Source organism: Arachis ipaensis, chromosome B5, assembly GCF_059453495.1.
Source record: "Arachis ipaensis isolate K30076 ecotype BB chromosome B5, ASM5945349v1, whole genome shotgun sequence".
In the NCBI taxonomy this organism is placed as follows: domain Eukaryota; kingdom Viridiplantae; phylum Streptophyta; class Magnoliopsida; order Fabales; family Fabaceae; genus Arachis; species Arachis ipaensis.
The window spans coordinates 8,736,661-8,794,589 of NC_142440.1; the positions used below are offsets into that span (position 1 = coordinate 8,736,661).

The 57,929-nt window shown below is 31.3% G+C and overlaps 6 protein-coding genes across 8 annotated transcripts; 4 read left to right on the top strand and 2 right to left on the bottom strand.

The window, feature by feature from the left end:
* Window positions 1-193: 193 nt before the first annotated feature.
* Window positions 194-1,216, bottom strand: RALFL34 (ralf-like 34). Its single transcript, XM_088486147.1, has one exon. It carries the CDS (start codon window positions 929-931, stop codon window positions 512-514), a length of 420 nt encoding a protein of 139 aa, XP_088342273.1. The 5' UTR covers window positions 932-1,216; the 3' UTR covers window positions 194-511.
* Window positions 1,217-6,581: 5,365 nt separating this feature from the next.
* LOC107641672 (uncharacterized) lies at window positions 6,582-8,119 on the top strand. Its single transcript, XM_016345147.3, has one exon. The coding sequence runs from the start codon at window positions 7,148-7,150 to the stop codon at window positions 7,922-7,924; it is 777 nt and encodes a 258-aa protein (XP_016200633.1). The 5' UTR covers window positions 6,582-7,147; the 3' UTR covers window positions 7,925-8,119.
* Window positions 8,120-26,375: 18,256 nt separating this feature from the next.
* LOC107642772 (triacylglycerol lipase OBL1) lies at window positions 26,376-32,019 on the top strand. The gene is made up of 5 exons (XM_016346245.3): window positions 26,376-26,870; window positions 29,373-29,563; window positions 29,687-29,720; window positions 29,982-30,622; window positions 31,591-32,019. Exons 1-5 carry the CDS (start codon window positions 26,552-26,554, stop codon window positions 31,843-31,845), a joined length of 1,440 nt encoding a protein of 479 aa, XP_016201731.1. The 5' UTR covers window positions 26,376-26,551; the 3' UTR covers window positions 31,846-32,019.
* A 1,310-nt stretch (window positions 32,020-33,329) lies between these two features.
* On the top strand, window positions 33,330-37,625 carry LOC107642774 (heterogeneous nuclear ribonucleoprotein 1). 3 transcript variants are annotated; one of them, XM_088488340.1, is made up of 15 exons: window positions 33,349-33,470; window positions 33,614-33,691; window positions 33,832-33,891; window positions 34,065-34,154; window positions 34,674-34,739; window positions 34,810-34,875; window positions 34,970-35,055; window positions 35,168-35,213; window positions 35,377-35,431; window positions 35,677-35,753; window positions 35,934-36,069; window positions 36,151-36,278; window positions 36,343-36,447; window positions 37,017-37,157; window positions 37,337-37,625. In XM_088488340.1, exons 1-15 carry the CDS (start codon window positions 33,462-33,464, stop codon window positions 37,397-37,399), a joined length of 1,206 nt encoding a protein of 401 aa, XP_088344466.1. In that variant the 5' UTR covers window positions 33,349-33,461; the 3' UTR covers window positions 37,400-37,625. The 3 variants fall into 3 exon arrangements, with proteins under 3 accessions (XP_020978622.1, XP_088344466.1, XP_088344467.1); XM_088488341.1 differs by having other exon boundaries at window positions 33,350-33,470; window positions 33,654-33,691; XM_021122963.2 differs by lacking the exon at window positions 33,614-33,691 and having other exon boundaries at window positions 33,330-33,470.
* Window positions 37,626-39,553: 1,928 nt separating this feature from the next.
* On the bottom strand, window positions 39,554-41,794 carry LOC107642775 (uncharacterized). Its single transcript, XM_016346248.3, has 4 exons — window positions 40,731-41,794; window positions 40,245-40,545; window positions 40,054-40,135; window positions 39,554-39,895 (listed from the first exon to the last, which is right to left on the bottom strand). The coding sequence occupies exons 1-4, from the start codon at window positions 41,371-41,373 to the stop codon at window positions 39,671-39,673; spliced, it is 1,251 nt and encodes a 416-aa protein (XP_016201734.1). The 5' UTR covers window positions 41,374-41,794; the 3' UTR covers window positions 39,554-39,670.
* A 3,985-nt stretch (window positions 41,795-45,779) lies between these two features.
* Window positions 45,780-52,087, top strand: LOC107642776 (zeaxanthin epoxidase, chloroplastic). Its single transcript, XM_016346250.3, has 18 exons — window positions 45,780-45,880; window positions 46,038-46,583; window positions 47,016-47,178; window positions 47,309-47,383; window positions 47,566-47,666; window positions 47,750-47,865; window positions 48,581-48,792; window positions 48,945-49,036; window positions 49,183-49,297; window positions 49,404-49,507; window positions 49,784-49,829; window positions 49,968-50,032; window positions 50,244-50,330; window positions 50,520-50,574; window positions 50,647-50,735; window positions 50,825-50,909; window positions 51,073-51,144; window positions 51,812-52,087. The coding sequence occupies exons 2-18, from the start codon at window positions 46,051-46,053 to the stop codon at window positions 51,878-51,880; spliced, it is 2,079 nt and encodes a 692-aa protein (XP_016201736.1). The 5' UTR covers window positions 45,780-45,880; window positions 46,038-46,050; the 3' UTR covers window positions 51,881-52,087.
* Window positions 52,088-57,929: the final 5,842 nt, after the last annotated feature.

A 57,929-nucleotide genomic window follows, 5' to 3' on the forward strand; every position in this document is an offset into this window, starting at 1 on the left:
AGAGTATACAATAATGAATCTAGATCTTTGGCGCAAGAAGAGGGGTTGATCCGTATCATTTTGCCTTGGTTTTTATCCTTTTCTTTTACAATTGAGTTGAATTCGAGTTAACAGAAACTATTAATGCAGCAAAATTGACACAAATTTGGTCTATAATCGTAAACAACCTAAAAAGAAACAGATAAATTTCAGATTTCTGCTTAGAAATTGAAAATTTTCATGAATTTGATTCATAGTTTACAAAGGAATAAAACACATCCATCATTTCATATCTGCAGCGCATGCAATAAGGTGATGCAACGCAGCTACGGAAGAAAGCCACCTCATAAGTAATAAGACACACTTGGTAACAAAATCATCACTAAATTCCAAAAAAGCCAGATCTAGAATTATAAGTAGAGGTACTGCATAATAAATTAAAGAAACAGAGAACCTACATTGCGATCCTTTATTTGCATATCCAAACAAAGTAGTGTTGTGGAGTAATGGTGAAGAATGCGATTGTTGTCATCTATCTCCTGCAGCGGGTGATGATGGAGCAACCTCTAGTGTAAGGGTGAGCGGGTCCTCTTGCCTTGAAACAGTTGTGTGTGTAGTAAGATCTACCGGATCGTGGTGGACAGGGGATCCTGTTCGCCGAGAGTGCACCGTAAGAGATGTAGTACCTCATCCTCCTCCAGAACAGGGATCGTCGTCCGTTACCACGGCCTCCTTCTACCTCCTCATCTTCGATCTCTTCCTCCACGTCAGCATTGTACAGCGAAGACATGGCCGCCGTTGGCCATTCCAGTGCGTCTGACATCAGATTTAAGCTCGTTTCTTCGATCTGCGCTATGGCCAGCGCGTTCGGGCTCAGAGTAAGGCATAGTAAAAGGAACGAGCAGACCGCAAGGACAATAATCCTGAGAAGAGGGAGAGAAGCTGTAGCCATTGGTGAGAAGAAGAGTGACTAGTAGCAAGAACTGGGAAGTCACAAGTGAAAGAGAGGCAGAGGGCGGTGTTTGATTATTTTATTGGAGTATTATTTTTGTTGAGTAAAGAGGCAGAGGGGTAGTGTTTCAGTGTGACAGAGGGTGGTCACATGGGCATTGGCGCCAAATATGGGACCTAAGAAGCTACTGCCTTACAGCTGTGATTAATGAATGCTTCAATCAACGCTCTCTGTTATGCTGCGCCCCCACACAGATCCCGTGTGTTGCGCTACTTGTCTAGACGTATCCAACGGCTAAGAAGGAGAGTGTGGGAATGATGAGATTCTGGTGCTCATGTACTGTAGGGTTCGAAACATCGATCAGGAGTAATGAGGGTGGAGTAACGGTGTTTATAAATACAAAAAAATACAGAAATGTTCCAAATACGAACAAATCAACATTAATAAATTTATATATATTTATGTTTTATCAAAACTTGTGAATCACTCATTCTCTTCTTCCCTTTAATAGACTCACATGTGCATTGCAATGCAGTAATGAGCTAGATTTTACCTTACATACAGAGTTGCACTGTTCCTATAGAATGAGTATTTTGTGCAACAATGTGTAAGAACATATATAGCTGATTTTTGTTGTTGCTCAAATTTGGTGGTTTGATACGGAGTACCTATCCAACAAGATAGAATTGTGGTGATTGATTTTATTAGGGAACCAAATGTTTTTAACAATAATTGATTATGGAAATAATGAATAAGTAAATGTTAAAAATTTATTTTTCTTTATCTTTATCCTCCAAAAAAATAGGCACCCTTCGTACTCCTTAGAGTCTATCACTTTTTTTTTCTGTCTTAAATCTTTAACTCTATATTTTATTTTTAATAAAATAAAATATTCTCTTTGTTTTAAAAAAATGTTAAAGATTTACATTTTTATTTAGAAAAAAAATTGAAAAAAAATATATGATTAGTAATTAAAAAATATTTATTTTCAATACTTTTTCCATATTTATTTTACTCAACACTCTCATATGATTTTTTTTACTTAAATAGACTTGGATAACTCTCAACTACAAGCATTACAAACTCACCTATGGTACATCCTTTCTTATACAATACTTAAAGAAATTTATTCACTATTTGATTTACAAAAATGAGACTATCACCATCAGTCCAAGTCCTTGCCTGTCCTGCTATCTTTTTAAAAGATAAAGTTGCCGTTTCGGGCTACATATGAATGTCAAAGCTAGAGTTCTGATTTTTGGACAAAAAGCTTTAGTTAATAAGTAAGTATTATATATGGGCTTTTGGTATATACGAGTTTTTGCTTCATTGTGTTTGGCAAGAGAGGCTTCGGTTTTCAAGGTTTCGGTATCAACTCTTCATTCATTTATTCAGTTAAATGAGATCTATTGGGCTTTGGGCCGGTCAATGTTTTTAGCTTGTATCCTATTAACTAATAGAGGTCACGAATGTCAATTTTCCTATATTGGTTCGGAAGTTTTTTTTTGTAAGCACTGCTCAAACTTTTAAAAAGGACTGGAAGACCATAATATTATGACGAAAAACAAATTTATAATTTTACTTCTAGAAATATTAAGGATTAATTTTTTTATAATTTTTGTCATAGCTAATATACACCCCCCACTTACACACTACACTAAAAGCTCTTTTTCAACCACCAGAAATCGAGCTAGGTATGACTATTTAGGAGGCAAATATGTTTGCCACTGGTTAAACCAATGTAAGAAAGAAGGTTGAAATTTAATTAAAAAAAAAAAGACTAAATTGGAAATATCTGGGTCGGGCCAGGCAAGATGTAAGGCTTCTATTATTCGGTTTGTGTTAATTAAATAAAAAATAACTGTCAGATGCCGTACCCTTTGAGTACAGCATCACATCACGCGTTGCATCGATGGATTGAGATTGAAATTGGGCCCCAATTCAGTCATTGTAGTATTGTACCCAGTTTGTACCCAATATCTTTTATACTTTTGAAGAAACAAAAATTGTAGACAATATTTTTGGTAAGGCAACTTTTATCCATCCACCTTATTTTTAAGTAAGGTGTGCTGAGAATTCGTTTTGACCTCAAAACTAAAAGTCCTTCGTTAAGTTAGGGTGTTTAACCTCTTGCTAAGTTTTTGTTCAAATTTGAATGATTTTTTTTTACTTGATAGTCTTTTTTAATGATTTTGACTTTAAAAGCTAAAATAATTTTGGCTTGAGAATACACATGGGGTGGCAATATGTACCTTATTCGCGGGTACTCAATCCGACCCACTCAATTGGGTAGGGTTGTCAACCCGATCCGTAGCGGGTAGGGTAGAGTGCGGGTGGGGTTCTCGTGCGGATCGAATAGGGTGCGGGTTGAGTCTCAACCCTATCCGACCAACCCGCACTCTATATATATTTATGTTATATACTTATATAAAAATATGTTTTAAGTGGATGTTAAATCAAAGACCTCTCACTAAATGCAAAAGATTCTTAACCACTAATTACATAAAAATTAGTTTTATTTTAGATTATTATCAAGTTATATAATAATGTTATATATTTTTTGTAACTCGCGGATAGGATCGGGTACCCGCGAGTTAAGAGCAGGTAGGGTTAGGGTTGGGATATTCTCAACCCGCGTAGAATTAGGATTGTTGGATCTAAACCCTACCCTACCCTACCCTACCATTGCCACCCCTGTACTTTATCTTCTGATAATAATCTGTGTTTGCTATTGGGCCAAAGGTAGAAGTTGGAGAGATGTGTTTTCGGTTAATTTGATTACTACTTTGTTATAAACTACTTGTACATGTATGATGTATCAAGTTGCTTTTGCATACTAAATTGTCATTGGCAGTTTTTCTATTCTCTCATTTTTAAAGTAAATCTCGCTTAATCGATCTAATCCCCATGTTAAAAATGTGCCTACTTTATGTATCACATCTAAACTCATGTATAAATTTAATCATCATCAGTACATAGTGAATAGGAATCAGTTAATTGGTGCTACATAGGGTCCAATATAATTTGTTGGTGTAGTAAGAAACAGCACTTAATTTTAAAGTACAGTGGTAGTTCATTGAAATAACACAACACAATTCTGCATTCAGATTTAATTACTTTTAAGTGTTCAGTTATGGTGAGAATGTGAGATAGATGCCTGCAAGCAGAGGCACAGTAGTCACAGCTATAACAAACCTCACCAGATCAGAAATTAAAGGGTTCCATGTTAATAAATGGTGCACACTGCACAGCTTATCTATAACAAGTAGTTGCCACTTTTAGAAAGAGATCTAGAGAGAGAGAGAGAGAGAAAGAGAGAGAGAGTTGACTCTGCTCTTGATCTTATTAGATGCTATATTTCACGTTTTCACTAAGCCAAAAGGTAACTTATTACTTTGTATTTGTACAAGGTAATGTATATTCTAGCGGGGTAACTGAAATATATGACATCTAATTAATAAGTAATAACTATAATCAACCCTTCCTAAAAGTTTCTGCACATTTCACTATAGTGTAAATTATTAAAGATGAATTGAATTTCACTATAATGTAAATTATTAAAGATGAATTGAATGTATATAGGTAGTGTTTGTTTCCATCATGAAACGGAACTGGAATTGAGAGATTAAAATTTAGTATTGTATTTCATGACTATTAGAATTAAAATTTCAATTTGAGATACAAAATTTTAGTTCTTTTAGTATCTCTAGAAAATGGAGATACAATAAACTGACATTTTTAAAAATAAAAAATAAAATTTTAATATTTTTTTAATAAATATTCTCATTTTATATCCATATTTATCTTGAATTAAATAAAATATCAAGATATAATTATATTCTGAATATTTTATACTACATATTTAAAAATAATACAAAAACTTAATTTAATCTCTATTTTTTAATTCCTATTTTTCAGTGTGAGTCTCTCTTCCAATTCCAAATGAAGTCATAGAGAGTATTACGTATACGACTACCCTCACTTTAATTTCAACTGTTTACCCTCAGTGTCAATTAGAAAAAGTTCTCGTACCTTATATTATGATGTGTTCCTTTCCATATACACTTTTTTCCACAGCTATATCTCAGCATCACTGAAAATGTTTATTACCTACCTTAACTTATTAGTAGCAACGATGGTTAATTCGTGAGAAACGCCCGACAACATGTAAGGTTAGTTCTCCACTTTAGCTGAGGTTTTACGCAATTCCAGTGAAACTGCTTTTAATCTGATTTATATTTATATTTTATATATTATGATATATGATGATAAAAAAAAAAACAAGTAAGGGACCACTTTTTCTGTGCATTACAATTAATCATCTTATCTTATCTTCTCTGCTTTTTTTCATATTAATATAATACTACGATCCAATGCACTCTTGTTTTCTGCGTTTCTTCTATAATTTTTGTTTGCTTCTCACTTAGCTTGTTCTGAAAACACAGCGTTACCTTCCACTACTACTCTCGATTAAATGGGTCCCTGCAACAGAGAAGCTAAGATTATTATAGAGCTAATCACCTTATATTATTAGAGATGCGAATCTTTTGAAAGCCACAGGTGCCTCTAGCCACGTAGCTTTATATATAGTGTAGTGGTTGCCTTTACATAATGCACAGCAAATTCAGAACATCTTTTTTTTTTTTTAATTTGATAAGATTTACACAAATAATAATGGAGAAAGCACATACGTATTGGTATTGGTACAAATGCATACGTATGTTAGTTAATTAATTAATTAATTAATTAATTAATACATACCAAGATTCACGGAGAAATATGATTCATATTTTCAGATTGCATTGTACTTGCAACTGACACAATGTGTTTAAAGATTGGCAACACAAAATTTATTGACTTGCACACGTTCATGATAACTGAAAAGCTACTTCAAAGATGTAAAAGTTGATGCCATTGCTTAGCAGTTTGGAAAATGACAGCTAAAATAAAAAAATAGTTACCACAATAATTTAAAAAAAAAAAAAAAAAGAAAGATGAACAACCAAGCTTGCATGCATGCAGGCAGAGGCAGGGTCTACTGCAGTTATAGGAAGGTACACAATTTATTTAACTCCTTCATCACTACTGCCAGCTCCCAATCCACCTCGGAAACCGTTCCAATCCAAGACACAACTACTTGCCTTAGCTGCACTTTAATACTAGTTTAACTGTTTTTGTTTAATTTTTGGAGTTTAAAATTAAGACTACTTGTGATCTAAGCATTATAATTGATCAGTTGTAACTCTCATAAAGCATCTCGTGAATAATGATTACTTAATTCATTATTGAACATTTAACATTCTACATTTCTGCTACGGTGTATAGAGGTATAATAGTTGGGTCCACCCAAGTATATTGTTGTGATCTGATCTCTTAGCTTTCGCCGGTGATATTAAAATTAAGCTATGTAATGGATTTGATTTTATCACCCCGTGTTTTTCTGACATATGTCATGTGAATGTGGGGGCTACTTGAGGCTTTATCTCCTTAGAACAAAAAGTGGAAGGCAAAGTGAAGCTCAAGAAAACCTTCAGTTAAAACAAAGGGATATATATGGCATATAAATATGTATAAACTTTGGAGTTGAACCAATGAAGGAAGGTTCATGCACCAAGCAGCATTCAAATTCAACCATTATCGTTTCAATTCTACCCCCGTTCCCTTTATATATTGCATGTGGTCCCTTCTCATCCTCAACCGTTGATCTTAAATGCTTCTAGCTTTGACCCTCACATCAATAGTGCAAGATTACCCTCAAGGCATCATGGGCGGTCTCCTTCAACAACAATATATAATTCCAATTTCCAATAATCATGGCTAACAACATTGAATTGATTTAGCAGTATTAAAACAAGTACTAACAAATACTGAATTAGATATCATGATGGATCAGCAGTTGTAATCCAAAAGAAAAATATATAGATTTTGTTCACATTTATTGGTGACAAGTTGCTATAAAAAGGAGTTTGTGCTCTGCTACAAAATTGTTGTTGTTGTTGGTCGGTCACAAAGATAATACCCTCTTTTCTTTCTCATCTTGTACACTCTCTTAGCTAGCTCCACTATTTTATTCCTTCTATCTTTTTTTCTGCATAAAAACCCTACTTCCACATCCCTTGCCCCTTCCCCTTCCCATGCTCTGCTCCTCACTTTAGCCTATTAGCTTCTTCATTCCTTCTTCCATTCCTCCCTGTTCCCTACTACTAACAAAAATTCATGGATGTGGACATATTCAAAACCTCTACTGCTAGTGACAGCATGGACATGATGGCAATGATGATGCAGCAGATGGAAAAGCTTCCTCCTCCTGAATTATCTGAACCTCCTTTTTATACCACCTACCCATCACAAACCGACTTCCATAATAACAATAATGTAGTGCCTCAAGTTGAACCAAACTTGATTAATCCCACTTTCATCTTCCAACAACAACATTCCATGGCACCACCACCTGTAGTCACCAGCAACAACGATGATATTATTACTTCTTCTTTTCCCTACCCTCCTCCTCCTCCTCCTCCTTCTTGTTCCGATAGCAGCAACAAGAAGAACTCGATGGCTGCCATGAGGGAGATGATATTCCGGGTGGCGGTTATGCAACCGGTTCACATAGACCCGGAGTCTATAAAGCCACCAAAGAGGAGGAACGTGAAGATCTCAAAGGATCCTCAGAGCGTGGCGGCGAGGCACAGGAGGGAGCGGATAAGCGAGAGGATAAGGATTCTTCAGAGATTAGTCCCCGGTGGAACTAAAATGGACACAGCTTCCATGTTGGATGAGGCCATTCACTACGTCAAGTTCTTGAAGAAGCAAGTGCAGACTCTCGAACAAGCAGGAGGGGGAAGAACATGTAATAATAATGGCTTCACGGGATTCTCATCATCATCATCATCCATTAATGCCAGTAATTATCCTGCTATGGTTAAAGGTTGCCACCAACCTTATCCTCCCATGCTGATGGGTTCTTCTGCTTCAAAACAATTGCTCAGCTGATGATCGATGATGATGATGAGCCTCATCAATTCTGTTGTGTTCTGTTCTGTTGTGTCAGTCTTGTAACTTGTCGTCGTCATTGCACTTGCATTGTTAGTTTCTCTCTTTTTCCAATGTAAAAGGAAGGTAGAAAAAAAACACTCAAGTCTTATTCAATAACCTAATACTATATATTCATCATCATCATCATCAACAATCTATCTATTCTCATCTCTGTTTTCCATTTTTCTTATTACAAGCAAATCTATCTTCGCAATGATGTCAACTCTGATCTGGACTCTTGCGAGGACCGAGATCATCATCATTATTACTATATATATATATATATGCACGCACGCTGCTTATGCTCTTGTCATGTGTTGAATAGTTAATTATTATCGGATTAGATTAACGGCTTTCAATATCTTGGGGATCACATGCTAATGCAATTATGCGGCGCTTCATTCCAATACCCATCATGCATGCATTCATTCATTCATTTTTCAACTGTTATATTCTTTTTAAAGATTTTTTTTATATTTATAAAAACATTAGTCTCTTAATATTCTCCTTCTTTTATGCAACACACATGTACTTCTTAACTGATCTAATCATCTTCGATTATTTGGACAAAGAGAAATGTTAGACCTAACTTTTTAGCAATATTTTAAATTAATATTTTATTTTTATACTATTAAAATTTAGAGTAGATATATATATCTTTTAAAAAATGGTGAATTTGTAGTTAATATATAAACAGAAATAAAGTGTTGTTGGATAGGAAGTCAAATATGTAGGAATTAAGTTTAAGAGATATTGCATTATTATTGAAAAACGGACGTTAGTGAAGAAAGCCATAGCGGTGTGTGGCGGGGCTTAGCTTTGAGAAGAAAAGGGACCGGATAGGGTGAGAGGAGTAGGTTGCCTCCCCAAGCAAGGTCAAATTATTTGGCTGTTCATGTCTTAAGGATCATACCCTCATACACATACATATCCATCTTCGACCGATTAGGCCAGGGAACAACACATACACAACCAACCGATAACTATCTCATTTATTTATTTATTTATCAATAATGTTATGTAACTAACAAAATTTCTTAATTTATTGTGGACAAAGTTTTAAATCTTAAATATTAAATTTTAATAGTATAAAAAAAATATTGGCTAATATTTATAAAAGGTGTCGGCTATTAATATTTTTTAATAACTTAGTAGATAAATATTTGTTAAAAATATAACTATTTTTATATATTTTTTTATATTTGATAGATTTAGAATTTGATCTTTATTAGATTAAAAAAAATTAACGTATGACAAATAAAAAAAAACTATCCATAAATTTAAATATAAACACAACAAATCTTATTTAAAAGAGCGTGTCAATTTAAAGTTTAAAAAAATTAATATTATAACATTATTTACATAAAATTATTTTTATATAAAAATAATAGTTAACTAAACTGCCAAATATATATATGGATGTTAATGGGTTAGGGAAGGGGCGGAAGATTGTCTGCTCTCCGTTCCCGCTCCCAGAATTAATCTCTGTCCCCATTCCATTTTCCGTCATGGGGGATAATTGTCCCCATTCTCATTCTTCGCATTCCTCACGGGACTCCATTCTCCATCTCCCTATGTTTAACATTCATATGAAAATTATAGTAAAAAATATTAAAAAAAAAACCAAAAAATAAACTAAAAAATATTATTACAAATACACAAATATATCTTATCTAAGATTATAAGTAGTCCAGAAATACAACATAGCAAATCATAGTCTATAAAATAAAAATTTTAAAATACAACTTCCATTATAAAGAAAGCAATAAAATAAAGTCTTTAATATCAAATATTTTTTCATTGTCAGCATACAACTTCCAACAAACATTTCCATGTTCTCTGTTAAAATAACAGAGACATAAATATGTTAACATACAGTGACGAGAATGGAAGCAAACACGCAGACGCAGAAGTAGAGAGGGGAAGGACGCCGCGCTTGAAGAGATAGAACGACGCGGTGAAGCTGCCAGGGTGACGACGCAAGAGTGGCCGGTGTCGAGCTGTGAGGGTTTTGAAGTTTGAACAAATTAAAGTGGAGAGTGAGTGACTGGAGTCTGGAGAGTTGGAGTTTGGGTGGGAATAGAGAGTTAGAGAAGGCGCAGCAACAAAGGTGAGAAGGGAAGATAGGGTTAGGGTTTTTTAATGGGTAAAATTACTAAAATACCCCCTATGTTAGAAATAAAGTAAAGATATTTAAGTAAGTTTAACAATTCGGAAAATTACCGGGAATGGGGCGGGGATCCCCGCTCGAGTCCCCGCACCTGTCTCGGGGGAATTTTGCTCCCCATCCTCATCCACACGAAAAAAATTCCCCACCATCGAGACCCCATTCGGGGCGGTTCTCGCGGGGATCCCGCCTCCTAAGAATTTTTTACACCCCTAAATATATATTCAATAAATTTGACTAAATCATTAATTTTTTTTTTGTTTTTCTCTTTTTTTAATACATAATAACGGTTCATAAGATGAACATAAAATGTTACATGTGATACCGTTGTATAAGAGCACTTTTAGTTTAGGGTGTAAAGGTAGAGGAAAATTTTTCATAAATGAGTTTTTTTTTTTTTTTGCTAAAATATAAAGTTGCATATGAAATTCTTAAATAATGCATTATATTAAAAAATTTTACCTCTCAATCTTTTTTATTATTTCTTTATAACGATTAAATGGTAAAACACCCTAAATATTAACTGGGATGTAAAGAAGAATCAAGTTGGTATGAATTGGCATTGTAATTGAAAGTAAACTATTGATCTTTATCTAATTAAGTATAATTAAAACGCTTGCTTACATAGATAAGTATAAAACTAAATAAATTAAATAACCACAAAATATAGATATGTATGAAATGTGATAACGAATTTATAAAATGTTTAAGAAAATGACGTTATACATTTATTTTTGTTAAAAAATAAATAAATAAAACAAAACAAATTAAAATAGAACAATGTGAGAAAAACATGGAGAAGTTATAACGAGTCTAGATAATTCGGCCCATGTGAAATAGTCTACGTAGCAGGTTCTGATCCCGACACAGCCAATGAGAAGATGAGGTTTTTAATTAATTTAATTTTTTATGAGAAAATAAAAATAAAAAATAAAAAAAATATATCAAAGAAACAAACACAGGGCACTCCCTACAATATAATCTGCATATGCATTATCCTTAGCTTCATCATCTTGCCACCTTCTACTTAGTGCGATGTATCCTTCTCTGACACATTACTCCTATCTTTTAATTAGTTCCTTCAATCTTCATATTTAAGGATATTAAAAGTGCCTAATCATTTAAAATAGGTTCACCAGGTCCGAAAAATTTAATGACTAATTCCTCGAATACCAGAGGTAGAAAATAGGCTACTTTTTTAAATAAATAAGTTCTATTTTCATCTTCTAGTTAGTATCAAATCTGAAAAAAATGGTTATTAAAAAACACATACCCTCATCCACTAAAACGATATAAATATTTTGCAAATTTTGATTTATCATTTTTAAGACAAGTTAAATAACAAGTCATGTTTGAGTAGAAAAATTCGTGTATTTATCTAACACATGTAACAATTAAACTACTCTTAAATTTCTTAACTATAATTATGAATTGTTTGCATTATTGTATATATTTGTGGAGAAAAGGATCGGAGAAGGGACGCACTCAGATAGAGATGTTTAAAATGGTTTTTTTTTTAAATATTTTTTATTAATTAAAATTTAACACATATAATCGATTAAATTATGTTATTTTTATTAAAATTAGGTCTGACAAATTAATTTAATCGAAAAAATAGTAAATCAAATCTGAACTGATATAAATTAATATTATTATTTATAAAAAATGACTATAATATACTTATTATAAAAAATGACTAAAATACTAATATTATATATATATATATATATATATATATATATATATATATATATTATTAAATTTTGAAAATTCTAAATCCTAACCTACGACGACATAGAAATAAAAGGCTAGAATTTAGGATTCTCAAAATTAATATATATATAATAAAAGTATTTTAGTCACTTTTTATAATAAGAGTATTGTAGTCATTTTTTATAAAAAAAATATTAATATTAATTTAGATCAGTTTAAGATTTGACTATTTTTTCAGTCAAATTAATTTGTGTGGCCTAATTTTGACAAAAATAACACAGTTTAATCGATTATATATATTAAATTTTAATTATTAAAAAATATTTTAAAAAAAAGACGTTTTAAACGTCTTTATTTAAGCGACTCCAAAAAAACGGTTAGAATTTTTCACTTTATTATACTTTTTCCTTTCATTATATTTTATATGTGCATATATACCTTTTTCCTTAATATTACAATAATTTATCTTCTTCATTTTATCTTTGCATATATACCTTTTATATTTAATTCTCCTTGCAAGTCTGTCGGATCATCTCATTCTCCACTATATCCGGTATCCAGGAGTGCTATGCAAAAGGAAAAAGTTCACCGCAAAAAGCAAAACACCTCTCAACTTAATATTATAGAAGAATAAGTATAATAAGAAATTACCTTTTTTAGTTAATAATAACTAATTCTTTATTATAAAATTATTTTTTAATTTAGAGTTTAAAATTTTAGATAAACGGGAATGGCGATGAGTGGTCCCCTTGTGGTGAGAGGTGAAATTGTAGTGGTGGATAAAAAAAAAGAAATAAGAACAAAATAAAGGATAATTATAAAAAAAAATTTGTGAGTGAGTGAGTAAACTTGTTTGGTTGATCTTTATTGGTTTCCTAGTTAGTAGAGTTGATTTTGAAAATAATAAAAAAAAAAAATTATCTAATGAATATCCTAATGAAGACATGCATTGGTTAAAAAAATTAAATTAAAAAAGTATAGATTTTTTCAATACATTAAAGTTCGTAGAAAATTTAAAAGAATTACATTTAACGCGTATGGTATCTATGTAAACTTTTCAATTGTAGTATCTTTAAACAAATCATTGGAATGAATTTTGCCTTGTACCATAAACCATTTTCGTCTTTAACTCTATAAATAATATTCCTTGGCTTTTTGGTGCAAGGTAACTCAATATCTTTCCGAACATTATTAAATAACGTGATGATCATGCAATTAGCATTTCAAAATAATTATCATTTTTATTTTTTAGATTTATTAAAAAATTAATATAATATATTTTAGAAGTAAAGTATTAAATTGGTTATCTACGTTTAGACGTAATTTTATTTTGGTCTTTAAAGTTTAAAATAGTTGAATATAAAAAAATTTCATTTAATTTCAATGTAATCCTACCGTGATATCAAAGTTAAATAAATAACGAATGTCCTATATAATTATGTAGAATATTTTATTAATTATTTAATTTTGATCTCACGGTGGAATTACATTAAAACTAAATAAAACATTTTTAGATTCAAATAGGACACTTTAAACCTTAAGAATCGAAACAGAATTATTCTAAAAAGTAAGAGACCGTACAAATTTAGTACTTTACCCATATTTAGACAATTCGACAATTATTTTTAATGGAGAAGAGTATTATTGTACTTTGAATTAGTCTAAAAACCTTATCTGAAAATAGTGTATTCATCAAGGAATTAGTCTTATGTTTTTATCAAAATGATTTTATGGAAAGAGTTTATGGTATTAATAATTGAAACTGGATATATGAATTGTTTCACCACTACTACTAATATATATATATATATATATATATATATATATATATATATATATATATATATGGGAATGAACGTTTTGAGGCTTATATATATTAATTGGATCCCGCTAGTGAGATAATGGACTATTTGTACAATGTGTATAATGGGTTATTGAGTTACAAAATGAACATCTCCCATATTATCTAGAATAACAGTACTACTGATTTTGGGGTTCACCAAGACTCGAACTCTTAACCTTTCGTATCTAGCACTCTAATACCATGCATGATACCACTCATCCCAAAAGTTTCAGCTGATGGAAAAAGATAACACTAATGATTATATCTCTAATACTCTCTAAACTTCCATTGTACACATTATATAAATATTCCATTAGCTCCCCATACTTTCCCATATTAATTTTTGTCCAAACCCAACTTTGTAGCGGGGATTGAAGCTGAACTGAATAACGGATATGGAATGTGGTCGGTTGTTAATTAATTAGGGTCTGGAGAACACACAGAAACATAGATATATAGATAGTTGGAATATAATAGGAGTTGCAAGTGTTGAACCTAACACATTTGTGTATTGTGCGCATTCGAGCTGTCTGACTACAATCCACACCAAACAGACCTTCGGTTTGTTTGATTCCATGTATTTCATATAAATACACCAAGTAGTTTAAACTATATATATATTATTGGGATTTGGGAGAACCTACTCCTTTTAAATGGAATGGAAGCCTAGATAACTAGCTTGCATGCCATGGGGACCATTATGATTTATTTCAATTCCAACCATATGATGATTTCAGACTCATACACATCATCATAAGGGAAGAAACTCTCAGCAAACTTGCTGCTTGCTAGTTGCTACCTAGTACCTACATACCTGGCTCTTCATCCCGAACTAAAAGATAATTTGTAACTAAAGGATAATTTTCTATTTTTATTTGGTTTAATTTATTATTTTTGACTATTACTTTAATCATTAATCTAATTTTTTTAAATTTAATAATTTAATAATATAATTTTAATTGACAATTTTAAATATTAATAATTAACTGATGGTAAAAAATAATAAATTTTGTTCTTTAATAATCTTTGTAAAATATTTTTACTTTTTTTTTTAGTTATATAGTGCTTTCAATTAAACTTTTTAATACTATATATACATGTATATATCAACACTGATAAAATCACCGTATATATTGTCATTTCCGCATGAGGAATAAGTACACTAAGATTCTGTGTGGTGAAATATCAATTCTAAAAGTTTAAGAAAATTAAATATCAAATTCTATATCTTTTGGTTATTAAAATTGTAATAGTATATCATAAAATAACTCTCTTAAAATTTTAGAGTATTAAACATAAATCTATAAATAATTTTACATCATCTAATAGACTAATAATAACTGGATAAAAAAGGTCATATCTTTGGCTATATAAGTGTTTTCCTAATTAATTCTTGTTTCTATCTTGTGGCAATCCAACAATAGTTACGGCTTCATTAGAAAATAAATGGGTAGGGTTTGGAAGTAGGTTGCCTCCCGCGACAAGGTCGAATGATTAAGGTGCTGGTTTTTGAAGGGTCATGCCACATATAGTAAATACCCAAATTTAATTATTTCATTATCCTTCCTTCTTTTCATTAAATTAATTAAATGAGGAAAAAATAAAAATAAAAATAAAAAGAAAAGGAAAGAAAGATGATATACAGATATGGACAAGACACGTCCAATGAAATCCGTCCATGTGAGATATTCCACTAAGGTCCCAACACACCCTATGAAATGATGAGATGAGATGAGATGAGATTTTTTAATATTATTTATTTAGAGAATAAAGACGACTAAAGTGCAAAAGAGAGGCAGTATGCTATATTATATGCATGCATGCATTGTATGTATCCTCTCTCTGACAAATTCTTCCTCCCTATACCAATTCATGTAAGCTATCTTTATGCCCAACCACCCAACATTTTACTTTCCTACCCCAACATGATACAAAACCCTTCTTGTTCTTTCTGCCTCTAAAATCCTTCTTAAACATCTCATAATCTATGATATATGTTAAAGGCCATTTGTTTTATCTTCTTCTCTAAACTAAAACTTATTTTGATTTCTAATGTTTAAACATTGTGGGTCATCTGAGTTACTATCTTTGTATTTATTATTTGTGAAGAAACAATAATTTATCTATTTAAAATTTACGTATATGTTATTATATATCTCACAATAATGTCACTATATGTATATATTTTGGATCTTTATGATCTATCTTACTATATTTCTAGTATTATAATAACTTTGTTCTCCATACCATGAATTTAAATACAATAACTTCCAAAATTTAATTAGTGAAATCATGAGTGTGTTTAGTTTTGATTATTAAAAACACTTTTATAATTTTTTATTTTTTTCTAAAAAAATATTTTATAATAAAAAATTTAAATTTTTTATATATTTAGTGTATTGAAAATATAAAAGGAAAATTTCAATAAGTTTTAGAAAAATAATTTATTTTATAGTGTTTTTGAAATATATTTTTAAATAAGTGTTAGCAAAACTTCTATAAAAAATAAAGAAAAATAGAACAACTATTGAAGACTGATTTGCTCCCTTTTTTTTGGTGTGGCAATGGGCCGTGAAGTCCAAGAAAGAAAATTAAATCACAAAAAAAAAATCCCTAATTATGTCTATGGTTACTGTCCAAAAAAAAAGCCTATGCCTATGGTTTCTTTCGATTGTATCGAGGTTCTCGAATTGAATTACCTTTTTTTGAAATAAAAAAGTGAAGGAAAGTAGTGTTTTCAAAATAAGTTTTAGAAAAGGTGAAACTCAGCTAAAGTCAACTTTACATGAAGTTGATATTTGAGAGTTATTAGATAATTTGATTGATTTAACTAAATTTTTATCTGACGATTATCAGGTATCAACTTCACGTGAAGTCGACTTCACTTGAGTTTTCACCTTTAGAAAAATATTTTATGTTATAGTGCTTACGAATTTTTTTTTTTGGTTAGAGAAATGTATTTTTAAAACAAGTGTCGTTAGCAAAACTTCTATAAAAAAAAAGGAAAAAAGAAAAATAGAACAACTACTGGATTTGCTCCTTTTTTTTGTTGGTGTGAGAAGGGGCCGTGACGCCCAAGAAAGGAAAAAGTATCCCTAACTATGTCTATGGCTAATTGGCTACTGTCCAAAAACAATACTATGCCTATGGCTTCTTTTGACGGGTGATTCTAAAAGCGGAAGTTTCGACTATTGTCGGCGCCTAATCTACTAATCTAGTCAGATAGTCTGCTATCCTATCTTAAATTCTTAATCCCTCCTCCCGGTTTTTGGAATCTAAAATCTTTTGGACTCAAAATGATGACAAATAATTGTATCGAAGTTCTCAAACCGAATTACCTTTTTTGAAATAAAAAAGTGAAGGAAAGTAGTGTTTTTGAAATAAATTTTAGGAAAATATTTTATTCTATAGTGTTTTCGAAATATATTTTAAAAATAAGTGTTGTTAGCAAAACTTCTATAAAAAATAAAGAAAAATAGAATTTGCTCCCTGTTTTGTGTGAGAAGGGGCCGTGAGGCCCAAGAAAGAAAAAAACTCATCCCTAACTATGTCTGTGGCTATTGTTCAAAAACAAAAATTGTGTCTATGGCTTCTTTCGGCGGGTGGTTTTACCGTTTTAGAAGTAAAAGTTTCGACTGTCGTCGGCGCCCAATCTAGCCAGATAGTCTGGCTATCCTGTCTTAAATTCTTAATTTTTCCTCACCCTCTTTTTGGAATCTAAAATCTTTTGGACACAGAATACTACGAGGCTCTCATCCTATTAAGCTGGAGGTAAATAATGGTATCGAGGTTCCGAGCCGAATTACCTTTTTTGAAACAAAAAAGTTACGAAAAGTAGTATCCGAAATTGCCCAACAGCTACAGGTTTTACTTTTCACAGACATAATGGGCTAGTGCAAGTTTATCCAAAAGACAAAAAATGCATTTCCAATTGTTGCTGTTATATGTTTTTCTCTCACTCCAAATTTTGGCTACTACTTTATAGCTTTGGGCAGGGGTGTACATGTCCCGGTCCGGTCTGAAAATTCGGCCCGACTGTGAACATTTTAGGAACTAATTTAATGTGATTTCATCGGGTCTAGGATCGGGTAAGGGTTTCAAAAAATAGATCCGGTCATTATTTCGGGTCGGGTCCGGGCCATAGTTCGGCACACCGGAACTCAGTCAGGTGGTCCGGTTATCATACACAATTAATATTTTGTGTTATTAGTAATGGATGATGGCTATTCTTATGTGGATTTTAAATATTATAAACCTTAATATTTTGTATTATTAGTCATTATAAGATTATAAGTTAATGTTTTATGTTTAAAATGCATAAGACTTTCGACTAATGCATAATATTGTGTTATTTGTGTTGATTTAAATATTTGGTGTTATTAGACAATATCAGTATTGATTATGGTTATGTTTTAATTTTAGAGAAGAGTTGGTTCTTGTTATATTTTTTTTAAGTGAATTTAACTATGTGAATTGTGGAATAATAGTTGGAGATTAGGTAATTTTTACATGCTAAAGACCTGATTTTCACTCAGATTTTACCCGGTTTTCACCCGGCGCGAAGGTGCGTAGGTTTCATCAGGTTTAAGATCGGGTTATAGTCTAAAAATTAAGTTCGATCTATATTTCGAGTCGAGTCTGAATTAAGCCAAATCCAATGTGGTTAGGCCCATGTACACCCCCTAGCTTTGGGCATGTTAGATCCTCTCAGTGCCAAAAAGAAAAAAACATGGGGTTAAACTCTATATCTATTAAAAGTTAGGGTTCTTTTACCCAAAAAAAAAAAAGTTAGGGTTCTTGAACAACACACAGTTGCTGAAGTGATCCATATGTTATGTTACAGAATTTCTAATCTCTCACCCAAAAAAAATTTTAACCCAATTTTTATAATTCAGTCTAAATTTATGCGAGACTTCACGTGTTATATTTAATATCTCAACATATGATTCTTAAATTATAAATTAAATTTGCTTCTAAGATTTTTGGATTATTCTTTGTTAATTGATTTTTCTTATTCCCTAATAAAATGAAATTGAATTATTTTAATGGCTAAATGGTTCCTGGTCGCTGATAGTTAGGACTACACGTGAATCGGATCGGATCAAATATAACTTATAATTCTATCCGATCTGCACTGTACTCATCAAATCGGATACAATATTCGCATTTTTTCAAGTCAAATCCGATTCGATTCGATCTGCATACTTGCATGCCGGATCGAATCGGCTATCGGGTATCTCCGCATAATTAAAAAAAAAATGTTTTAAGGTTCTATTTGGTTGTTTTACAAAAAAATCCAAAAATTTCTTTTTTTTTTACTTGTTTAACCCAATTTATTTCTAAAATATTATCAATAAAAAAATTTTTGAATAACAAAAAAAAACATAAGATCTAAGTTTAATTATTCTAAGTTGAAAAATAATATAAAAAATTAAAAAAAAGATATTATAAAATTTATAAAATAATACACAAAAATTCATATCACATTGAAATTTATTTTCTTAAATTATGCTATTTATATGAGACGTATAGATATATACAGATCTGCAGATAACACTGTGCCAAATTCACAATTCAATTCTACCACATAGTACAAATCAAATCTAATCTAAAAATTAGATAATATTCATAAAATTCAGATTGAATATAAATAATTACTACAAATATACGAATATCATCCTATCTATGTGCAGCTGATAGTAGTAGACAGCAGTGCTGATATTTTATGGCAATAATGTCGAATGCTGAAAACTACAAAATTGAGTGGTGATAGTAGGGCTAATATTCAATTACCACTTGATCAGTTGATAGGGACATTTTTGCAATGAGAAGACATTGGGCCACTCTGTTGGACGGATCGGGCACATATATAATGTTAATCGTGCTTTTATTACATGTTGAATTCGAATAACATGATTGATCATCATTGTTACTCTTTATCATGAAACTACTCTTCAAACAACAAAAGCAAATTTAAAACGATAAATAAATAATTATATTTCTAATATATTTTTTAATTATTTTTTTAAATTTGTTTAAACTTTTGCTTAATTTTTTTCCTTTGTCTTATATTTTTTTCTGGCATAATAAATATTAAATTTTAAATTTTTTTATTATCAAAATATTAATACTATGTCAAAAAATTATTTTTTAAATTTAAATTAATAAAAAATATATAAATAATTATATCTTTTAACACTCTTCAACAATAATCATATGAAAGTTGGTATAAGACGATGACATATCTACTTTTAAATTTACTGCTTTTCTTAATAAGTATGAGATATTGCTTAAAAGTTAAAACCACATTTTATTTGCGCACCATTACATTTTTCAGTCGTTGGTGGATGTGTGGACGGTAATCTTAATTTTTATCAATGGCTATTTAATTTGGCGTGTCCTACGTGATCCACCATCACAATTCTTTGGCAATGCCGTATCTTCATTCCAACCAAAAGTAGCCCATTATTTATTAAAAAATATATGTTTAGATAATCTTTAGGCCAATGCTTTATTTTTTATATTCTTAGAATTTAAAATTTCATTTTTAGTATTTAAAATTAGCCAAATTTTAATAAAAAAATAAATTTTATTAGTCATATAATATTATTAATTTTCTGTTCTTAACATATATTATACACAAGTCACTAATTAGTATTTTTTTTTCTTTTCTTTTAACATGTAAGGTAACATAATTGTCCAGTTTTCAGTTTATCAAGAGTGTTTTTGCTTTTTGTGAATAAAGAATGAACAATCACGTCTTTTAATAAACCGTGTTCGGTCCTTATTAACCCTTGTACAAAAAATTAAGTGGTCTAATTTATCCTAAAAATTAATTTAAAAAATTAAAAATATTATTTGTATACTAAAATCAACAATTAAAATTAATTATTAATGTATTTGTGTATAAATACATGTGTGATTTAATTTATTTTTAGTGTATATTTATATTTCAACATATATTTTATACTGGTGACTGACTTTAATAGCTGATTTTAGTATACATGTTGCATAACTTTTAAAAAATAAAGGTTGTTTCATGCATATTTATAATGACTATGATGTTTTTAATTTTAACAAATGTGAGATTTAATTAATACCTGTAAGCTAGCTATCACGTACGATATGTCAATAATAATTTCTTTTTGGGTCATGTGTTTACTCATCAATGTTTCACCTTTCACCAAATCACTTCTGAATTCCGAGTAATAGTTTTGTACCTTCCTATAAATGAATATCAACTCAAAACAGTAGTATATCACTATATCGCCACAAACCCCAAAAGTTTGTTGGATTTTGAAAATAACGCACGTGAATTTTGTGAAAGATAATTAACATAGGGTGTAAATAATGCTTTTGATTGAGGTAGTGACTAGTGAGCCTCATTTATCCAAAAAAACAAAAAAAATATCATTTATACACCAACCAATCTTTACAATTCTATAAAAATAGGATTGTTACTAATTAATCGTATATGATAAAATGTATAATAAAAATATTATATTTTGCTTAATAATTAATTGTTTTAAAAATCATTCAAATAACATTTAAATTAAATATTTAATTACATAGTAAATTAAATTTTTATATGAAAAAAGAGATGATTTATACATGAACCCTAATTAAATTGGTGTCCATAAAATCTTATCCCATTTTTTTTTTTTAAGAAGAATCAGCGAAGAGGCTAGAGAGAGAGAAATTGAAATAATGAGTGAACCAAACCAATTAGACATCACATCAAATAATTCCTCTTTAATAACACTAACTTAAAGAAAATGGTTACCTATCCAATGTAAAGATAATAGAAAATTTATTAAATAATTTAATATATTTAACTAAAATTAATTATTAAAATTAACCACAGTATATTTATGTATAAATATATATACAATTTTTGCTTTTAAATTTTAATATATATTTTATATTTTAATAAAAAAACATTAAAGAGCTATCAGAATTTATTATTTTTAGATATTAATTAGTTATTAATATTTAAAATTATGGGATAAAGTTAATGTTGTAAAATCGAACCAATTATTGAACCGATTAAGTGTAAGGCCTCTAAATTTTTAAAAGTTATTAATTAATTATTTACGATGCATTATATTTATTTAAGATTGTATTTCAGAGATTTTTATATAAAAGTTGAGTGAGCTCTTATTTTTTATTTAGAGTTTTTATAATTAAAAAAATAGTGAATAATTTATATGCCTTAATTTTAAATATTTATATTTTTAACCTTATTTTATAAATGAAGGAGAATTAATTTATTTGTCTCCAATTTTTATTTAATTAGCATTTAATCAAAACTAATTTATAAATTTGTAATTGAAAGGTATTTTAAAGATGGATATTTTATATTTAATTTAATATAATATCTCTTAATTTTATTAAAATTTAACAAAATTTCAATTTGCCCAAAAATCCCTAATTTCACTTTTGTCTCAAATTAAACCCTAATTTGCTAAATATTTCCTAAAATCCTAACCCTAACTTTCCCATTCCCTTTCAGCCACCACACACCCTTCACCCTTCCAAAATCAAACAGAAAAAACCAACACTTTGCAGCAGCAAAAATTAACCGAGAGGAAGAAAAGAGAGGAGAGGGTGCGAATCAGGAGAGGGGAAAGGGGGAGAGTGCGCCGACGAGTCACCACCGCTCGTTGCGCTGCCGTCGTCGCTGATGAGGGAGGAACGAGGAGAGTGTGTCGCGGAGCAGGAGGAGTTATCCGCATACGCCACCGTCGCGCACCACCACCACGTCGCCGACGAAGGGGAGAGAGCGAACCGCGCTGTCCGTGAAGCCTGGCTCGCTGTCGTCCGTGCGCGTCGCCGTCGAGGGTCCATCCACGCCATCGCTGGAGCTTGAACGCCGCTGCAACCACCGTGAGTTATCATCTTCAGATCCGCCGCCGTTTGAGTCGCGAATAGGGGAACGCGCGCGAAGGAAACCATCGTGGAGCTGCCGTCGCCGCCGCGTTGCTGGGCTCGCCGTCGTTCTGCCCGCGCTGTTGCTGCGTTGCCGGAGCTCCTCGCCGCCGTTGCTGGCGCCGGAAACCGCCTTTTAAGTCTGTGTCTGTTGGTAAGCTCTAACCCTGCTTCAACTTCTTTATCCATTAAAGTTTACCTTTATCGTGAGAGTTGTCGCTCAGGTTGTTTGTGCTAGGTTATACGGTCACCGTGAGTCTCTCTGTCGCCGTCCAAGCCGCCATCAGAAGGATCCACCACAGCCTCCTCTATTCTTGTCTTCGGATCAGTACTGCCCTTTTCCAGTTTCAATCCCAATTCTGCTATTTCTGAATATGTAACTCCTCAGTCCTTACTCTGCTTCCATTTTGTTTCTTAGTCTTTTCTATTCTGAATAAGGAAGACCTATATTTCTGTTTAACACTGCTGCTCTGCCTTCCCTGTTTGCTGATGGAATCATCATAGGTAATAGTATTAATGGTACTAACGAGCTATTAGAGTTGCTGCCGCTGCTGAAATTAACAAAAAGAGAAGGAAGTTACCGTGTTTAACCTATGTGAATTCAGCTAGTCGAGGTAGGGTTTTCTTAAAATCTATTTTATATTACAGAATTGTGATAAATAGATATTGATGCAAAAAGATATATTTCTGTGATTATATTTGCCTTGTGGATGTGATGGATTGTTGGACTGGATTATTGGGTGCTTGATTGCTTGAGTGAAGTATGGTTGTTGATAAGACATGGATTTGGAAAGTTATTTACTTGATTATTATGAAAAGTGGTTTTTCTTGGTTTGAGGTTAAATCGGTTTGATTTTGAGTCGGTCAGATTTTATAAATAATTTAATACTTGAGCTAGTTTGACTTTAAAAAGAGTTTTATTATTGGAATTTGTCTGATTTGAAAATACTTTGATACTGGAATTGGTTGAATTTTGGAAAGTGATTGAGATTTGGAAGTGGTTGAGAAAGGATTTGAGAAATGTTGGGATGGGACCCGAAAAAAGTGGCAGTGTCCGAGTTTTAAAGGAAATGCTGCCGAAATTTTATAAAATTGGAAACTTTATTTGAAGTAATTAATTAAAAAGATTTGTTTTTAAACGTTCTACGTTTCAAGATTGATTTATTTATCAAAGAAAGAATTATGTTTTGAATTAGGATTGTTAATGAATGGGATGGAAAGAAGGATGACGAGGATTGATGAGGATTTTCCTTGAAATATGGTTTTTGAATGAGGTTGGGAATGAGATTTGGATTGATGAATGATTATGATGTTGAGAATATTGAGATATGATCTTTGAATTATTTATATGGCTTATGAATTTGAAATATCTGAGATACGAGGTTCCCTGGATTAAGTGCCATGGCTTGCCACCACGTGTACCAGGTTGAAAACTCGATACTCTGTTGACCCTACGATGTAAGTGTGTGACCGGGCACTATATAAATTCCCGGGAATGTTACCCCCATTGAGTAATATTGATTATTTGAGAAAAAGCTATGCATAGACTCTTGGGGATGCACGTCGGGGGATAGTCTAAGTACAATTCAGACTTGTCGGGTTGGCTGGATAACCGACAGATGAGCCTCATCAGGCATAGGACAGGCATGCATCATATGCATTTGTATGCTTTGCTTGAGTTTGAACTTGTTTTGGTCTGCCTAATTGCTAAACTGTTCGTAACTGCTACTTGGACTATTTGCTGTAACTGCTGCCTACTTGTGCTTTCCTTGTCTGCCTTGCCTGTGTTTGTCCTGGCGTGCTACATTTGAGATTGAACTTTGGTGCTATATTAATGATTGTGTTATTTGATTGCGTGGTTGGTTTCTTATTGAAATTTTCTTATAAGAAAGGAAAGGTTTCGGATTTCTGAAAGATTAAACATTGTTTCTTTGAAAAGGTTTTGAACGATTACCTATTAGTTTTTAAAAGATTCATAAGGCAATGATAATCACTAAGCTTGAACATAGTTTTCTTATAAAATATCTTCTTATGACAACTTTGAAACTCCGTGGTGAGACCGTGTGGTTAGGTTCTCACCCTCCTACAGCTTTACTTTTCAGGAACCGAATGAAGAAGCACTAAGAAGAGTTATACTGCGTTTGGTTTATATGTTGTTGTATTAATTAGATTATTTTCTTCCCTCGTCTGTGTTATTACAATTTTGTAAGAGGGATAGGAGTTGTATGTTATATATATATATATATATATATATATATATATATATATATATATATATTATGTAAGCAGTCTTGTATATGAATCTATGCCTGTTTGTTTATTTTAGATGAAGTATGTATTTCCAATTTATAAAGTGATTAGCGATACGGTGTTGAGTCACAGGCTCCTATTTTAATATTTAGTATGTAAAGTTCTTGCTATCAGAGTAGCACAGCCGGAAGCGTGACTTCTAATAGTGAGGGTGTTACATTAAGTGAGTGATTCGATGATTTAATGGTTCAATCGGAATTGAACCGTAATTAAATCAGTTTAATTAAGTATAAAAGACTATTATTAAAAATTCAATATAAAATTTTAAATATTTAAATTTAATAACTTTTAAATTAATAAATTCAAAATTTTTCATAATAATTTATCTATAATTATCAATAAAAATTCACAACTTCAAATATTAAAATTTATGACTAAAGAAAATCAAAACACACATAATTAACAAACACATTATGTTCCAACACTATTTACACAAATTTTTAATTATTGAACCCAAACTTACACAAATTACATTTATGTGTTTGTATATAAATAAATATATTTATGTATAAATAAATATACATTTTGTATTCTATGTATTTTATACTAACGGTTAGTTTTAGTGGCTGATGTTTTGAATTTTAAGAGAAAGTCTAAGGGCAGGGACGGATCCAAGAATTTAGTAGAGAAAGGGCCGAAAATTAAAATATTAGACAATAAAAAATAATATTATATATTTATTAATATATATAATTATAAATAATATTTTTTAATTAAAAAATACTAATAAATATTTGTTATATAAAAAATTTATCTTAATTCTTATATTTTTTATTAGTATATATATTTTGTTGAATATTATTGTAATAATAAGTTATATTTTTATGCTTTATATTATAAAAAAATATACTACAAAATAATATAAATAAGTTGTTCTAATAATTTTATTATATGCATTTAAAACATATTCATGAGTAAAATGTATAAAATATAATTGTTTTAATCAATTTATTTAATATGTATGTTATTCATATAATATCTATGAGAAAAATAAATAAATTTTAAAATAGTTTACTTTCATTATGTATTATAATATATAAAGATTTTTGTAGTTATTATAAATATTAGAGTATTTTTATATGATAATAGGTGAAAAATTAAGAGAAAAAATATTTAAAAAGAAAAAAAAATTTAAATATTTAAAGATTCAAAAATTTATTTAATTAAAAAGTGATTGACAATAATTTTTTTTTAATTTAAGAATTATTACTTGTTTTTGAGTTTATTAATTTAATTATTTATTTAAGATAATTATTTACTCTATTTTTTAAATAAAATTATATAATATATAATAACTTTATATCCTTATAATAGTTAATTTTGTTCAAAAAAGTTGGGAGCAAGGCCTATGCTTGTCCCCTTGGGTTCGTTTCTGTCTAGGGCCAGTATTAAAAACACTAATAATAACCGATTAATAGGTACAAATCACAAATCTTACTGTTACTATCACTGCTCCAATTGTAATATAGACACGTTTAACGTCTAAATTATTGTATTCACGTGAAAATATCTCTCTCTCTAATAAGCCTTTCTAACGAAAAATAGTGATTATAAAAAGAGAATTTGTGAAGACAGAAGCGCAAAACTGCTCTAATTTGCTTCTCTTTGTAGTATTAGGGTAGGGATGGCGTCGAATTGCAACAAGAGCTTCGCGAATAGTTACTTGCTGCTGATGCCAGAAGAGGCGAGTTTGTTGGACTTGGTTCGGATCCTGTTTTCCCGAAACATAGGTCACCGAAAGTGTTTGGAGAGCCACTCGGGGGAGAAGACAGTGGAAAGAAGCTTCAAGCGTCGATTTCTGATAGTTGTGTCCATCCTGCTTCAGAAGTTGTTGATGGCTGTATCGAAGCCACTTGCATTCTTAGGCTCTTTTATTGAGATGTTCATCAACACCCTTAACCTCAACGGTGGCCTCTTCTCCACTCTACTTCACCTTCTTACTGGTTCGTTAATTATTTACTACTTCCAACAACTTTTTATGCATATACTCTTTCTCATCTTTCAATTATTACTTCAAACAATTTAATTTCGCTTGATCGCCTTTCGTACGTGAAAACTTATAATTAAATTATAAAGGTTTAGTGTGACCTGAAAAATATATAAGATCAAAAGCACAAAGAAGAGGTAAAAAAAAAAAGTTAGATCTCGCAGTTTAATTTTGTTACTTCCTTTTTTTTATTGAAGTTATTAGATAATTCTCAAAATTGTGAAATTTTACTTACTCTATGTTGGTCCTAAATAAGAAAAAAAAACCTACTATTTTTTAAATGTCCAATATCCATTAAAAAAAAGATATATATTTTTATAGCCACTAAAACAATTATTTTATCAAAGTAATTTTTTTTAATTAATTATTGGCTAGTTGACAAAAAATTGTTCATGTTTTACCGTTGTTAATTGTCCTTAAAATGTCTATTGACAGTGTCAATATGTAGTTGTTGTGAAAAAAATATCTAATAATATATTTTTACTATTGATGACAATTATTGACAAAGAGAAAATAATAATTGTCCATAAAAATAGCATAAAACAGACTATTTTAAAATATTCATTGTTGTCAATAATATTTATATGAACATATTTATGATAATCCATGATATAATTGTTGATGATTAATAACTATAAATTTAATTTACTAAACAATCATGATATATATACATAAAAAAATCAGTTATTTATGAAAAAATATGAATTAAATTATTATATATAAATTTATAATGTGCGTATAGATTTTTGTTTACTAATAAAATAGTTACTTTTAACACGCTTAAGAGATTTATTTTTTCTTATAACCATATTATATATACACCAAAATTTATCATAAAATTAGTTATATGTTGGTATAAAATATATATTAAAATATAAAATATATTTTAAAAATAAATTAAACAAAATATATATTTATATATAAATATATAATATTAATTTTTTATATGCACGTAATATTTTTATTTTTCTTATAGTGATTCACTTGGATTCAAATATTTGATGGATGTTTGTTTAAAGGTTAAAACTATATTCTAGAAAAATATATTTTAAAAAATATTATGTTTGGAATATCATACTCGAGTATTATATAAAAAAACTTGTTGATTTAGTACTACAAATGGTTGAGAAATATTTTAATATTTTCAAGAATAAGTTTTTAATTTTTAAAATAACAACGATGCTAATAAAAGAAAAAATTATTTGACAATAAATATAATAATTTTATATTTTATATTTTATTTTTTTGATATGAGAATATAAATATCCAATTTCTTGGATAAAAAAGTTATGTTTTAGATAATAAACTATTTTTTTAAAAAATAAATTAATAATAAAAATTAAATTTTAAAATTTCACACGAACATATAAATACTACATTTCTATAAATAAATTTAAAAATAAATTAAAATTATTTGGTACAAACAAACACCCCCCCTTATATTCATATTTTCTTGGAGGAGAAACTAGAAAGCATGAAAGACTACATAGCTAGGCTAATGTCGTAATATTTGTAGTTGAATTATTTTATTTAACGAAAATATTTAATAACAAAAAAATTTAATTAAAATTTATTTTATTTAATATTTATTAATTATTAAATAAGATAAATTTTAACTATTTTTTTTTGTTTTCTTAATATTATCGGTTGGTGAATATCGTGGTTTATGAAGTAGGTACAATAATTACTTTGCTCAATGCTTTTGTGAGACTCTTTTTTTTCCCTCCACCGACACCAATAATTGTTGTACCTAGTCATGCGTAGTGAGCAGCATTTATGAGAACACTGTTCCTAATAGCACAATTTAGCTCCGCTTCGCAACTAATTAACAATATTAGTTAATGCGATTATTAATTAACTTTAGTATAATATTATTGTTTTTCAAATTTTCACGTAATAATATTTAACCTTGAGCATTAGCCAATTTATAATTAATTTAATAATTTTACAATTTATGTATTTTCGTTGATCTTAACTTATAATGATAGTATAGATGTATAACAAAAATATTTAATGTTTGAAAAATAATAAAAAATTGGTTCAAACAATCCTTTTTTTTTTGTATTTTTAATTATTACTGAAATAATTAAATAATTTTAGATATAATAAATGTGTGATTATATATATAAAAAATTACAGATATTAAATTAAATAAAATAATTTTAAATTATTATTTTTTAATATTATAAAAAATGTTAGAAAATTGATATTTGTAGTGTAAAAATTAGCTATTATTAGTTATTCAAATGTAAGACAAAAAGGATATTGGCTTTTGAAAGAAAGAACTCAACTAACACAAAAATTGAAGCTTATTACAAAGTAAAAAAAATTCAGATTAAAATACTCAACACAAATAAAAGAAAAATATTGATCACCTATTTTTTTTTATTTAAAAATAATATTCATTTGGACATATAAAATATAATGGTTCTGATCTCTTTATCTTTAACATAAATAGGTAAGTTGGTCGTCCCGGATCGGAAATCATCCAAGTTTTTGTCTTTTATTGGAAATTTGGATTATCGCATGAGATTGGGTACTATGAAGCGTGAAGATTGCAGGTATTATGTTTACTTAGCCATGATGGCTTCAAAAGCATCTTACGAGAATGAAGCTTTCCTTGAAGATATTGTCACAAATAAATGGGAGGTATATATATATAAATTAAAGATTTAATTTATTTAATCATTGAATATATATACTTCAATCAATTCATTTCGTTGGATACATTTAATCCTATTTTGATATATCTTCTCTCTGTTCACTTTTTAGATGGAATATGTGGGATTTTATAACTGCTGGAATGGTAAGGACCAGAAGGATAAATCTACCGTAGAAATTCAAATGTAGTTAACTTCGTATAAAGTTAATAGTTGAGAGAGAATCGTTAAATAATTTGATAAATTTGATTAAATTGTTATTTTAAGTCTCTCAACTATTAACTTCACGTCAAGTTAACTGCACATAAATTTTCACCTAAATAGATATGTGTCGATGAATTACTAAAATTGAAGCTTATTATCATATATTATGTTAATAATTTGCATATGCATTGAATTATTGGTAGATTATCAAGGAAAGAGTACAACCCAAGTGTTGATATTTTTGGAGAAACACGAAGATGGTGACACGTATGTGGTGTCATTTAGAGGAACAGAACCATTTGATGCAGACGCATGGAGCACAGACGTTGACCTATCATGGTATGGGATTCGTGGTGTTGGAAAAATGCATGCTGGCTTTATGAAAGCCTTAGGGTTGCAAAAGAATGTTGGATGGCCAAAGGAGATTAACCAAAACAATGGAGACGAAGAAGAAAGTGTTGATGATCATCCCCCCTTTGCATACTATCTTATTAGGGACATATTAAGAAAAGTTTTGAGTGAAAATGAGAAAACCAAGTATATTGTGACGGGACATAGTTTGGGTGGAGCACTTGCAATACTTTTTCCTACCATATTGTTTATGCATGATGAGAAGTTGTTAATAGAGAGGTTGGAAGGGATCTACACTTTTGGGCAACCGAGAGTTGGAGATGAAGCTTATGCAAATTACATGAAAGCAAAATTCAAAGAGAATTCAATTAGGTATTGCAGGTTTGTGTATTGCAATGACATAGTTCCAAGGTTGCCCTGGGATGATAACAATCTCATGTTCTTCAAGCACTTTGGGGTATGCCTTTACTTCAATAGGGGTTATGAACTTCAGGTACGTATCAATATACAAGGAGTTTACAGTGAAATCTTTTGAAAATTGTATTTGTATTTTTTTTAAATACAAATATTTTATTTTGAATTTAGTAAATAAAAAAATAATATTATATTACTAGTAAAAGTTATTATCTTTGGCCAATATTAAAATAATATTAAGTACTAAATTTTAAATTCTAAATTCTAAATACTAAGTTTTAATAATATAAAAATAAATATGGGCAAAAAATGGGTTAATAATGATAAACAGTGTTAGTCTCTAATATTTTTTATAAAAAAAATCATATACTTATACTTATAGCTTTTAAAAGTCATGGTAATTCTAAATGTACCTAAAGAGGTATTTTTTAAAATAATCACACTATGTATATACTAAAAATCAGCTATTAAATCAGTTATTGGTATAAAATATATATTAAAATATGAATTGTGCATTAAAATAATAAACTAAACAGCATGTATATTGATATACAAATACATGGTAATTGATCTTTTGTATGTACATATCATTTTAAAATATAATTTTAATTATTTTTTAAATTAGTTTATATTTATTAAAATTAAAAATTTTAATATAATTTAAAATATTAATGAATATCTAAATTTACTATTTTAATTTGTTTATATCTGTTAGAGTCTTTTTAAATTTTAAAAGTTGTTTTACTATACAAAAGTATTGTAACTTGTTTTTATTGAAATTTATTTTAAAATTAATTTACTTTTAAGCTTTTAGAAAGTTACCTTCTCAAAATCAACTTTTTAGTAGAAAGGTTTTTGAATGTGGTCCAGTGGTCCAACGTCATAAAGTAATGGCCATATTTTCAGGGAAACAAATTAAAATAGTTTTGTTATCTAGTGTATGTGTATGTAATTTTTGCCAACTAGAAATCGACAAAGTCTAGCAAGCTAGCTATGAAGTGATCAAAAGTGTTAAAGTATCTCCTTATTATTAATTAATGGATGCAGATTGTTGAAGAAGAACCAAATAAAAACTACTTCTCGCCATGGTACATAATACCCATGATATTTAATGCCATTTTGGAAATAATAAGGAGCTTTACAATTGCATACAAACATGGGCCTCGCTATAGAGAAGGATGGTTGTGCTTCTTCTTCAGGTTGATTGGCATCTTGATTCCTGGAGTACCTGCTCACTGTCCTCAGGATTATATTAATTCCACTCTTCTTGGATCAATTGAAAAACACTTCAAAGCAGATTGATCGGTGTGTTATTCTGTATTCTGTAGTTTAAACTTTAAATTAAAGCATACATGTACGTTTAGTGTATCGAATTAATATAATGATTTCACAATAAGCCACACTAAAGTGGTACATAAAAACATTTAATTTATTTGTAACTTTGAACTTTGAAGGGCTTTTCTCTGTTTTCATAAATTTCTTGTATGTCAGTTTATCTATATATCTCTCCATAAATTAAATTTCCATTAGTCAACAAAAAAATTTTTAAATTTCCATTACACTACAAGAAAATTTGACTTTTACGTGCCAAAAAACTGAAAAAAATGTGGCCATAGAAATTGACCACGTTTTTAACCTATTGCCACGATTTATAAAAGATCACGTATTCAACCGTGGCTAATTATCAATGGCTATGGATAATTGTTATTTTTTTAAATTTGTTCATTTAGTTTTTTTTCTCTTTTTGGCATTAATTAATAAATCGGTTTTGTTAGATAGACAATGACCTTTGTAAAGGCTTGGTATGTAAATTAGAGATTGAAGTGTGTTTTTATTCTATTGTGCCAATTTTAAAATCGATTGTTTAAATTAGAATAGAACCTTTTTAGTGATTCTTGTAATTTGTAAAAAGAAAGTTTTATCATAATTAATTGATTAAGTTATCGAACGTATGTTAATTTTTTTTTTTTTACAAAAAATAAGAGACTCGAACTTGCAACCTCTTAATTGAGTATAAGAAAACTATGCGATTTAAGTTATAACTTATTAGCAACATATGTTAAATTAAGAGTTAGTGTAAATAATAATAACATAATTCATTTTATCCAATAATTATTAAATATGTCATAGAAGTAGACGAGTTATTTACCATTATAAATAGCTCAAAATTAAACTCATTTAATGGCGATGATTAAACACTTTTTTATTTTTGATATTGGGTTAGTGGTGGTGTATAACCGCACTATGGGAGTGCAGGGTGCTTGACCGGAGTGTGGCACCTAGAAATCGCTGGGTCCGATTTCATGGCCCCCAAATTTTTTTCCATCTTGTCAAGAAATCGTTGGGTCCGATTTCCTTGTACAAAAGAAAAGTTTGAACGTTAAGCATGAAATCGGTGGGTCCGATTTTCATGCACTGCCCTCCATGAACCACAAATTGGACGGTTCGATTTGTGTCCTTTTTTAACTGTAATAAATCGGACCGTCCGATTACTTCTCTTCACCTGAACGCCGCCACACCGATGTAAAACTTCCCATAGTTCCATAACCCAGCATTACACCACAGTTGGTGTCATATAAAAAAAAATTACTAGAAATCCTAAACTAATATGGTCAGTTTTTTTTTTATTTTTTTGGTAATGGACTGAATTTGGTCGTTTTCTCTTTGGACTTAATTTGGGTTAGTTTAATTCAATTATCGGGTTTCGTAGAAGTAGACGAGGGACCGGCCCAATGTGGGATCGGATCCGATTGGGCCCGGTCCGCAGTTCCGAAATGCGAATAGTGGGCATTGGGTGAAAGGAGAAGGGTGCGGAGGGAGAGAAGAGAAAGAGAAGAAAGAACAGAGAAAGACAGAGAGAAGGGAGAGAGAGAAACCGAGCGAGCGAGATCTCTGTATTAGGGTTCCCAAATTCCCCCATGTGCAAGGTCAGTGAGCGCCTAATTCACCCAATTTCTTTCAATTTCTTTGTTATCAATTGTTTCTATTCCTAGAAAAAAAAAAAAAAACAGCGAAACATCTCGAAAAGCTGAAATTTGATTTGGTAAATATGCTGATGATGATGATGAAGGAAACTGTGTGTGAGATAGAAGTGTGGCTGTTGTATGCAGGAGGAGGCGAGTGTGAGGGATTTAGAGAGAGAAGAGAGGTGAGAACGCTGAGTGCTCAGCTGAGAGATTCCATTTCACCCCCAACAGGAGAAGGAGTGCCTAGAATTTCTTTTTTATATTTTTTCATTTTCTTTTCTTGTTCCCCCTCCCTTTCTTTGCTTTCCCCACATTTTGTTAGGCACTTTCCCTCTTTCACTGCCCTACCTTCAAGTCTCTGATGGAGCAGCGAAAGCTTGTGGTGAGTCACGTAAATTCAATTTGTTTCTGTTCAATCCTCTAATCATATGTATTTACAAGTGAATAACAATAATTAAGGTTCTGTCATGTTTTTTGTTGATGAACATTATACTCGGTCAGTTGTTCGCACGTGTAGTTATTTTCCCAATTTCTGTCTTCGTAATTGTTTCCTAGGTTTTGGGTATTCCATGGGACGTGGACACTGAGGGCTTGAGGGAATACATGAGCAAGTACGGTGAATTGGAAGATTGTATTGTCATGAAGGTTAGTCTATCTTTACATTTTTTGTTAAGTGTTGCTATTTCATGTTTAATTCACCATTGGAGAATCCACTTGACATACCATGTCAATTGTAGATTTTCACCATTGATTGACAAGGTGGTTTCTCCATTATCTCTTGTTTTCGGTAAAAAAAAAAAAAATGCTTGTTTATTATGAAATGAAAACATTGCACATGACATGGAGTTTACTTTAATCATTTATCCTATACAATTTACGGGAAGTATACTGTGAAACAACTGCCAGAATTAATGCATATGAATGTCTAATTATTTACCACGTCAGTTGTACATGGTTTCTTAATAAATGCATTGTACCACTTAGCTTTACTCTCTTAGGGTAGTGGACTACTGGTTCTCCCTGAATTATTAGCGATCACATCCCTTGAGGTTTCAGGATATAGCTCTTAACCCCAAACTCGTGCAAATATTGCACTCTGCCCCAAAGTTACAAAAATGTTGCACTGCACCCTTAGCACGTTTTAATCTACTTTCTTTATTTTAGGAGCGATCAACTGGACGATCTCGTGGATTTGGATATGTTACATTTGCTTCAGTGGATGATGCTAAGGTAACTGCTATCTTTATGTAGATGATCTTGTGCACACACTATCATGATCTGACTGACTTTCTGGTTGCAGGATGTTCTATCAGGTGAACATGTTCTTGGCAACAGGATGCTGGAAGTCAAAGTGGCCACACCAAAGGTAGTAATCAAATTCTTGTTAGGACATTAAGTCTGTTCTGTGATCATTGCTGAGTTATACTATCCTGCTGATTTTGTAATGTTTCATTCTAAAGGAGGAGATGAGAGCACCAGCCAAAAAAGTAACCAGAATATTTGTAGCCAGGATTCCACAATCAGTAACAGAAGCATCTTTTAGAAGGTACATGAGCATGTTGCATCTTCATTAAAGATGTGAAGACTTGAGAGTGTTGTTTTCAATGCTAGCATAGTCTTATAGCTTTATGTTATTTTCTCCTTTGGTGGTTTTGCAGTCATTTTGAGAAATATGGTGATATAACAGATCTGTACATGCCAAAGGTACTCCACTCCCTGGCATTGTCATACGCATAGATGTAATTGTAGTTAATATGTATAAATTGTATGCATGTACGTTGTTGACAGTTGCCCAGCAGATTTATGCATGATATGATATTATTGTAGTTGTATGAATGATTTACGATTTATTTCCATTTTTCAACAGGATCAAGGATCAAAAATGCATCGTGGAATTGGTTTTATCACCTTTGCAAGTGCAGGTTGGGTTGTGTGCTCTACTCCTCACTATGTGCATATTTTAAGTGAATGGGGTTTATAGTATGCTAGTTTCCTTTTAATGTAACTTGATAGTTATTTAAGAGCTTGATTGACACCTGTTGTACACACCTTTTCAATGCGTACTATATGTGCCTACAGTTGTTGCTCTATATTTTGGTTTGTAGACTCTTTGAGTTTAGTGCAAATGATGTATAAGTCACTATAAGGGAGATGTTCTGTCTTGCAGATTCTGTCGAGAGTTTGATGGCAGAAACCCATGAACTGGGAGGTTCTACCGTGGTGGTTGATCGAGCTACACCCAAGGCAAGAATTTTCATAAAAATGTCTAACCTAAAAATGTGTGTGTGTATATATATTCAGTGCAATAATACTTTTGGATTTAGTTGCATACACGAGTCTTTTGTTTTTCTACCGAAAGGTATTTTATTTGTTTTGGTTTTTGTTATAATTTTAGTCAAATAATATTGTATATGCCATTTACAGGATGATGACTTCAAGCCAGCAGGCAGAATGCCACAGGGAGGGTATGGTGCATATAATGCTTATATTTCTGCAGCAACTAGATATGCAGCACTTGGTGCTCCTACTTTGTATGATCATCCAGGCCCAGTCTACGGAAGTAAGTGTGGAATAAAAGCTCTGGTGTTGAATAAAGATGACTATTGTTGCTACATACTGATTAGCTTATTCTCTAAATCAGGGGGAGAGCCATCTCGTGGAATTGGTAAAAAGATTTTTGTTGGCCGACTTCCCCCAGAGGCAACTTCTGAGGATCTTCGTCAATATTTTGGAAGATTTGGCCGTATATTAGATGTTTACGTTCCCAGGGTAAGATATTTAAGAACACACGAGTTTTCTAAACTGCTTAGATCAACAGTCTTCTTTGATGTAGGATCCTAAGAGATCAGGTCATAGAGGTTTTGGATTTGTTACTTTTGCTGAAGATGGTGTAGCAGATCGTGTCTCACGAAGGCCTCATGAAATTTGTGGACAACAGGTACATTATTTAGTATTTGTTTGTATCTTGGATTGCCCCATATTTTCACAAGTATCTGTTGCCTTTTCTTTGCAATTGAAATTGAAATATGTATATGTGGTGATAGAAGGGAATATATGTTGATTGATGCTAAATGCCTGTCTTTTGAATGCCCATTTGTTATTTGATGTTTGAAGCATGCTGTTGTTGGAATAACATTGGAACACTTTAGTATCTAAAGTTGGTACTTTATGAAAGAAGAGAATAAGTCGTAATTATGCATTTGTGGTTTTGTTCCTATTTATGGAAAGCTATCATAGTGCATCGCTATATATGTTAATTATATCACATGACAACAAATCTGTACCATAGACCTTTATGATACTTTTTATGACATTACATTTTGGATCTTGCTGTGAATGCAAGCTGAACTCGATGGTAATTGTGTGATTATATACACAGTGGCAGATTTGTACATAATGGTGCACAAATTTGTTCTTCTAGTGTTGTTTGTATTCCTTGTGATGGTAAAATTGTGAGTATAATTTCTTGGTTTTAAATATGATTGTGCTAGCATCTTGCTCCTGCAGGTAGCATTAGATTCAGCCACACCTGTTGATGATGCAAGTCCGAGTGAGAATTTTATGATGAATGGCGTGGGTTCTTTTGGGGGTTATGGAGGTCCTATGCGAACTTATGGGAGGATGTATGGTAGCCTGGACTTCGATGATGTGAGTATATACACAGTAATGATTTGATTGACCATGTGAAGAAAATGGAAATTGGATTAATGTGATTTTGCAAGTGCACCTTGCATGCTAAATAAACATGGGCACTATTTAAGTATATATTAAAGTACCATATAGTTGTACGTATTTGGCTTTTGCTTATAATCTATTTTCTTTTGTAGTGGGGTTATGGAATTCCCAGTGGGAGGCCATCAAGAGCAGATTGGAGGTATAGACCATACTAGGAGAGAGAGAGCACAGTTTCATTGGTATCATCACCGTCCGTCCGAAATGCTAAAATAGATGCCAGCGAACTGTTTCTATATTTAATAATTTTTAAGTTGTAGGCATATGGATTGGATCTGTAAACCAGATAATACTATTTCCCCTCATATGTTTTTATTATCATGTATCTTAGTTGTATTGTATTTGATTCATGTCATAAAGATTTGACGTAGTTTATTGCTCAAAGGTCCAACACAATCTTTCCTCTTTTATCCGAGTTTGCAACCGGTATGTAACAGATGATGAAAAAATGTGTTCCGTGTAGTTTGCAGTGTTGATGCTGATTTATGATTCACCATATAAATGTAGTCTTTTGCCTAACCTATCTGTCAAGAAAACCTAGCTTTGATATCAGTCCTCTTTATGTAGTGGAGTAGCTTTTTGGTTACGTCCGCAAAATGTTTTGAACCGCATGGATGTAGTTCATTTAATTGTAACTAAAAGTTTGAGATAAAAACACTTGTAACGCCAGAAATTATGGAAAGGATTATCGTTATAAGAGTTGTCAGACTATCTATAGTGTTATTTTTTCTTAAAAGTTTGTAACGTTATTTTCAAAGCAAGCTAACTTATTTTATTGAATTTGTTTATTATTTTTATGAACAAGCAAACTAAATGATGGTTATATGATACACAATCTTTTAACCTCGTGCAGGCCGAATGGCTTAGTATAGTTAATAACTATGTCTATGTGCGTCTACATCGTGCTCTTAGCCTGACATGATATAAGGAAAATGGATGAAGGAATGTTAAGTGATGGATATTCTTGGTAAAAAAGGGATTCAGGACAGAGATGTAAGGATCTATGCTTAGGCTTGAACCAGTGCCAAATATGTCAAATCAAATAGCAGCAACAAAATGCAGTATTAACATTTCATATATAAGACGTAATTTTGTATTCTCTATTGTGTATATTACGAGACAAAATCTTAATGACGAGAGAGTGTGAATGAATATAATTATGGGAAAAGTATAGGTAACTAATAACATTGTTGAACAATGTGAATAATAGAGTTAAAAGAGTAAATTAATCGTAAATTTAATTAGTTGCATTAAATAGGATGTAGTGTCTTTTAGTTGAAATGAACTAATTTCAAAGCCCGTTGTTTATGTTGGTCAAATAATGACATGAATTGAAATTGAATAAAAAGATACATTAAAATTGAAATAGAAAATAAAAAAAGATAGATTGAAATTAGATACAAAGAAAATTACTTTATTTTTTATCCAATTTTTTGATGCAACAAAAAAGAGACTCTTCAACCAACAAGAGAGGGACTCATTCAACCTCACTTGTCTACACCATAGTTTCATCACGAAACCAAAAAGTGTTTTGGCATTTGTAATCACTCAATACTACGATTACAATAGTTTATGAGGTATTTATAACCTCTTATTAGATTAAAACAAAAAAATCCTAAGTTCACAAATACAAAGCCCAATTTAGTAACTAAATAAACAAAATTAAAATACATCAAATTAAAGTGAATATTCTAAAAATATAAACTAATAATTTCTAAATAATATTAAACTCTTCATATCACGAACATTTGAAGCACATATCACAATCACCCATAAAATATACGTGTTGCAATAACATTAAACTCTTTTAAATAACATACATTTATCTATTTTTATTTTTTCAAATAATAATTTTATAGATACTAATAAGTTAATTATAATAAGATTTAACGATTTATTAGTTCTTGTAATTTTATTAAACTTTTAATTAAATTTTATAATTTAAAAATTTATAATTAGATCTTTATTAATTGTTATCTTTTAGCATAAAATACAAAATATTAAAATATTTACTTTTATAATATTTCATAATGCATTCTATATTAGACGCAAAAATAAAATTTTTAAAAATATTTTGTATTTTTTAACAAATTTGAGGGGATCTAATTTATAATTTTTAACTAATATAAAAATTCAGTTATAAACTTTTACATTATAAAGACTTAATTAAAAATTTAATAAAATTATAAAAACTAATAAAATAATTAAATCACACAAAAAATAGTTAAAAATATTATAATTTTTTTTAAAAAAATTGAGAATAATTATAAAAATTTGGCCCTCTAATATTAAAATTCTGATTCCACTGCTGATTGCAATATAAAATAGACGTTAAAAATAAGTTAAATAATGCATTTATACATAACTACTGATTTGGTGGTTGATTTTTGGTGGTCACCTAGTATTTTTGATATGCATATATGGGTGAATCAATCATCATAAGTGCTAAAGCATCTGCTTGGAGACCATAACTGAACATATTTTGGTAATGAAAAAACCTTGAGAGGCTTGGAATTCTGCTGCCCCTGTTGTCCTTGTTCTTGTTTTTGAGGCATTGCCATTGAGCTTCTCATCTTTTCAGCTTTCATCTGCGCCCTTCTCAGCTTGTTTAGAATCTTATCCATTGATGATGATCTCTTCTTTTCCAGTTTCATCTGTATCAAACCTCTTTATCATTAGGAAGAGAAAAGACCTATCTGCATACATTTTGTGAGCCTTCTCTACACAAATTTTATATTGTGTTGAACTAAGGACACACTATGAGAAAGTTCAACTTCAAAGCAACAGATTTTGATGAACTGAAAAACAAAACCTCGAGTTTGCGTATTGCTGCTTCAGCCTTTGCCTTCTGCTGGCTTTCCCATGCAACGATTTTGGCTTCCTGTTTCTGAATCCTGCAATGAAATAGAAGTTCATAGACAAACACACAATCAGAACAACTAAATTATATGTCTCCAGTTCATTGAATGAAATGAACATAACAAATTAACAATGATGACATACTTGGTTATGTCCATGGTGGACTCTGGAATATCCGAACATGAAGTTTGAATTTCAGTATTACTTTCTTGAAAGGAGTTGAGCTTTGTTGCATGACCTTTAGGCCACCTAATAACAGTGGCCTCACTATCAACCTCAACATCTCTAACCTCTAACTTACCAGAATGTCCATGTTTCTGATCCATGGCTGATATCGGTGATGAATTCGCATCATCCTCGCTCTCCGGAGGGCTCATCTGGGTACCCTGATCACGTCTTGAGAAAGGTGACATTATGGGGGTCTCCTCATTCTTAGGGTTCTCATCTGTAAATAAAAGTAACTGAAAACATTTTAAGTATATGCAGATTCTCAGACATCAATACAAACAAGTGAATAAAACTTGGCAAACAGAATAGCTTTTTGCAATTATAGCTAAGAGCTGGATCCAACAATATGAAATATGCAATTTTGATTGGTAACTAGGCTGCCCAAAAACAAGAAGCACATACCTTGAGAATTAGGCGAAGATGGGTCACATAACAATTGATTCCACATCGGAGCCAGAACACCATTATTGTCATTGAGCACAGAACCAGTAGAATATTGTTGCATAACATTGCCGATGTCGAAACGGGGACCAAAATCATTGTCATGCGCATCAAAATGATGAAGAGAGAGAGCATCTGGTGCCAAGACTCCTGTTGTGAAAGGTGAACCAACCATCAAGTTCCTCACAAGCAAGCCTTGGCGCAGTGGAATTGTAGGTGAATAGTTCGAGTAGTAGGATGATGATGATGTTCCTGGAGGCATAATTGGACCACTCTTTGATTTTGGACGCCTTTGAAGTTGTGATTGTGAATATGAGTTTCTGTTGTTGTTGTTGTTGTTGCTGCTGCTGCTGCCATATCCTGAAACTGGGCTACAAATCCATCTCTCAGCATCATCCCATTTAGAAGGCATTGTTCTTCTTCCACTGTTGAATGATGTCAAACCAGAATGCCTTCTGATTCTGCTCGTTTGATTCAACACTACTCTCTCTGAATTCCATCCCTTTTGGCTCCCACTGCTTCTTTCACTATGATTTTGCATATCTGGGCTTAGAAATGAGCCCAGTTTCATGGAGGAACTAGAGCTATTATTACTACTCTTCATGAGAAAAACTAGGGTCAGTTCTTCACTTTTCCTGAAGCTTCATATTTTTGTTGTTGCCAAGTTCTTAAAGAAGAACCGAGGTAGTACAAATTTGGAATAGGGATTGAGTGAACATGTTTTTGCCTTTTTGGCTCATCAACTACTACTTCATGTACAACTATTTTTACTTGGAGGGTGTTGAAAACAATGTTTGCTTATACCTAGGCCAAAAAGAGAGTGTAATGGATTTTGACCACTCATGACTCCATCACTCGGTAAGGTTAGTCCATTTCACAACAAAACAAAGCAACAGGGGACCTGAATTGAACTGAATGGGAAGAAGCCAAGAAAGTTAGATAGAGAGAGATGTTACTGCTGATTTTGTTGCTTAATGTTAGTTAATGTGGCAGGCCAATATTATTGTGATTGTAGAGCGGTGTATGTGAACACTGAACAGGACTAACCATGATAATAATCTGATATGAGATTCAACAAATAATAATCAAATGATAAAATTTTAAAATAATTAGAGGATCCATATTGCAAGATTATGTAAAATGCTTGATAATGATGGGTAGAAGAAGTATTAGGATAAGTTGAGACTTGAGAGGATTGGATGCACATAACACATAAGTCCAATAATACCAATGAATGAAGCCACTTTGTTAAGATAACATTGCGTTGGAACATTGGGTGTGGAACAAGAAGCAGAACAAGACAAGAAACATTAGCTGTCACCTGTCAGGCATGCTTGATCATGTCCTCTTCCTATTCCCTAAACTGATTTAACTCCCCAAGCTAGTAACATGCAGTGGGCCGTGCTCTAAAATGTGGTAAACTTTTGCATCTGAAGGTGGTAATTATTATTTATTATTATTATTTTAAATGGTACAGATTAGAAACTAGATGACCTTTTCCAATCTATAAATTATATGTTATCTCAATTCACAGACGTCTTCTGTTTTGACTTAACATATATTCATGTATATATAATAAGCTTTTAAGACATGATCATTGCAAAAGCGTAATAAGATCTGTGATAAGGCCAACAATTCACATGGGAGGCTTAGTTTAATTGAAAGAACGAAGTTTGGAGTGATGGGGCCATAAATCCACTGTACATTTCACATTTTCACCTCTCTTTCTATGGCCCCATTTTTTGGGGGGGATACTATATTACTATGGACAAAAATGTCATCTGTCCTTTCATCTTCACAGCCACTGAACCAAATTTCAAATTTCATTAGTAATTTCATTACCTTCTTTCTAGTTGATTTCTTTGCAAATTAAAATAGTATTATTACATTAGCTATAAGTAATTTCATTCATTTGCAAAGGTTAGAGAGAAAGTTCTCGGGAATTCAAGAATTTCACAGCTTTCACTCACAAAGCGGTTAAATAATCTTAATCACTGCTCTTTCAGTGTTTTTTAAATTTTAACCTGAATAGAATCAATTAAGGAGAGTTGACTTTGTGACACGTGGTCAACGTGCAAAGATTTTCGGGCCCACCCAAACTCCAAATAGGCCTGTCAATCAATTCAAGTTCTGGATGACAAATGAAGTAAAGCCCAAATTGAGAGAGCCCACAAGTTTTATAAAACTATGGTTAGGCTTCACTTCACTTTTCATTGAATCAATCATTTCAGACCAAAACCTAAAAGTCTTAATAGCCCAAATTGTTTTGGTCAATATGAAATGAAATGACAAATGAGTGATCATGATAAAAAAAAAAAAATCATGAGTGATGAAAATTGCTTTATTAATTAAAACAAAATATATTTTTTTGTCAATTGAACTATTTTATTTTTTGTTTTGGTTTATTTTTAATTTTATTTTCAATATTTAAAATATTAGTTATGTTAAGTCTATATAAAAAATTAAATAATACATATATATAATATTTTTATTAAATATTTTAATGTTTGAAATATTTTATTCAAAAAAATAATTTAAAAATTAAAAATAAAACGAAATAATTTTTTTAATAAAAATATAAAAACTTTAGGATGAAATTAGGAGTTAAGCCTAAATTACTAAACAACATAAAAGTTTAAAAATATCTTTGAACTTAATTTACTTTCACTATGTCACTCCTCCTTGCCGCTACTGACAACGCCGTGGCACGAGAGTTCGACCGGCCTTTGCAAATAGTGTTTGCTTCGTCATCGCCGACCGTCCTCCGCAGCTACACTTCAGCCACAGTCTTCTCTATTGCAGCTCTGCCTCCGCCTTTGCCAAGTTATTTAGGTTCAATCAGCCACCACAATCCACAAGTGAGAGCTGAGAGGACCCACATTGTTTCAAACCAAACAATGAATGCATGCTATCAAAATTTGATTTGATAAAGAAGGAAAAAAAAAAAAACTATTTATGTATCAAATATTTTTATATTTGTATAAAAATTACGATTATTACTGATTAATTACATTTCAAATTATTGTTTATGACTCTTACAAACCGAAAGCAATTTATTGACAATTTGTACACGACGAATTAGTTGCACGACCAATGAAAGTTTTCCTGTAAATTTCAATGCTTTTAGTATAAAGAAATAGAGAAGTAGTTGGTAGCAATTCGAATACAAACAAAAAGACAAGTGTTAGTCACTATTAAATATAAAAATATAAGGAAGATAAGAATGGTGACAAACAAGAGATTACATGCCAAAGTAGTAATTCAAGGAAGCGGTGCGTGTGTGCGGCTGGGGTGCATCTTCAAATCGGGTAGGAGATCTTGAAATCCATATGGATGAATCTTATAACACGGGAGGGCCTCGCACAGCAGTAGGAATAAAAATATCTATATTAAAATAAATATTATTAAGTATTGTTAATTATACTAAAAATATAATAGAAATATAAAAATTAAAAAAATAATAAATATTTTTATTTTTAAAATATTATTTATTATATATAATTTATGAAAAAATAGTTTTTATTTTTAAAATTTGAACTTAAAATATCTTAATTAAATTATAAATAACTTATCATCTTAATTAATTTATTTTTATTTATTTTTATACACATTTAATAATAAAAAAGTGAATTAGTTGGTACGTTAGTACTTATTGATATATTAGTATTTATAATTTGAAATTAGAATTATATATAAATACCAAGAAGAAAAAATTTAAACTTGTATATAAAAAGTACGTTTATATAAAATATAGAAACTTAATTTATAATAATTTTTTTCTCTTTTTTTTAAAATAATTAAATTTTTATATATTTTTTAATTTAATTTTGATACATGATCAGATTAAAGATTTTATGCATCTATTTAATTATGTATTGTAATTAAAAAAATAACTTTTTACATTCATTACGTAAATAATTATCTAAAAGAACAAATATAATTAAATAACTATGTAAAAAAAATATTTTAATATATCAAAATTAACTTTTATATTTTTAAGTAATTATTTTATTATTCATTATAATTTTCAAATATTAATTATCTTCTATTAAATTCGAAAGTTTATTTGTTATAATATTTATGACATAAAATATTTTTTAATCCAAAATAATTATTACAAGTAAAATTATTTAAGAGATAAAATTAAAAAATATTATATAATTTTAAAATAAAAAATATTAATTAATAAATAGATATTATTTTTTTTATTTCAACTAATTTAAAAAAATATTAATAATTTTATTTATATTTAAAAAATTGAGATTTAACTTGATAATTAACTAATTAATTAATTTTAAAAATTATATTAACACTGTTCATTAATTTTTTATTGAGTTAATTTATTTATTTAATTTTAATTTTTATATTAAATCAAATTAAACAAAATAAATATTATTATATATTAAATTTAATAAAAAATTATTATTAACATAAATTTTAAAACAAAATTTTATAAATTTTTGTTTGCAGAAAATGTAATTATATTAAAAACAAATATATATTTGTATAATTTTTTTTTTTTATTAAAATTTAGTGGGGACAAGTGCCCCTGTCTCATGCACCTAGGCCCGTCCCTGCACACATGGTACTTTAAGGTTCTCAATTCTCAAACACATGAATGTGCCACTCACTTGTCACTGACACATGCCTTGCCTTCTCCATCATTGTTCTCCCACTCTTTTTGTCTTACCGGTTAAACTCAGAACATGCTCATTTAGTCATTTTGTATAGATGATATACTCAAACACCACCATGCAATTAATATTTTAAATATGTTATTTGTTATACTAAAATTAATCATTAAAATTAGTTATAAATATAAAATATATATGAAAATAAATATATTTTAAAAATAAATTAAATTAAATATATATTTATAAATAAATATATTAATAATTAATTTTAATGATGAATTTTAATATATAAATAATATTTGTAAATATTTTATCCTTAAAAACACCTTTGGCTTTCTTTGTTTAATGTTTATTCCCTGTTGACTCTTGTTAATGCTTGCTGCACTTACTCTCTCTCAAGCTTTGTATAATTTAACCATATTATAGTATTAATTTGTTTGGTACAGTGGACTCAACACGCATAAGTTTAGCAACGAAGTATACTTCAAATTACATAATCTTTTTATACTTATCTAAAAATTGGAAATTCGAATCTCTCTGTCTTTTAAAAAAAAAAACACGCATATGCCTGTGCCTTCTGTTGCATCCATATTATAATATACACTTTCTCTGTTTTTGTCTTTTACAATAACAGGCTTGTGTCAACAATGGCTTCTACTTTGTATTACAACACTCTCAACCCTTCCACGGCAGCTATCTCAATTCACCCTAAGCAGGATGTGTCAACTTTTGTCACCTTCAATGGCTATCACCACTTTGGATGCAGAACAAGAACTACAACCATGCATCAGCAGCCCAGGAGGAACAAGAAATTGAGGCCTGTCAAAGCCACGGTGGCCGAGGCAGCACCGAAGCCAAAGCATCAAACTGTGGCTGACAATGGTGGGGATCGAAAGGCTCAGAGCAAGAAGCAGCTTCGGATACTTGTGGCGGGTGGTGGGATTGGAGGGTTGGTTCTTGCTTTGGCTGCAAAGAGAAAGGGGTTTGAGGTGATAGTGTTTGAGAAAGATATGAGTGCTATAAGAGGGGAGGGTCAGTATAGGGGTCCAATTCAGATACAGAGCAATGCTCTTGCTGCTTTAGAAGCCATTGATTTGGATGTTGCTGATCAAGTTATGAGGGTTGGTTGCATCACTGGTGATAGGATCAATGGCCTTGTTGATGGGGTTTCTGGCTCTTGGTAACTCCAACTTTTCTTCATATATAAATATTATGTGATTATGAATCCTTTTTTTCAGCTTTATAAATAAGTGATCAAAACAATTTGAGAGAATTCTCAGTATGGCACAACTAGACAACTTATGCACTTATGACTATCAGCACTGTTAGAGTATTTGGCAAGTTACATGTCAAAAAATGAAAATAGAAAGTAACCTGCAGAAAATTTGCTTATAAATGATTCAGAAACTCTCTGGATTAGTACATCCCTTATTTGTAATCTTCACTTCATGGATAAAAGTAAACATATCATTTCAGTTTCCAGCATATAGACAATTTTACTTCCTTAATATTTGATCTAGAATAAACGTTTTTTCTTTCTGTCGTTTTTACTTACATTTAAATAAAATGTTGGCTTGTGGTATCATAAATTGAAATGATATTTTGTTATCAGGTACATCAAATTTGACACATTCACCCCTGCAGTGGAACGAGGGCTTCCAGTCACTAGAGTTATTAGTCGAATGGCCTTGCAAGAAATCCTTGCTCGCGCAGTTGGGGAAGATTCCATTATGAATGACTGCCATGTTGTTGACTTTATTGATCATGGAAACAAGGTAATTCCTAACAATAACAAAGGCTTTTATTGTGGAAGATCTTCTGAATCTTTTATTTCTTTCTTCAAGTAAATACATTGGCAGTGACTAAATATTTTTTTGTTTATAACTTGTGCATCCACCATTACAGGTAACAGTTCAGCTGGAGAACGGTCAGAAATATGAGGGAGATCTATTGGTTGGAGCAGATGGTATATGGTCCAAGGTCTTATTGAATTTCTTTAATTCCAAGCTTTTTCTTTTGTAAGTAATTTAACACCCCCTCCCCCACTAAACAAAGGCCCCAATAGAAATCAAGGTTTACGGAGGAATTCTACATATTTATGGCCATAATTCTATATCTTATTTTCCCCATAATTCTATATTTTGTTGTTTACGAATGAATAGGTGAGGAAGAAGCTATTTGGGGTGACGGAAGCTAGTTACTCTGGCTACACTTGTTATACTGGTATTGCAGATTTTGTGCCTGCTGATATTGAATCTGTTGGGTAAGAAATCTTGCCTTACATGACAATTTGTTCATTTTCCCTGGCCTTCTAAGAAGCTTACTTCTGCCTCCCTTGCTGGAAAGGTATCGGGTATTTTTAGGACACAAGCAATACTTCGTATCTTCAGATGTTGGTGGTGGAAAGATGCAATGGTATGCATTTCATCAAGAGCCTGCTGGTGGTGTTGATGCCCCTAATGGTATGTGCTCTTAATGTGTTCGGGATTTGGCATTCGGCAGAGAACAGCCTCTGTAGATGATAAAGTTTCTATATGTTCAATTTATAGATATAATTCTTAAACTATTCTGTCCTTCCATAAGCAAAACTAATGCTATCTTTGAGTATACAGAAGATGAAGGAACTGATTCAAAAGTTGTATACCTGGAAAGGAAAATTTTAAACTATTAGGTTTCTCATGATGGATAGTTGTATTTGTATGGATATCATCAATAATATTATCAACTTTATGCTGTAGTTTTACAGATGGATACCAAGACGTTTGAGCTGTAATATTATGGAAAATGGAAAGCAAGACAGAAAAGCTGCAATACCCTTGGTTATTTAAGAAAGCTTGTGTAACACAATTATTTTGAGATTAAATGATGTTTGTATTTTGTTGGACTATTATGTGCACCTGAATGCCATTCAAGACCATTCTTCATTAGACTATATTTCTTCCTTGATTATTGACTTTTTAATCCTCTTTAATTTGTTTACATCAATAGACTAGTGTCAATCATGTTGGCCTTGATATCAGATAAGATGCAGATTAACTGAGTTCCATTCCAGTAATTGCAGCACTGAAGATATTGGATTGAATGACCTTGAAAAATAATAGAATTTTGTTTCTTCTTTTAATCATCTTTTGTGCAAAAATTATATGATCCTAACTTCTTAATTCTTCTGCATGGCAGGAAAAAAGGAAAGGCTGCTTAAGATCTTCGAAGGCTGGTGTGATAATGTAACAGATTTGCTACTTGCCACAGAAGAAGAGGCTATTCTGCGGCGAGATATCTATGACAGGACACCAACAATGACCTGGGGAAAGGGCTGTGTGACTTTGCTTGGTGACTCTATCCATGCTATGCAACCAAATATGGGCCAAGGAGGATGCATGGCTATTGAGGTTTATTTTTCCATCTCTCTCAATGAAATCTGAATTTATCTTCATTTCTCAATTAACGTGAGCAATTTTGCACATTTGCAGATCTTGTAGTTAATGAACTTTTCAAACTGCAAGGTAAAAAGTTCTCTGTCTGGCTTATCTTATTGTTACAGGATGGTTATCAACTTGCTTGGGAGTTGGACAATGCTTGGGAACAAAGTATAAAATCAGGATCTAAGATTGACATTAACTCCTCCTTGAGGAGGTATTGGAAACACTCATCTAATAATATTGAAACACATCATTTTATTGATTTGAATATAAGGCTTTTGAACATAATGGTTAATCGTACAGGAATCAATTCTGAATGTTGATTTGATAATAGATATGTTTTGGCATTGTTGCTTTCAGATACGAGAGAGAAAGGAGGCTACGAGTTGCCATTATTCATGGAATGGCTAGAATGGCAGCTATGATGGCTTCCACCTACAGAGCATACTTGGGAGTTGGTCTTGGCCCTTTAGAGGTAGGAAATTCTTGTTCATAGTTGGCATCATGAAGAAGAAACTGAAGGCGACACTTTAAATTTAAATGCTGCTAAAAATAGCACGATTTCTTTCCTCATGCTGCAGTTTTTGACCAAATATCGGATACCACACCCAGGAAGAGTTGGAGGAAGGTTTTTCATTCAGAAGATGATGCCTATGATGTTGAGTTGGGTCTTAGGTGGCAATAGGTAATAACAAAAGCATACATTTCTTTGCTATATATATCATTTGTCATTAATTTCTTTTCCATCGTTTTACCTGGAGTTGTTCTTTCTCCAATCCAATCCACTCATGCAAGATAAAATGAGACAAATGATTACTTTGAAAAGGGTGGAGGTTGAAGAAATTGATAATACTGAAAAGTAATTTTCAGGTTTTGTTTGGAGACAATAAGAATTGAAAAATGTCTTGCGATTTTTGTTTTATCATTTATTTGCAACATGAAGATGATGCTACTTTTGCAGCTCCAAGCTTGAAGGTAGACCAGTATGTTGCAGGCTCTCAGACAAAGTATGCCACTCAAATACAGTTTCCTTTATACTTTGTTACCAAGAAGAAATTAATGACACACCTGGACTATTCTATTGATTATGTCTATCAGATTGTAATATGGATTCTAATAGGCATTTGATTTGGTTATGTATGAAGGCAAATGACCAGTTACACACATGGTTTGTAGACGATGATGCTCTTGAGCGTACTATTAATGGAGAGTAAGTCTATGACCCCATATGAATTTATTAACTAATATCATGCTTAGCACATTGGTCTCATAACTAAGAACCTGATTCCAGTTATGGTAAATAGATAAGGTAGAAGTCTGTGAAGAATGGAGGATAGGAACAGAGGAACTCATTAATAGATTTTCTCTTCTTAGCTCCCTTTTCATCATTTAGGCAGTTAACAACTGTTACTGATTTATAGGTGGTTTTTATTACCATGCGGAGATGAAGGAGGTCATTTGAATCCCATAAGTTTAATTCAAGATGAGATGAAACCCTGCATAATCGGGTATGCCTTCAATTCCATCTTCCTATAATTTAGAGGCTAACAATTATGAAATTGTACTTACTATGCATTGGATTCTGGACAAAAGAGGAAACAATTAATTAGGATGTGACTGTGTATGTACCTAACACATTTTAGCATGTGGTTTCAAAGATTCAACTAATTCTCTATAATATGTTTTCATGCTTTTAGGAACACACAGAAAGAAGATTACCCGGGAATTTCAATTACAATACCCTTACCTGAGGTAACAGAATTGTTCATGAACTGAATTAATACAATGATCTTGAAAATGACCAGCCAAGCTTCTGTTTATAAGGTTTCTGAGACGCATGCTCAAATTCGCTATAAGGACGGTGCATTTTTCTTGACCGATCTGCATAGTGTTCATGGCACCTGGATCACTAAGTAAGTAAAACAAACTTGAGGTTATTAAGTTTGAAGTTCTTGAAAATCTAAATCCAATTCAATTTGTATAATTGCCATAATAATTTCAGCAATGAAGGAAGGCGATACCGGATACCTCCAAATGATCAAGCTCGTGTGCGCCCATCGGATGTGATTGATTTTGGTTCACAAAAGGTGATCAATAATGATACCTGCGTTCTGTTGTAGACTATACTGTAGTACACACTATAAATAAATGCCTTAAGAAGTAGTTGCATTATTTACACTGAACTATTGAGCTAATAATACTCATACACACTTGATTTTGGTTGCATTGTCCATGCTTCAAATTTTGCAGGCTTCATTTCGGGTTAAGGTGATAAGATCTGCTCCAAGAGCATCCCAGAGGGAAGGGGAGCCAATATACCAAGTATGATTCTGTTTATATACAAATACACATCTATGTTTATATTTCTCAAGTTACAGAAGTTGTGTAGAGCACACAGTTGGAAGTAAATTATAACATGTTCATGTTCATTAATTAGGATATGAACATGAAAATGCTACAAACAACTCTTTTGATTGTCAATTACAGAAATAAATTATATAAAATTACTTGATACAGGAAAGAAAAATTAAGTTGTGATAGATATCTTTTTACTCTTGTGGTGGATTGATTTCTTCGTGTGTTTCAAGTATGCATGGTTCCTCAACTTAATTTTATTGTTTCTTATATCATGAGCAAATCTTGCAAGTTTCACAAACCATAATTGGATAGAGACACATGTAGTATCATGCATGAGATGAGATCTCATTGTTTATTATTCTTTTTTATCGTACTTATTGTAAAATTAAAGCAGGATTATATTTCACTAAACGGGTTGGGTTAAGTTAGGCAGCAAACAGAGACTAATAATTACCATGCTTAAATTTATGTTTGAAAATACAGAATCATGATTATATACTTATTACTAATAAACGAATAAATATAACATTATTGTATTCTTAATTTCTTATTACTTAAATATATGTTTGAAAATACAGAATCATAAGGTTTTTTAATTTTTCTAACAACAATCATTCTCTGATGGTCACAGTCACAGAGTGGGTTGTATGTCAGGTCTCAGGTGAATGTTGAGCCTCCCAAACTCAACTCTTTTCGGTAAATTTGAAGATCTGCAAACCAATTGTGACATGCCCATACCACTTATAATTTCTACTTAGACCAATCCCAACATATGAAGTAAATGTAAACAAAAAAGAAAAAAATAAATAAATTAAGAACAATGTTATCTTAATATATAGTAGTATTGGTGCTTATTTAATGGAATCTCAAATTATTGGGGGTGCCTAACTGCCTATGTGACTATGAAGTGATACCTTGTGTTGCTATAGGAATGGGCGAAGCCGAATGTTTTGGGAAAGCTGTCTAAGGACGCTGTTGATTAATTAATCAATGGCAATGGAATAGGCCCCTCGATGGTTACACATCAAAAGTACTTATAATTCAATAATGTTGATCTACTATGCGTTGACATTGACCAGCATATACCCAAAGCTGCTCCTTCAAATTCAAATTAACATAGAAACAAAACTATAATGTGAAAAATGTGATTAGTAACTACAATCACATACTATTATTACACTAACTAAAATAGTCTAAGTGACAAATTAAACAAAAAAAAACAGCATAGGAAAAGAAGAATGGTGGAAGATTCCACAAACAATTTATGGTCAATGTAAAGAAAATGTATAGTCACAATCCAATGTGCACACACAATTGTCATTCTTGGCGTTTATAAAGAGTTTGCCTCCCTCAGCTTTCTCAAACACCATAAGGCCTCTAAAATATGACAACCTAACATTGATTAACAGAGCTTCAGCCACCACCGTCCATTCCCAATCCCATGCATCTCTCCCATCACATCAATCACCCTTGTCATCATCTTTTGAATCTTAACCCATTTTCAATCAACGGCCACCATTAAATGACCGCAATTGGACCCTACAATTGACAGATGATTAAGTGTTCTATGAGAATTTGCAACGGCTCATTTTAATTTATAATATTTGTAACATGCGAATAATTTGTTCCGCAATGGAAGAGTTTGGATCTGGTGGTGTTGTGTCTGAAATGAATGAGACACACAATGGATGCAATAGCTAAAGCCCATGCCAATTAATGACAGTGCATCAACAATGGAAAGGGGGTACGGGCCCATCTGAATATTTCGTTAATTCGTTCCCATCCATCAGTATCGTTATATTTAATCATTAAAGTTTTTAAGGCATCATTCAAACAATAACTAAAATTACAAAAAAAAAAAAAAAAAAACTAAATTTCTCCGGCCAAAAACGTTTGGTGTCAGACAAATTATCTCCATTAATTAATAATTAGAGACTTTTTTCCAAAAAAAATACACCCAAACTAGAAGTTATTATGTCGATTTTCAAATTAGTAGTTTAAATAGATTAAGGGTCAGTTTGGCTAAACTTCTTAAATAAGTTCTTTTGAAAAAGGAGTTTAAAATATAAGGACTTTTATTAATATTAACTTTTAAATAAGTTATTTTGAGTTTGAAAAGTTATTATAAAAGTTCTTATTTTAAAGTTGTGCATTAAATAGGAGTGATAAAATAGTTTTTGAAAATAGGAGAAGTCACATTTTTTAACTTCTTCAAAAGCTCTTAAATAACTTTTTGAAAAGTTAAAAATTTATCTAAAAAATTGTATCAAACACATTAATGTAACTTTTTGGTGTTTTCCAAACGGACCCTAAGTATATACTGAAAATTAGTTATTAAATTATTTGTATAAAATATATATTAAAATATAATAATTATATTAAGCGTACATTAAAATTAGTTATTAAATAGAATATATATTATAATATAAAATATATATATTAAAATAAATTAAATTATACATGTATTTATACATATATTTATGATAATGTGTAAATAATATTTTTAAAAATATAAAATACATATTTAAAAGTATAAAATATAATATATTACACACACATATATTAAGTTTTAAAGTAGTTTTTGAGATTACTATTTACACTAAGTTAATTCTTAATATTTCAATTGTATTATTTCAATTAGACAAATTTAAAAATATTTAAGTTAATCTCTCAAAATACGAAGAATAGATTTATTTAGTTTCTCACAGTAAAAAAACTAAGATAGTACAATTGAGATCTCAAGAATTAAATGGATACTAACCGTCAATTTTAGAGACATTTTTAAATTTAACTGGTAACTAATTTGGTTACTATTTTATATATATATATTTATAATATTTTTATAATCATTTGTTGCTTGTTATTGGGGAATGGAGACTTGGCAATAGGCACGAGGAAGTCACGTGGATGAGAAGAAGATGAGGGGTTGGCGGTGGAAGGCACATGACAGTTGACAGAGAGGCCAATAATAGTATTTAGATCAACGGTCGGTTTCATGACTCACTGTGCTACGAAGCTGCCTTTCCACTGACCGTTGGAGCGTAACATTATCACTGCATTTATTCATTGATTCCATTTTCTATTCTAAATGCTACCATTTCTCATTATTTTATCGGATTTTTAAAATTTTGGGGTTTGCATGATTCTGTTTTCAATCTCAACGAGAAATGACATTTCTGCTCATGTATAATGTATGGTAAATTCAAATTTAGCTCCTTCATGAGATTATAAATAATATTTCAATAATTGAGAGCTAATTAATGAGAATTTGAAAGTGGAAATGAAAATGAATGGGTGTTCCGTACCAATGGCATCCACGGTGCATCACATGGAGAGGAGCAGTTATGTAGATGAGATGCTCCCTGAAATGTTTACAAAACAAGCAAAGACAAAATCCTAACCAAAACTATACAAACATGAGCTTCATTATTTTCTCATCACCCAACAAATTATTAGCCTAACACATTGAAAGCTAAATGGACGAAGATGCCAAGAAACTAACAAGTAAAACAACAACACACTCATTTATTTCATGCACACCTTGTGCTCTCTCTACTCCTCTGATCGTACGGAATCATCTGCTTCGTCCCAATCACGTGGCCCCTCCTTCCTTCATCCTCACCGTTATTACTAACGTCATCTAACAATTAACCCAAACTGTAATATAATAATCACTAAATAATCAGTTACCATAAAAAGAATTGTATTTTGATACATGGTGATTTTTCACATATTATTTAATTATATTCATGAATTTAAATATTTTTTAAATAATAATTTTAAAAATTAATTATTTTTATTATATGATAATACATAATTAATTATCTATTGTTCCTGTGTGAGTAACTATTTTTAAGGTATAGCTCATCCTTCTGATGCTCGAACTTACTTTCCTTGAATAAAGAGGGTAATATGTCGGCTTCTCACAAGAGTGGCAGCCATGGGTACCTACAAAGGGACTCCAAGGCTAAAGTAAAAAAGAGTGAGTTTATTCAGAAAAGATCTAGAATGAATTGCCTACCTGTGACTTAGTAGGTCACACGTATATATTGAGTTACATTTAGGAAGTTATTCATATCTTTTTACTAGTTTTACGGAGTCTTTTAGCTAATTCTCCGTTAGTTTTATTTTTAGTGGTTTAGTTGGAGATATTTGTGGGGAGGTTATTTCATTGGACGGTTTCTGAATCCGAGTTTTGTTATTTTAGGCCGATTTTGAGGTAACGGGTCATAGCCCCCAAGTTGGACCTGTTTTGAGCAAACGAGTTATAACAAGTTGAGCTTTCGATGTATAGCTCGAAATCGAAAATAGTAGAAACCCCCAAGGTCGATTTGTTTATTGAGAGTTTTGAAAAAATAGGAAAAGCTTGATGTTTTGGCAGTGAAAATACGAAAAGTTTGTGGAGGAGAGAGAAAGTATTTGAAAAGACATCTGCAGTTAATGCGTCTGGGAAAATGAAACGGTTATCAGTATTGTCCGTTGATTTGTGAGGTGATGTGTTGATCAACGGCGGTGGTTTGTTTGGGAATTTTTACTGGTCTGTTGAAGGTGTGTGTAGTGGGTTAGTGGGTGAGGTTTTGGACTTTTGATTTATCCATTCAAGCTTCGCGTTGTTTGGTTATTTGCTGAAGATGAACAGAAAAGGTTAATGACTTTTGATTTAGTTGCTTTGCTGTTTTCTTTCTTTCTGAGTGTTTTCTAGGATGGAGAAAAAGAAAAAAAGTGTCGAAGAGGAGTGTTAGGGGGTCGAAAGGTTAAAGAGGTTGACAAGGACAGTGACAAGATAGTGGAGGAGGTTTTTGTGTGGGATCCACATGATCCTTTTGCTTGGGTTGCAGATTCAGTAAAGAAATGGATGTCTGTTTTTTATGACGAGCGTAGTGTGTCTCAGTTAGATTTTCCATCTTCGTGGGTTAGGGAGGAATCATGTGTTAGTATTAGATTCTTGGCTTGTACTGCTCATGATCGTGTTTACCATCGTGGAGATAGTTTCGGGTTCTTCTTTATGTATAGTTGTGTGTTTGTAGAGTTAGGCGTTAGGTTCTCTTTTTCAGAGTTTGAATGTGGAGTTTTAATGCAGTTGAAGTGTGCACCTTCGCAGTTACATCCGAATTCCTGGGTGTTTGTTAGGGCCTTTGAGGTGTTGATGGATCGTCTTGAGATGGAACCGTCGTTAGAAGTGTTTTTCGCCTTGTTTCAGTGTAACGGTGTTAAGAGAGGATGTTGGTTGAACCTGGCTAGTGTTCCTAGCCGTGCCATTTTTAGCTTGTATAAGTCTTCTTATAAGGGCTTTAAGTCAATGTTTGTGAAAATTGGTGTTGCTGAAAATGAATTTTTCCTAGTATGTTGATGAAATCCTTCTAGAGAAGTTTCCGTTGTTTTGGGTTCTGAGGCTAAGGCAGATTTTGGGAATGGAAACGATGGAGTATAAGAATGAGATGGTTGTTGAGTTTTTAGTGAATCATATTTCTTCGTCTGACTTGTTGTTTGTTGTTGAAATTCTTGACTTGGAGTCGGATAAAGATGCATTGTCAGGGTATATAGGTATTAGTTTGATGTTTTTTTTTATTTGTTCTATTAGTATGGATTTGATTTATGGCTGTGTTGTTGCAGTTGAGAAAGCTCCAAAGGTGACGTCAAGTAGTCTGCAAACTTTTTTCCGGACTAAAAACGTTGAGAGGCAGTGTTCGAGTAGCCATGCTATGGCAGAGAAAGGCGGCGGAGGTTGATCAACCCTCACCAGTGAAGAAGATTAGTTATAAGTGAAAGAGGGGTAATAGTAAGAAGGAGAAGGTTGTGAATGCGACCGAGGATAAGCTCGGTGGGAAGGATATTGACTTGGAGCAGGTGAAGAAATTTACGGAGAACCAGAAAGTGCTCCATGGGTATAGGGATGATGAGGACTTGACCTCATTGTAGAGTGAGCATTTCCCATTGTCCTTAGTAGCTGATGAGTATGGTCAGAGTCCCGCTGACATTAAGCTTGTTCATGATGTTGGGGATGTTGGCATTTTTCAATATCTGCAAGTACGTTATATTTGATGTATTTGCTATTATTGATAGCCTTAGTTTTAGTTTGTTTGTTTGTTTTGATTTGTTGTATGACTAGGTAATAGGAGCTCAGTTGATGTGCATTGGCCAAACTTAGGAACTTAAATATGCAAGAGATGCCTTTGATAAGGCGACGGTGGATCAGTTGATGCGAGAGAATCTGGAGAAAGGCAATAAGCTTCGGGATGCTCTGGACCTAGTGAACGCTTTGGAAGAAAATTGAATTTGGCTGAGAGTGCTGGGAAGAAATTTGGAGAAGAAAAGGTTGCACTTGAGGCCAGGTTAGTGGCGCTTGGTGTTGAAAAGAAACACTGGAGACTGAGAAGGAGGACCACGGTCTTGAGATGTTTGCTGCTGCTTTTGATAGGGCTACTAAGCAGGCGAAGCTTTTAGCTCCTGAGGTAGATTTGTCTTCTATAGATCCTTGCAAGAGTGTTGTTGGTGGACAATTGGTGGAAGATGAGGAGAATGATGAAGAGGGAGAGGGTGAGAACCCCGATGCGCCATGAACTTTGTAATAAAGTAGTGGTTTTGTTTTTTGTTTATGAATTTGAAACTGTTGGCTTTCAGTGTTTAGCCAAAGATTGTTGATATGGTTGTTTGTGAAATTTGATTGCACTTTTAGTGCATTTTTAGTAAGTATTTGTTTTGTGATTTGCTTGTTGAAAATATTTTTGGATGGTTAAATAACTTTCTTG

Coding starts and splice junctions, on each gene's coding strand:
- LOC107642775 (XM_016346248.3), bottom strand. CDS start 41,373: ATGAAGAGTAGTAATAATAGCTCTAGTTCCTCCATGAAACTGGGCTCA. Junction 40,546..40,730: donor ATCTTCGCCTAATTCTCAAG/GTATGTGCTTCT, acceptor TTTTATTTACAG/ATGAGAACCCTAAGAATGAG. Junction 40,136..40,244: donor TCCACCATGGACATAACCAA/GTATGTCATCAT, acceptor ATTTCATTGCAG/GATTCAGAAACAGGAAGCCA.
- LOC107642776 (XM_016346250.3), top strand. CDS start 46,051: ATGGCTTCTACTTTGTATTACAACACTCTCAACCCTTCCACGGCAGCT. Junction 47,179..47,308: donor TTATTGATCATGGAAACAAG/GTAATTCCTAAC, acceptor CCACCATTACAG/GTAACAGTTCAGCTGGAGAA. Junction 48,793..48,944: donor GAGGATGCATGGCTATTGAG/GTTTATTTTTCC, acceptor TTATTGTTACAG/GATGGTTATCAACTTGCTTG.
- LOC107641672 (XM_016345147.3), top strand. CDS start 7,148: ATGGATGTGGACATATTCAAAACCTCTACTGCTAGTGACAGCATGGAC.
- RALFL34 (XM_088486147.1), bottom strand. CDS start 931: ATGGCTACAGCTTCTCTCCCTCTTCTCAGGATTATTGTCCTTGCGGTC.
- LOC107642774 (XM_088488340.1), top strand. Junction 36,070..36,150: donor TCCAGGCCCAGTCTACGGAA/GTAAGTGTGGAA, acceptor TCTCTAAATCAG/GGGGAGAGCCATCTCGTGGA. Junction 36,448..37,016: donor ATGAAATTTGTGGACAACAG/GTACATTATTTA, acceptor TTGCTCCTGCAG/GTAGCATTAGATTCAGCCAC.
- LOC107642772 (XM_016346245.3), top strand. CDS start 26,552: ATGGCGTCGAATTGCAACAAGAGCTTCGCGAATAGTTACTTGCTGCTG. Junction 26,871..29,372: donor TCTACTTCACCTTCTTACTG/GTTCGTTAATTA, acceptor TAACATAAATAG/GTAAGTTGGTCGTCCCGGAT. Junction 29,564..29,686: donor TTGTCACAAATAAATGGGAG/GTATATATATAT, acceptor TTCACTTTTTAG/ATGGAATATGTGGGATTTTA.